The 71361-nt window shown below is 38.3% G+C and overlaps 1 pseudogene; it reads left to right on the forward strand.

The window, feature by feature from the left end:
* Nucleotides 1–8131: 8131 nt before the first annotated feature.
* On the forward strand, nt 8132–56464 carry LOC101423283 (mitochondrial ornithine transporter 1 pseudogene; annotated as a pseudogene).
* Nucleotides 56465–71361: the final 14897 nt, after the last annotated feature.

The following is a 71361-nucleotide window of genomic DNA, read 5'->3' on the forward strand; positions in this document are numbered from 1 at the left end:
TTGTTTATGTATCCTCATATATAAATGATACAAAGATAATAATAATAGGGAGGTTGGTAGAAAATACTTTGGTTAGTAGTAATATATTTTTTAAAGATTTATTTATTTATTTATTTATTTCTCTCCCCTCCCCTGCCGCCCGCCCCGGTTGTCTGTTCTCTGTGTCTATTTGCTGCATCTTCTTTGTCCACTTCTGTTGTTGTCAGCGGCATGGGTATCTGTGTTTCTTTTTCTGTTGCGTCATCTTGTGTTAGTTCTCCGTGTGGGTGGCACCATTCTTAGGCAGGTTGCACTTTCTTTCGCGCTGGGCGGCTCTCCTTATGGGGCGCACTGCTTGCGTGTGGGGTTCCCCTACGGGGGGGACACCCCTGCGTGGCACAGCACTCCTTGCATGCATCAGCACTGCACATAGGCCAGCTCCACATGGGTCAAGGAGGCCCAGGGTCTGAACTGCAGACTTCCCACGTGGTAGGTGGATGCCCTAACCACTGGGCCAAGTCGACTTCCCAGTAGTAATATTTTGACAATGTTCTTTAATCATTAATTAAAAATGTTTAACAACAATGCAAGGTATTAGTGGTAGGGTGAGATGCAAGAGTCCTGCATGATGTTATGTATGTTTGTTTTATAAGGTCACAACTATTACTGTACAATTATTGCTTATGTATGTTTATGTGAGTGATATATATCAATAAATTTAAAACAATAATGAAAAATAAATTAGAGAAGTGTAAGTTACAGAAGACTCTTATCTGGAATATCTTTAACATTATGTTCTATTGTCCCTTTCCAGAGAAATAGCCAGATTCAGTTGCTGTATGTTCTTGCTACTCAAAGTGTGGTTCCAAACTTTCAGACCACACTTTGAGTATGGTTAAATTCCAACAAGATCCTTAGGAAATCTTAACACACTTTAAGTTTTGAGAATCCCTTTTCTAGGTCATGACACAGCCATAGTTGTATTTTTTATTAAAGTTCCACAGGTGACTATATATGTGAAGTCAGGACTGTGAACCATAACAATTTAGGTTCCAGAAATCAGCTAATTCCCATTTGGAATGGAGGCCCCATTTCAGGTGGTGTTTTTCCTAGTTTATTAGTTAGAAGAGGTCAGATGATACTGATTCCTTACCTAGGATCTACAGAATCTTTGGGTTCTTCAGTAGAGTTCTGTTCAGGCTGGGCTCCAGTTCCTTCACCTTTGACACTAGCTTGGTACAGTTGCCAAATGGGGCTTGATATCAGTGTCCTAAGAGACCACAGGATAGAAGGGGAATGATAAATACTCTCCATGTGGGTCTTTCTGCAATTAATTAATGCTGCCTATGCAGAAGATCAACCCACATCTCAGATACATTCCTCAATAAGGCTGGGCAGATGGGATATCTGCTTTGCTTCTCAAAGGAGCTTAGCCATGTCCACTGAGAGGGGAAATGCACATAGTAAGCAGTTTTTCCAGAGTTGAATGACTATAAATTCTGACAGGCAATGACTATAACATGCATAGAGTTCTTGGGTCCCAACTGTTGCCATGTCTGGAACAAGGCAATGAGAGTACAAACTTGAAAGCATAATTTGGGAAAAAAACTCACAAATCATCATTGTTCTTTGATTTGAGGTAGAAAAGGGCCATCTTTTTGGTGTTTTCCTAGCTTTAATGGCAGATCCAACCTGGCCATGTTATATGGCAGCATCAAGAATAGAAACAGTTAAAGGAATTGTCATTTCATCATCTCCCAGAGAAGCCAAAGCTACAATTTTATTGGAAAAAATAAATGTATGTCCTTCCTTCAGACTTTGAACTGAAACCATAGTTTCTGCCCAGAGAGGCAGGACCCAGAGTGCTGAATTTCCAACAGCCTGACTGGTGTGGAGTCAGCACTCAGACATTTGTGCTATTAAATGAATTACTAAATACCTATTATCTTCTTATATCATAACTACCTAACCTAAGCATTTGAAATGTATATAGAAATTTTATAAGATTAGACTTCTCTCTTCTGCCCTAGATTTACCTCTGGTCTCCAGGTCCTTCTACCAATGGCTCAGGTTTCATGGGAAGTGGTAAAAACGGTCCTTTGTTTGGGTAGGTTCCTTTCTCCATTCCTCCTCACACCTGACACATATTTTAACCTAATTAGAGTTTGACTTAATTCTGGGAATGCAATTTTTACTAGTGATCTATCTAGAGTTCACAGTAATCTTAATCTTTAATCTTGAGAGCATCTATTTTTCTTCAATATGAATTAAAAATTACATTGCTAAGACTTTAATTAGATTAGATCTAATTAATTTCATGAGCTTATTTTGGAGATATTTTCCCCCATCCATTACAAGTAGGAATGGCTCTATATGTGGAATATGCTTAAAGTTTTGCTTATAATTCTAAAACATTATTCACTACAATTGCATTTGCATCTTTAAAAAACAGTACAAATTCATCTTATACAATTAAAATAAAAAGTAATCAGTGCGTATATGTCATTAATGAGACTTCTGCTCTTTTTACTTTGGCATATATACCAACCATTTTGAAATTTTGATAATTCATGTGAATAATTGATAAAGTTGAGAAATGAGTCATTAAACTCTTCATCTGTGTGGGTATTTAACAAAGCAGCAGAATGCAAACACAAACAAGTGTTTTGTTTTAAAATGATTTTGGCCTTTATTCTCCAACCATAAAATATCTGCAGGTATTACCTGATAAGTGATGGTTGCAGACACTAAAAGACAAAAGATAAATATCAAGGAAGTAATAATAAAATGTTCCTCTGGTCATCTCACAGCAGCTCCCCAGGTAGCACCATGTTGAGGTTTACAAAGGAACTGGTGCTTCCCAGATCCCACCCAAGCTTCCAATCTCCATTATATTTTCTGAAACACCCACCAGAGTTCCAGGACTCGTATGACCCCTGCACTGTTCATTTCAGTGTTCATTTGTGTCTCTTGACCCCTAAGGACCTCTTGAGTACATGCTCCTTATGAGATTTAAGATTATAGCAGTTTAGATTTATAGATAAATGCTCAGTCCTTCCCTCTTCTTGGTAAACTTGAACCCTGATTGACCTAGCAAAAGCCCACTAAGCCTAAGATCACTCAATTGTTTCTTCATATAGGAACCTTTCCATTAATTGCAAGATGTAGCATCTCTTCATCTTGTTATCCTAGGACAATTTGCAAATACTTCTAAGAGACCCATTATATTTTAACTTAGATTTCTGTGTTCTTCAAATTCTCTTAAAGAGACAAACCTACCTGACAGTTGGGACTGAGGCTTTGATTTTATATAGGAAATACAAAGAGCATTAACCAAAAAGTAGTTAGTGAATAATGACAATTTAATTTTAAAATCTGAAATCAGTCTAGTTTATTTCATGTTTTCCTCCTGATTTTTCCCCCTTGCTACGTAATCCCAGATCATCTATGGATCATCTAAAATAATAATATAGAGTAATTGAAGATAAAATTGACCGCAGATCAAACAAAGAAGAAAACAATGGACATTTTCTTGAGTTATGAGATGACAACCAGAAAGGGAAACATTAAGATTATAAAAAATTAATCATGATTTCTGATATCTGATGTAAACATCAAAATTCTCATTAGGTAAATTATACCTGAGCAATTTTAAACAGTTCCAACACTGAGATAAGCAAAATGGGAGTAAATATGAAACATGTAGCATGCCTAAAATGAGAAACTCTGGTTCTGTTTGAAATTGTAGTATGTCCGTTCAAACTACCATAAATCTTACATTTAGGGATTTCCCTACCTTTATGTAAAAAACATATTTCAATTATGACCTAGAGACTTGGTCACTCTTAGGTCAGGTCACATTGTTTGATAAACCAACTTTTACATTTTTCTTCACTAACTTTTAAAAATTTTGTATAAGAATGTTTCTAAAACTTTAAACTACAGAGAAGCACTTGAAAAATTCAATATTGGGTTCATCACATCCTTGGCATGAGGAAATGATTTGTGATAGAGTAGCCATAGATGGAACTCCACAGTGATCAGATGTCAGGAGAGGGAGGTGAAGCACAGTACTGAAGATGTCAAATGGGAAATGCAAAGGAGGAAGTTTCCACTGAGCACATCAGACTGACCAGCAGTATTCTTAGGAACAACTATTTAATTTCTGCAGTACTTAAATTTTTGTGCTTGAACTTTCTAAGTACAGGTTCAAGAATATGTTAGCTAAACTGTGCCATAATGGTGAAATTTGTCCTTTCAATGCTGGATCTTATACAGACATTTACCCATTTCATTATGTACCATAAAACACACATCTTTTCCTGTGAATAAAATAAATATACACAGAAGAAAAATATTTTCTGTCACTTAGAAAATCAGAGTTTTTGTAAATTAGTATATATTTTATATCTAACCCTTAAACTCATCATTATATTCCATTTTATTATTAATGGAACTTGGTAATATATTAGGCTTCATTTTTTGAAGAAGTTTTGGACCACAGAAAGGTTCAACTATGGCAGGAGAGGGACACTGGTGTGGGGTGTTACTGATGGGGTGCACATGTTTGGGAGGGAGTTCTACAAGTCATGTATACAGGGTATATAAAAGTGTGTGGATACTCTCATAGTTACAGTTAAAAATGACAACTGAGGGAGTGCTGAGTTCCTAGCCAGGGGAGCTCTATCACATTCCACAATGGAATAGCAACAATCCCCCAAGTGCAATGGAAAAGACCAACAAAGAAGGATTGTCCAATGATGAGCCCTTGATACTGATGACTATGCTTATGAACCTGTGTGCCTGAAATATGAACTAGGCCTAGAGCTGCATGGTGCCTAAGAGTTACCTTCTGAGGGCCTCCATGTTGCTCAAATGTGGCCATTCTCTAAGCCAAACTGAACATGTAAATGCATTACTTTCCCCCCAGCATGGGACATGACTCCCAGGGATGACCCTCCCTGGTACCAAGAGATTACTAACAAGCACCAGCTGGTGAGGTAACTAGAAAAAGATCTTGAATAAAAGGGTCAACTCAGACCAGCAGAATATCTCAACCTACATGTAGGATCATGTAGGCTGACCTTGAACAAAAGGAGGAAATGGAAAGGACAAATGAGTTTCTATGGCTATGAGTCTCCAAAAAAGTATTGGAGGTCATCAGAGGGGTCATGCTTATGCACACCTCAGCAGGATCCCAGAAACAGCCAAATATAACCCCGGTACTGGTTCTCCTGAGGGTTACAGAGACCCATAGGTTCTATGGTCATGACAGCTGTGGAGCTCAGTGCCATGTCAGTTGGCCCTACTTTGGAGTTTGTGTTCCTGAGTGAGGTGGAGTTGGACTCAGATGTGACCTTTCTACACATGTCTCTTCTGTTACTTTTACTGAACCTGTGGTTGACACTGGGGTTGGTGTATACTCAGGAGACCTAAATCTCAGCACCATCCATGTGACAGCCAGGTCTGAACTTCAGCAGACTTGCAGTTCCTACTCTCTTGTTCATTGGACTTACCTTGGTCAGCAAACAGGGAGGCAAAGAAGGTCAACAACTACACCAGGGAGCTGAGAGTACCTTTAACTGCACACAGGAGAATTGCATTCATCATCCATGTGGAATCTAAGCCCTCTCTTGATAAAGAGGTGGAGTGGACATAATTATCCCAGGGTCCACGGGATGGAGGAATAGAGTCTGGATTAGAGGGGACTTTCTGATATTCCACTATGGAAATATTGTGACTAGTATTGTGACTACTATTGTAGCACTGATGTGGAGAAAGTGGCCACAGAAGCTGCTGAAGGTAGGGAGAGGGAAGAAGAGATATGATGTGGGCATATTTTCAGGATTTGGAGTTGTCCTGAGTGGTACTGCAGGGACTGATGTTGGACACTGTATGTCCTGCCATGGCCCACTGGGTGGACTGAGGGAGAGTGTAAACTACAATGTAAACCATTATCCATGTGGTTCAGCAGTGCTCCAAAATGTATTCACCAAATGCAATGAATGATGATGAAAGAGGGTGTCAATGTGGGAGTAGTGTTGTGAGGGGGGTGGGTGGTATATGGGGACCTCTTATATTTGTTTAATGTAACATTAAAAAAAAAGAAAAAAGGAGAAGGAAAAGGAAAAAAAGAATTAATTCTGAGATGCTTAATGGAGCCATAAATTAAGATTTGGAAGTTGAAGGAGATATAACTTTCACTTGTTCAAAGGAAGGAAATGTCTTCAATTTGAGATATATTTTAATTTAGGTGCCAGTAACTCTTGGGAAATATAAATAAAAACTAAATCATCTCCCTACCCCAAAAATCCTTTCTAAAAACATAGAAGAGAAAGAAAAAATATTTTACCATTGAATAAACATTAAAGCAAAATGTGATGCAATCTACAGAGATTCAAAGACAGAAAGAAATCTTAAGCTTTTTTATATGACTAAGCAGACATAATCCATTTCATACATATTCTCATGTTATTTCTCATATCTTCATGACTAGAGGTAGGTTTATAATTTTGAGCCAGGAATATACCCCCTAAACCTCCACCTCCAGAAGTGTTTCTCATCTCTTAACAGGAAATTAGGATACATTTTCTTTGATTATATTTCAAAAAATTACTTCCTTTCTTGTACAGACCTTGTGTGGTAAGATTTGCAAGAGACTCATTTAAACTTGGGCAGATATTTCAAATATAAGCATTTCAAAAGGACAAAGAAAGTAGTATTACTTACAACTATGGCTTTTCTGAAGTAAATACTCAGATGTGAGGGAGAAGGTTGTCTCTTTCCTATGTTCAAGAGGGAGAGTGAAGACTTCTCATTTTTTAATTTGTATTTGCCCTTATGTAACACACAAGCATATAGAGGTGAAAGTTCAGAAATGATATCCAGATTATAGTATGGTTGCTGTAATTGTAGGGACAGAAATGAAGGAAATGTCATCAATCAAAGAAATGGATCAGATAATAATACAGTGTATGAAATGAGAGAAGAGAGGCTAGAATTGATTTTTGACATGTTTAAATAATATTTGAGGAGTGTTTAGGTTTCTTGGCTGTTCAAGCAAATACCACACAAAGGGTTGGGTTAAACAATGGCAATTTTTTAGCTCATGGTTTTGAGGCTGAGAAAATACAAATCAAGGCATCACCAAGGTAATGGTTTCTCCTAGAAGACTGGCATTCTGGACCTGGCTTCTGGTGATCCTTGGCCCTTAACTTGTCACATGGCAAGGAACATTGCAGAGTCTCCAGGTCTCTCTCTTTTCTTCAGGTTCTGTTGATGTTTAGCTTCTGGCTGCTTCTTCTGTCACTTTCTTTCTGATTTTCATTCTCTTACAAAGGACTCCTGTAATCAGATTAAGACCTACCCTGATTGAGGTGGACTAAACCTTAACTGAAGTACCCTCATCAAAAGATTCTCATATCATGGCAGGAAAGAAGGTTGTGACCAGTCCATTTACCAAGGAATCATGAAAATCTTTGCCACTGAAAGGACAGAAATTTAAATAATAGGCAGATAAACAACCGTTCATAAAAGCAACAACTGGCCCCTTAGGAGTAAGTAATGTTCCAAATGTGAATTGAGTGAGAGGGCTTACTGGAGACAGATCCTTGATTTATCTGTAAAGTTGTAAACTGTGATCTTTTGTCAAGATTGCTTTGAGAATTGCTGATCATAGTAACAATGTAACATTTTAAGAGGAAATTTCTAAGCAGCAGGCTGTGGAGAAGGGGACTCTACTATCTTCTGTGCTTAAGTAGTCTCCCTTCTGGACTTCTGTGCCCTCTACAGCTCTGTGCAACTGTGCTGAGAACAGTAAGATGGGCTGCCATGCTTCCAGCTGGAAGTGTGCTCCTAGACAAGATAACCTCCTTGAGGCCTAACAAATATACCAACAAACTGTGGTCATTTCCTGATTGGACAGGACAGAGGGTTGGTGTGATGAAGGTGGGGAGGACTGTGGCTAAGTGACCCCAGTGGTGAATCATGTAGGAGGTCACAGATGCTCTTTGTGCTGCACTAGGAGTTTTATCCTGGGATTGTCCAGATGGGTGGGGTGAGATGAAAGCCTGGGTCTAGGCCTTGAGGGGACATGGGAGTCTGGGTACAGGGTGGAGGCTCACCCATTCCTGCTCTTTCTGCAGGCTCTTCTTTCTGAACTTTCAGTGGCGACTGTGCTGAGAAGTCCACTGTGACCAGGCTCAGGATCCTGGCACTGAATGTCCTGGACATCATCTCAGTGATTCAGCCACAGTGCTGGGAGGAGGCATATTTTCACCACCAGGCGAGTCAGAAACAGCCTCCTCTGTGAACTTCTGGCCATGAGATGGTGCCAAATCACCTTTTCTTACTAAACCACAACAGAAACACCTCAAAGTTGATCCCTGGTGACCCCAGTGCTGTCTTCACAGGGAGGAGAAAAACTTCATTCCTGTGGGACCCAAGAGAAGCTGCCACAATTCTTGGACTCCTCCGGTACAGTCACGTAAGTAATTAGCTTCCTCTTCAAGCCTGAGGCTGAGGAGGAAATTTTGTTATGGCTTCTCTAAGTAAGGTGTTTTTCTTAAAACATTTTTGTGCATTTCCCAGAAACTGCTTTATTATGTGCTTTCCCAAGTAATATTTTAGCAAGATGTGTTTTACCAAATATCCACTCATGAGGGATTTGCCAGCTTGAAATCTGGCATGCTGTAGGACTTTTATGCAGATTCAGGATTCTTGCTGGATATAATCCTGACAGAGATTCAGAGAGGGGAAAAGCATCTACAGTGCTGAAAAGAATGTTCATAGTGTTCATAACATTGCTACCTTCCAGTGGAGAAGTTGGGGACAGGTTGGTTTTGACTGAGCCATAACAGAGCAAGAGATAAAAGGGAAAATAATACCTCTTTGTATATATATTTATTAAAATTTTAATGGTTAATTTTTCCTGCTCTACTTGCATAGATGGGAAAAAATTTGGAAAAATTATAAGTTTAGGGAGTATAAATCCTTACATTAATTTAAATTGTTATTTACTCAAAAAATCCAAAATTTATAATAATTTTAGTTTCCTGGCTCTACTAAAAAGAAACTTGACACTAAAATTTTTGAAGTATACTTTTTAATTTATCACTTTCAAATGAGAAAATTGTCACTTTGTAAAATTTCTCATGACCCAGTGATGATCTTAATTTATTTTTAAGGTCAGTTTACTGAAATGTCTTCTGTTTAACTATGACTGATATTGCTTAAAATATATATAGATGGATTGATAGAGGTGATGCTTGCACAGCATGAGAATGTACTAAATGTCACTGAATTGTACACTGTAAATGGTTAATTTTATGCTTAGCAAATTTTGCCTCAACAAAATATGTATACCATTTCCAAATTAGGATAAATTTGTAATAAGTAAAATTTATGCATTAAGAAAAATCAGTTTTTGAAGATGGTGACATTATGGTGATTTTCAACATTTACTTATATATATTGCATCTGACATTTTTCTAGGACCTAAATTATCATTAAATTGATAATTTAATGATTATCTGTGTCGGGGCTAATTTGCAGGAACAAAATTTGTGAAATGTATTCCTTGAAAGTAAATTTCTCCTGCTGAAAATTCAAAATCTGAAAGCACTCAGTATAATTTTGTGTATTTCAATTAAAAGATGAAATTAGGATGTCTATAATCTCATTTTCTGTATGTATGTTTCCTATAATAATCATTATTGTCATCTGGTGATGAGCCATTTTCAAATTCTATATTTTTCTCTTTCTCTACTTTCAACTTTGAAAATATTTTCCTATGTCTCATTAAAATTTAAATTAATCAAGTACACTGCAGAGGGATAGGTTTTCTAATAACCATCTACCTTTATATAGTGTCAGGTTTCTTGTTGAGTTTTATAACTAATTTCTCTTGAGTTCATATATCATCTCACAATAAGTTGCTTCAGTATTTGCAATACTTTGCATGAAGAAATTTTTTATTTCATCATAGGATATTTCTTCTTCTTATATAATATATACATTAAATATACCTGATATTATATATATATTCAATAAATGTTAATTTGTGCATGAAGTGCCCTGGTTATATTTGCTCCTCCACCAGCTAGGTACATAAAGGTAAATTCTTGCTTTTTATAATCCCAGCCCTTCTCTGCCTTGCAAATCTCCCCATGATCAAGTCACTACCTCATGTATTCAAGGGCATTAAGGTCTCACAAAAGACTTTCCCAAAAGTTTCTGAAGTAGCATGCCCCATGTTTGGCAGTGGGAGTTATATAATACATGTCCTTCTCCATGGCTTTCAACCTGGGCAAAGGGAGTCAACCTTCAGAACATGCAGCAGAGGAAGGAGTTCCTGTGAAAAACTAATACAAATAGCTCACTTTTTTCACAAACACCCCAAACCATTCAGGCACCAAAAACAGTGCTGTTAATAGAATATTTACACATTTCCTCCTTAATAACATTCAAACTCTTTTAACTCTTAAAAGGTCGATTACATGCACAACTTTGGTTGAACAGCATTTGTGTAGGTTTGGTCTCTGAATGCTTTAGTGACATGGTAGCAACATAAGTTTTTTTAAAGTGATTTATTTAGAAATAATATCAAATGTATAAAAAAGCAAAGTAGTACAATCCCTTCACTAAGATTTCCCAGCTTTAATTTTATCATATCTATCCTCTACCCAAACAAATCACAATTACTCCAGCATATTTATCTCCAAAAGGATATTTTCCTAGGAAACCCCAAATCAGGAAGTCAACTTTGCTTCAATGCTGTAATAACATCCACAGGCACCTTCAACTTTAAAAAAAAGAATCAATTATTTTTATTCTAGTAACATATAAATGAAGTAATTTTCCCCCAGTTCAAGTATATCCTTCAGTGGTATTAACTATGTTCACAATGGTGCTATCTTTGCCATCATCCATAAGGAAGACATTTCATGACCCCAAACAAACTCATTTAAACCGAAACTCACTACTTCCTGTGTGAAAATGAAATTTTTATTGTCTTTTTATAAAGATACATAGATCACACAAAATACTATATTAAAAAATATGAGGCTTCCATTAACCCGCTCCCCACCCCACCCCCCCTACCCCACACCTCCCACATCAACAATCTCTTTCATCATTGTGGCACATTCATTGCATTTGATGAATAGATTTTGGAGCACTGCTACACGGCCTGGATTAAAATTTACACTGTAGTTTATACTCTCCCGCATTCCATTCAGTGGATTATGGCAGAATATATAATGCCCTGCATCTGTCCAAGTGAACAGTGGCTGTGGTGGGGTAAAGGGTAGAGCAGGAAGAAGAGGTGGAGACGCTGACAGGGACTCTTTAAGATGACAATGCTGAATGCTGCACTAGGTTAGGGGTATGGGGGCAGCAGTGGAGACAGAAAGGGTCAGTTCCAGAACCTGTTCTGCAGAGACCTACAGGCTGTTGAGGCCTCTGCGTTTTCCCTTCCTTCTGTCTCTTTAATGAGAGTTTTGTTTACATCCCAGGACAGAGGCTGTCCTCAAGAATGGGTTGGCCCTGGGCACACTTTCATATCCCTGTGCTTGAGAATGGAACAGCTGAGTGGGGTTCTGTGTGCCTGGGTGGGGCCTGTGTCTCTCAGGGGTGTGCTGGGGTCCAGGGACTGAGGACCCAAGTGTATCTGAGACCATTGTCTTGGGCAGCTTCAGATCTCCTTCAAAGCATCCTCCAGACTCCTACCAGGGTGTAGTGAGCCAAGCCACCAGAATTCTGGGAATTCAGGAGGGGCAGAAGGTGGTGTGCTCACAGGCTTTCTTTGGGGCTGGTCTTTCAATGGGCTTCTCACCCCCCACCTCACTTATACCCATGTTTTCAAGTTCACAGCCTCTACCTTGTCTTTCCTATCTAGTGCAAAGCTGTGGTAGAGAAGGGAACAGATACCTGCTTAAGAGGATTGGAAGGAAGTTCATTTGTCTAACTCTTCTCTTCTAGGGGTTACTAATTTTACTTACTAATTTTACTTACAATTTCTGCCTAGTAACAGGCCACTCACCTTTTCTATTGGTCAGGGCAGCCACAGCCCACTGGCCTAAGCAAGTATTGGCTCAGCCTGCTTGTCTCTGACCACACAAGATTGCCAAGAGCCTGCCCTGCATTGCCTGAGACTGGGTCTAGTCTAGTAATGTGCAGCTCCCTCTTGCCACTGGCCACAGAGCTTGGTGCTTGCTTTGGAGACTGGCCTAGATGGTTCAAGGTCAATCCCCACCTCAGACTATCAGGTCCTTTAACTGTGGCTTGGGCTCTGGACCTCACCAGAGGTCTGAGGGATTCAGGGCTGTTCAGAAGGTAGAAAGGGTCTCAGGGAGAGACTGGGCAACTATGTTTTGTCAGATGATACTTCAGAGCTGTGGGAGAGCCCTATCCTCAGGATGAAGTTTGGGAAAAATGGGCGTCCATAGTGGGGGCTACAGTTTTGGGGGACATCCATAAGTGTGGTGAAGGGGGTTGTGGCCAGAGTGTGCCAGTAAAATGGGTACTCACAGCAGCAGGCTAAGGCTGGATTTTGACCCGTTTTAAACCTCAGGGTGTTGGGAGACTCTGATTTTCTAATTTCCTAATTTCCAAACTAAGCTTTGGGTAGCCAGAATTTAACTCTAGTGTGACACTTAGACCTTTATTAACCTGCTGGGAAACTGAACAGCCCTGGCCTCCCATTGGCCAGTGATGTCTGTAACTGGTTATTGAAATTCAGGTTTCTGCCTAGTAACAGGCAATTTATGGTTCCCATTGGCTGGAAGTAAACCTACTTAATAATATCCCTTATTATATTGAATGTTTATTGGCAGGCATTTAGTTCAGCTGTAGTTTATGTAAGGCAGGGGTTCTTAACCAGGTGTCTGTGGAACTATTTCATGGGGACTGTGGGCTTGAATTGAAAAAAAATCAACTTAAGACTTGCCAATGTTTGCTGTCATAAAGCTATCTGCCACTACATTCTTAGAAGTGGTTCGTGGTTTTCATCTGACTAGCAAATGGGTCTGTGAAACAAAAGATTAAGAACCGCTGATGTAAGGAGTAGTCACTTACATTTTTTAACTTTTCATTTTGAAATAATTTTAAACTTAGTGAGAATTAGTGAAGACCTCAATGAATAGAACAGTACAAACAAAAACCCATTTCCTTTTCACTCCTATAATGGTAAAAAAGTTAACATTTTACAGTCTTTGCTCTATATCTTCCATCCTCTCTTTTTTCCCTGAACTTTTTCTTCTGAATGTTCTAAGCAAGTTGCCAAACTGTTCCTTCATCACCTCAAATATGTCAGTGTTTGTCCTGCAAATTGAGACTTTCCTAAATTAAAAAATCACCCACTAATTATTTTTAATTAACAGGATACATCACTACCCTCCATTCAATTTCACAATCATCCTCTCAAGTTTAACTTCCATACAGAGATCACCAATTGTCCATTTATGTCCTTTACAAATGAAGGGCTCAGTTCACAGTGAGGCATTGAATTTAGTTGTCATGTCTCTTTAGGGTCCTTCAACCAGGAACAGTGTATACCTTGCTCTGATTTTCAGAAACTTACTGTTTATGAAGGATATGGCTCAGTAAGGGTTTCTCTAATGTTTCCATGAAATTGGACATAGGTATGTATATTTGGTAGGAGTACCACTGAAGGGATACTATGTTCTTCCCTGTATATCATATTGAGGGGGTGCATGGTGTCCATTTGTACTACTGCTGGTGATGGTAACCGATACTTTGCTTGATACTTTGGCTAAACTGTAGTTTGCCAGGTTTCTTCATAGAATTATCTTTTCCTTTTTGTAATGAGTATTTTTCAGGGACATATTTAGATTATATGAATATCATGATACTTCTTAAATTTTACCCAGTAGTTTTAGCATGCATTGGTAATTCTTTTTTTTTTTTCATTTTTTTGCTTTGGAAATAAAATTTTATTGAAGTAAATCATTCATATATGAACATACACAAACTATAAATGCATAGTCAAACTTGCAAATTTACAAAACAAACATGTATATCCTCATACAAGGCTCCCAAACATCTCCCCACCACCACCTTGCATTGTAGTGAAACATTTGTTACAAACTATGAAAGAAACTTGTGAAAATATTACTACTACATATAGGCCACATCTTACATTTGGTGTATTTCCCCCAATCCACTCTATTATTAACACTGTATATTAGTATTATATATCTGTAGTCATTCACAAGAGGACATTCTCATATTTGTCCGGTTAACCACAGTTCATCATCCACCACTGGATTCCCTGTTATATAGCCCCATGCTTTTTAAAATCCATTCAAAGTGCACACTCAGTGGCTCACATTTTCATCACAGAATTGAGCTGGCATCATCTCCACCAATTTTAGAACATTTTCATTAACCCAAAAGGAAAAATTCCATGCCCTTTATACCCTACTAATGTTGTCCTTGAGAATTAAAAATAATGTCTTCTTGCCATTGCTGCAAAATATTACAATAATACTGGTAACTATCAACCATAAGTTATATTAGTAGTAATTTTCCTTATTGTTCTTAGCACTATTCTTAGCACTTGTAAAAGAAGAGCATTCTTGTATTTACACTATTTTTTTAGTTTAATGGGTCTGTAATTTTTAAATTTTCTTTAAAAAAATATAAATAGGTGACACAAAATGTTGCATTAACAAACATAAAAGGTTCTACTATACCGCACTCCCCACCCCACCCCTGCTGCTCCCACATCAACATCCCCTTTTATCAGTAAGGCACATTCATGGCATTTGGTGAATGCACCCTGAAGCACTGCCACACTACATGGACCATAGTTTACGTTGTAGTTCACACTCTCCCCCAGTCCAACCAGTGGATTATGGCAGGATATACAATGTCCTACATCTGTCCCTGCAGTATCATTCAGGACAACTCCAAGTACTGAAAATGCCCCATGTCATACTTCTTCCTCCCTCTTCCTGCCCTCAGCAACTCCTGTGGCCACCGTCTCCACATCAATGATACAATTTCTTCCATTGCTAGAGTCACAATATTTCTATAATAGAAAGTCCACTCCAATCCAAATTATATTCTTCCATCCTGTGGACCCAGGATGGTGAAGCCCACTCCACCTCTAAATAGAGAAGGGGCTTATGTCCCACATGGCTTATGGATGTGATTCTCCTGTTTGCAGTTGTAGACACTTTCAGTTCCCTGGTGTGGTGGTTGACCATTTTCACCTCACCATCAGCTGACCTGGGTAAATCTGATGAAACAGAGAGGAATTGTTGCAACTCTGCTGAGGCTCAGGGCCCAGCTGGCACATGAACAGTTCAGAGAATCAAGTCTCCTGAGCATACACAAACCCCAGGACCAATCACAGGTACACAAAAAGTGACAGAAGAGGCATGTGTAGAGAAGTCACATCTGAGTCCGACTCCATCACAATCAGGAGCACAAATTTCAAAGTAGGGCCCACTGGCAAGGCAATGAACTCCAGAGCCATCTGTCTTGACTGTAGAAACTGTGTGTCTCCATAACCCTCTGGACCACCAATACCTGGGATTGTATCTACTTTGTCTCTGGGATCCTGCTGAGATGTGCATAAGTGAGACCCCTCTGATGATTTCCCAGCTCATTTTGAAGTCTCTTAGCCATATAAACCCATTTGTCTTTACAATTTCCCCTTTAATTCAAGGTCTTTTTCTAGTTGCATCATCATCTGGTGCTGGGTAGTACTCCCTCAGCACCAGGGAGGCTTATCCCTGGGAGTCATGTACCACACTGGAGAAGGTAATGCATTTACATGCTGAGTATGGTTTAGAGAGTGGCCACATTTGAGCAACATGGAGGCTCTCAGGAGGTAATTCTTAGGCACTTTGCAGCTCTAGGCCTAGTTGAAATTTCAAGCACACAGGCTCTTAAGCATAGTCAAGAGTATCAAGGGACCATCATTGGACCATCCTTATTCACTGGTTTTTGCCTTTGCCCTTGGGGGATTGTTGCTATTCCATTGGGAAATGTGACAGAGCTCCCTAGGATGGGAATTCAGCACTCCCTCAGTTGTCATGTGTAACTCTATTCACTATAACAATACCCAATGAACATATCTATTTACCCTATATGCATGCCCTGGAAAACTCCCTCCCACTCATGTATCCCCTTTCAATGACACCCCACATCAGTGCTCCTCCCCTGCCATAGTTGAACACCAGTGTGACCCCAAATTTCTTAAAAAATGAAGCTTACTATATTGCCAAATTCAATTAGTAGGAAAATGAAGTAGTATTGAGAGGTTTAAAGATTACATATACAATAGAGGGGACTCCCACATACCCAACATCAATCCGTTTTCCCCCTTCCCCAAGTATGATTTTTTTACATAGGAATGTTATATTTGCTACATCTGATGTACAGATACTAAAACATAGCTGCTAACCATGGTTCAATTATGGCTTACATTATGGTTTATATTTTAGACTGTACACTTTTCTAAATTTTTGTTTACATTATGGTTTACAGTTTAGACTATACAGTTATAAATTTTTGGTGAAATTTAACATGGCTTATATCCATTGTTGCATGAACTTGTGGAACACTTCCATTGCCCCCAAATTACCCCTCTTCCATCTATTCTGTTCATCTCCCTCCCCTCAGGACCCACAGTGACAACCAAGCTTCACTGCTTGAAGGACATAGCTGAGGCTCCAACTCTGTGCCCAGTAGGACAGGAAGGGGCAGGGTTTCCCCAATCTCATGACAACTGCAGGTACATTTGGCCTGCACAGCCCAGGTTGGGCACATCACTGGCACCATTCCTGCCACTGACAAGGCAAGAGGAAGGATAGTGCACTTTCAGACTTTCCAAGTAACTGCAGTCACTTTCAACCCACATGAACTGGAATGGTAACAATGCTGTAGATGTATCTCCACCCTTAATAGGATAGAGGGGTGGTATCCCCTCAACCTTTCTGGGCAACTGCAGGCATTTTTGTCTCACATGGACTAGTGTTGGAGAATCCTCTAGTTCTATCCCCATCCCTGACAGGGCTGAAGGAAAGTGCTACCTTAGCCTCTCTAGGCAACTGCAGTCACTGTCAGCCTGCATCAGCTAGACTATTAGATACATCTTGGACTCCATCCTCACCCCTGACAAGGCAGGAGGAGGGATGGTGTTCCTCAACTTCACTGGGCAACTGTAAGTGCATTTGGCCCACATGACGTGGACTGCTAGGTACACTGGAGGCTCCATTCCCACCCCTGGAAGAGGAGAAGGGGGCACCGTGTTTCATCAGTCTACCTGGAAACTGTGGTCAGTTTGACTTGCATGGCTTCATTTTCTGCACACACCAGGTCCAACCCTGCCTGAGGGTAGGGGAGGAAGGGTTGTAAAGCTTCATCAGTCTCTTTGAACAAGTACATATACTCTTGGCCTGCATGGATTACTGAACAAGGCTGTGGTTTTGTCACCACCCCTGGCATGGGAGAAAGGAGGGAGAATCTTTATTAGTTTCTGGGGCAATGTGGGTGACTTCAGCCTCCATGGCTTACAGTAACAATCACATCTTTGACTCCAATTAAGCAGCCAGCAAGGGAGAAGGGGCAAGAAAAGATGAAAAAGAGCTGAAAAAAAAATCAGATTGCCTAAACACAAGGCACTATATAAACTTCCAAATTAAGTTGAACTTAATTTGTATGTATGAAAGAGGGGCTGTAACAAAAAACCAATCAAATAGCCTAGACTAAAGAGTAAAGGAAACAAAAACATCTAACAAATCATTGCTGAGACATGAACAAAAAATTACAATCCATACCAAGAAACAGAAAGCTATGGAATAGTCAAATGAACAAACTAAGCCCCCAAATAATATAAAGGAGTTGAGACAACTAATCATAGATGTTCAAACAAATCTCCTTAATAAATTCAATGCGAAGGCTAAAGAGATAGCATCAAGAAGACACTGAATGAGCACAAAGAATTTGAAGGCATGCATAGAAAAATAGCAAATCTTAGGGAATGAAAGTAAAAAATAGAAGAAAATTGTGCTAGAGGCATTAAAAAGAAGATTTCAAGAGGCAGAAGAAAAGACCAGTGAGCTTGAAGACAGGGCCTCTGAAATGGAACATACAAAAGAACAGTAAAAATAAAAAGAAGAATGAATAAATTGAGCATGGTCATGGGAAAATAAATGACATCAAGAGACATGCAAATATATGTATCATGGATGTCACAGAAAGAGAAGAGAAAGGAACAGGGCCAGAGGAATATTTGAAGAAATAATGATAGAAAAATTCCCAATCCTATTGAAGGAAATAGATATCCATGTCCAAGAAGGACAGCATACTTTCATATTCATAAATCCAAATACACCTACTCTGAGACACATACTAATCAGAATGTCAAATGCCAAAGATAAAGAGAGAATACTGAGAGTGGCAAAAGAAGATATTCACCACATAAAGGGAATCCCCAAAAAGATTATTGATTTTTCTTCAGAAACCAATGAGGAAAGGAGTGGCTTGATATATTTAATATACTGCAAGAGAAAAATTGCCAGCCAAGAACCTTATATCTAGGAAGGTTGTCTTTCAAAACAGAGCCAGTTTAAAATATTCACAGATAAACAGAAACTGAGAGAGTGTGTAATGCAGAGACTGGCTTTACAGGAAATAATAAAGGGACTGCTACAGTCTGGAGAGAAAGTCTTGGAAGAAGGTCTAGAAATGAAGATAACATCACTAAAAGTAACTAAAAGTGTAAAAAGAGAGGTTAAAACAAGATGTGAAAAATGAAACCCAAAGACCCAAATGGGTGAAATACTGCCTTTACAACAATAATATTGAATGTTAATGGAATAAACTCCTCAATCAAAAGACACAGACTAGTAGAATGGATGAGAAAATATAAGCCATCTATAAGCTGTCTACAAGAGACTCACCTTAGACATAAGGGTAAAAATAGATTGAAAGTGAAAGGTTGGGGAAAGGTATTCCTTGCATACAGGAACCCCCTCTCAGAAAAAAGCCTAGAGTAGCTGTACTTATATTGGATGAAATAGACTTTAAAAGTAAAGCTGTTATTGTGCCTGGGGGTTTCCTCCTGACAGCCTTCATGTTACTCAAATGTGGCCACTCTCACAGCCAAACTCAGCGTGTAAATGTGATGCATTCCCCCCAGCGTGGGACACGACACCCGGGGATGAGCCTCCCTGGCACCGAGGGATCACTACCACATACCAGCTGAAGAAGCAACTAGAAAATGACCTTGAATTAAAGATTCAATGCGGAACAGCAGAATATACCTGTCTACATATAATAACATGACTTCGGGAAGCGGTTTGACCTAATGTAAGGGGGAAATGGAAAGGAGAAATGAGATTATAAGGCTGTGAGTCTCTAAAAAAGAGTCTGGAGGTTGTCAGAAGGAATACCCCTATGTACAACTGAACAGAGTCTAAGAGACAGATAAGGTAGATACAACCCCAGGTATTGGTTCTTTTGAGGGATAAAGAGACCCACGGGTTCTATGGTCATGGCAGAAGGGGTTCACTGCCATGACAGATGGCCCTTCTTTGGAGCTGGTGTTTCTGTGTGATGGAAATGGACTCAGAGGGGATCTCTTTTCACAAGACTTGCATGCTACTTTATTGGAATTATAGTTGGTGCTGGGTTTAAGATATATGTAGGGGATTTGAATCTCTGGACTGATAATATGACACCCAGGCCCAGAGCCTCAACAGACTTCAGCTCCTACACTTTGACTTATTGGACTTACTCCACTCAGCTAACATGGAGTTGAAGAAGGTCAACCACCACAACATGGAGCCTAGAGTGTCTACAACTAGAAGCGGGAAGAGTGCATCCAGTACCCATGTGGAATCTAAGCCCTCACTTGACATAGGTGTGCAATGGACACAACCAATCCAATGTCCACAGAGAAAATGTGGAATGGGTGTGGGAACGGTAGCCATGGGGGCTGCTGGGTGTGGGGAATGGGAGAAAGAGATGAGATGTGGAGGCGTTTTCGGGACGTGGAGTTGTCCTGGATAGTGCTTCACGGACAATTATGGGACACTGTAGATCCCCCCCAGGGCCCACTAGATGGAACGTGAGAGAGTCTGGGCTATGATGTGGACCATTGACTATGGGGTGCAGTGATGCTCAGAGATGAACGTACCAGGTGCAATGGATGTATCACGATGATGGGAGAGAGTGTTGCTGTGGGGGGAGTGGGGGGCGGGGGCGGTGGGGTTGAATGGGACCTCATATATTTTTTTTAATGTAATTAAAAAAAAATAAATATTAAAAAAAAAAGAACACAATCAATGAACTTTAAAAAAAATAAAAATAAAAAAATATAAGTAAAGCTGTTATTAGAGACAAGGAATGCCTTTATATACTGATAAAAGGGGAAATTCACCAGGAAAAAGTAGTAATCATAAATGTATGTGTTCCTAACCAGGAAGCCCCAAATTACATGAGGGAAACACTGGCAAAACAGAAGGAAGAGATAGGTATCTCTACAATAATAATTGGAAATTTCAATATATGACTCTCAGCATTTGATAGATTATCTGAGTAGAGGATCAATAGAGAAAGAAAGAGCTGGAATATGATACTTTAACGAAGCCTAATAGACATAAACAGAACATTGCACCCCAAGAAAGCAGGATATACATTCTTAAGTACTAATGGATTTTTCAACAGGATATACCATATATTGGGTGACAAAGCAGATCTCAATAATTTTGAAAAGATAAAAAATATACAAAACACTTTCTCTGATCACAATGGAATATAGCTGGAAATCAAAAATAGGAAGAAAAAGGGAAAATTTTAAAATGTATGGAGATTAGACAACACATTCTTAAATGATTAGTGGGTCAAAGAAAACACTGCAAGAGAAATCAATAAATATCTTGAGATGAATTAAAAATGAGAAAAAATCATATTAGAACCTATGGGATGCAGCAAAAGCAGTGTTGAGAGGGAAATTTATAACTCTTAATGATTAGATTAAAAAGAAGAGCTAAAATCAATGCTCTAACTAAGTGGAGGAAATAGTAAAAGAACTGCAAACTGTGTCCAAACCAAGCATAAAGAATGAAGTAACAATGATCAGAGCAGAAATGAATGAAACCGAGGGAAAAAAAGTAGAGAATTGCCAAAACCAAAACATAGTTCTTCAAGGTCAAAAAAAAAAAAAAAAAAAAAAAAGACAAACACATAGCTAGCCTGACAACGAGAAAAAGTATACAAAACAAAATCAGAAATGAAAATGACAGCACAGAAATGAAAGAGATCATAAAAGGATACTATATTAACAAACTAGACAATGTAGATGAAACTGAAAAATTCCTAGGAACATGTAAAAGAACTACAATGACCCTAGAAGAAATAGAAGACCTTAATAAACCAACCACAATCAAAGAGATTGAAAGAGTCATCAAATAACTCCCCAAAATAAAAAGTCCAGGACCAGATGGTTTCACAGGTGAATTCTACCAAGCTTTCAAAGATTTAATGACAATCTTATTCCAACTTTTCCAAAAAATTGAACAGGAATGTAACCTACCCTAATACCAAAGCCAGAAAAAGATACCATGAAAAACACATGTACACACCCATTTCCTTAATGGATACAAGTGCAAAAATCCTTGACAAAATACTTGCTAATTGAATCCAACAACATATTAAAATAATTATTCATAATAATTAATGGACTTTTATCCAAGGCATGCAAAGATGGCTCAATACAATAAAATTAATTAGCATAATACACCACATTAATAAATCAAAGAAAAATCACATGATCATCTCTATTGATGCAGAGAAGATATTTGACAAAATCCAGTATCTTTCCTTGATTAAAAAAAATTCCAAAAGATTGGAATAGAAGGAAACTTTCTTGACATGATATAAGTCATATATGAAAAATACACAGTGAAAACTACATTAAATGGTGGAAGACTGAACGAATTCCCTTTGTGATCAGGGACAAGACAAGGATGCCCACTGTCACCACTGCTGTTCAATATAGTGCTAGATGTTCTAGCTAGAGTAGTCAGGCAAGAAAAAGAAATAAACTGCATCCAGATTAGAAAGGAAGAAGTAAAACTTTCTTGTTAACATATAACATGATCCTATACCTAGAAAATCCTTAAAAATGTACAAGAAATATACTAAACCTAGGAAATGAATTCAGCAGAATGACAGGATATAAGATTAATATGCAAAAATCAGTACTATTTCTATACAGTAGTAATGAGCAATCTTAGGAAGAAATCTGGAAAAATTCCATTTATAATAATGGCAAAAAGAATAAAATTTCCAGGAATAAATTTATGCAAGCATGGAAAGCACTTGAGTTCAGAAAACTAAAGTGCCCTGCCTAAATAAATGAGAGAACATCCCATGTTCATGGATAGGAAGACTAAATATCTTTGAGATGTCAATTTTATACAAACTGATATACAGATTCAGTGCAATCCCCATGAAAATTCCAATAGCCTTTTAAAAATAAAAATAAAGCACCCAATTAACAAATTTGCTTGGAAGGACAATGGGCTCTAAATACTCAGAAACACTTTAAAAAGGAAGAACAAATTTGGAGGACTCTCACTTTTGCACTTTAAAACACATTCCATAGCTACAGTGATAAAAGCAGCATGGGACTGGCATAAAGGTAGACATATAAACCAATGGTAGTGAATTGATGCTTCAGAAACAGACCCTCAACCTCTATGGTCAAGTGATTTTTGATAAGGTTGTCAAACATCCAGCTAGGGCAGAGGAGTTTATTCAACAAATGGTGCTAGGAAATCTGTATATCCATACCCAAAGGAAAGAGGATCGCTACTTCACACTATACACAAAAATTAACTCAAAAAGGATCAAGACCTAAATATAAAAGTAAGAAGGATAAAACTGCTAGGAGAAAATATAGGGAAACATCTTCAAGTCCTGGTGGTATGTGGTGGTTTTTTTAACATTACACCAAAGCATGAGCAATGAAAGAAAAATGAATAAGTGGGGCCTCATAAAACTTAAATTTTTGTGCTTCAGAGGACTTTCTTAGAAAGTTTGAAAAAACTCACTCAATGGGAGGAAATATTTGAAAACCACATATCTGAAAAGGGTTTGGTTTTCATGCCATGTAAGGAGATTTTATAACAACAATAAAAGAGAAAAAAATCCAGTTAAAAATGGACAGAAGACTAGGCTACTAGGAAACATAAATCAAAACTACAATGAGATATCATCTCAGACTTCATAGAATGGCTATTATTTTTTAAAAAAACAGGAAGCAACAAGAGCTGGAGAGTGTGTGGAGAATAGGAACACTCATTCACTGTTGGTGGGAATGTAGAATGGTGCAACCCCTGTGAAAGACAAAGGAAGCAAACTATAGAACTGCCATAAGATCTGGCAAACCCTCCACTAGGAATATATCCACGAGAATTGAAAACAGGAACGCAAACAGACATTTGCACACTGATGTTCATAGCAGCATTATCCACAATTGTCAAAAGATGGAAACAACACCAGTATCTATCAACCAATGAATGGATTAATAAAATGTGGTATCAATTTACATTTATATATGTACATATATGATAGAATACTAGGCTGCTGTAAGAAGTATAGGTTATTAAAAGACAAGATGTGACCTAAGAAGGGGCACTAATGTTAAATAGATATAGAATTTTCAGTTAGCTTGGCTGTTGGTTTATAAAAGGAAGTGTGGCTGAAAAGAGCAGTCTAGGGATGTAAATGTCTATTGAAAGAAAGCTAGAGAATAATCTAGGGACTGAATAACATAGTGAATCTGAAAAATGAATAAAGATCGTGATTAATAATACAAATTCAAGAATGTTTTTCAATGAACTAGAACAAATGTATGTCACTATTACAAAGTGGTAAGAATATATTGGTGCATGGGAAAAATAGTAACTTTTTAAATATAGTTAGCAGCAATATTGTGATATTCTTGCAAAAATGTCAACAAAGATACTATACCAACACTAAGGTTCAATATTAGGGGGTAAGGGGTTTTTTATTTTTGACTAAGGAAAACATTCAAAGTTTACTTGGCAATGACTGCACAACTTTGTGATGAAAGTGAGAGCCACTGAGAGTACACTTCGGATAGAACGTACAAGGCATAAGAGTGTACAACACAGTGAACCAATAGTAGAAGATTGTAGTTAAAAGAACAACTATAAGAGCACTCTCTCATGAACTATAACAAAAAGTGCAACTAATGAATAGCGTTAATAGTAGGGCATGTATGGAAAAAATATACCGTGTACACTATGGACCATAGGTAGTGGTCATAGTTTGATTATGTTCTTTCATAATCTGTAACAAATGTTCCACAACAATGTAAGGTGCTGGTGGAAGGGTGATGTATTGGAATTCTGCACATTATGCATGAGTGTTTTGTAAGCTTACAACTTCCCTAATAAAAAATTAAAAAAAGAAAAAAGAAAAAAGAAATTCAGCAAGGAAAAAAATTCAGGTATACACAAACAAATTAGTTTAAAAGTTGTTTTCAATATTTCTTGATATGCATTTATGTTCTACCAATTTCATTTGTTTAATCCATTCACAAAATCACCTGTTCTCTAAATTTCCCTTATTGGTAAAGTGGATATTATGATAAATGACTGAGTCATTGAGCAAATTCTCATTTGGAGATTTGCACAGATCTTACAGTCTTAGGAAAAGGATTTCTTTTTCCATTTGCCAAGAGGAAATGGAGAAATAAGCAGAAACCTAAGGAAAATGTGGAAACTAGAAATGTGAGAATGGGAAAATATGTGCCGAACACACCAAACAGTGTGTTGGAATCTCCAGTTTCTTAGAGTAAGTGATATAATAGGGAACCTATTGAAAGAGTTGATTGGAGTTCCCAATTAATGGCTCAGATGGGCATAAATTAGGGATATATTGTGGAAAATCACAATATCGCAGTATATATTTAAAAATAAAAATATTTAATTATTAAAATGGTTTGATAATGGATTATGGCACACAGTATATCACTTCTCATAAAATTGCCTATCAGCAAGGTGGGATTGTGTTCTACACCAACAACTTCTACCTCAAATGGAAGCGACAGCCTGAAAAGACCTTGGCACACCTCTGGAGATCTATGCTATTGAAGCAGAGGTGCCCAAAGATGTACTTACCAAATCCAATGGATGTGTCATGATGATGGGAACGAGTGTTGTTGGGGGGGGGGGGAGAGGGGGGGTGGGGGGGCGGGGTTGAATGGGACCTCACATATATATTTTTAATGTAATATTATTACAAAGTCAATAAAAAATAAAAAAATTAAAAAAAAAAAAAAAAAAAAGAAAACAATCAATGGTGAGTCTTTTTTTTTTAAAGATTTATTTATTTATTCACCCCACCCCCACCCCGTTGTCTGTTCTCTGTGTCTATTTGCTGCGTCTTCTTTCTTTGCCTGCTTCTGTTGTTGTCAGCTGCACCAGAATCTGTGTTTCTTTTGGTTACGTCATTTTGCTGTGTCAGCTCTCCATGTGGGCAGCGCCATTCTTGGGCAGGCTGTACTTTCTTTCACGCTGAGTGGCTCTCCTTATGGGGTACACTCCTTGCACGTGGGGCTACCCTATGCGGGGGACACCCCTGCATGGCAGGGTACTCCTTGTGCGCATCAGCACTGCACATGGGCCAGCTCCACATGGGTCAAGGAGGCCCAGGGTTTGAACCGCGGACCTCCCATGTGGTAGATGGACGCCCTAACCACTGGGCCAAGTCCGCCTGGTGAGTCTTTTTTAACACCTGTCTTTTTATAATCTTGGACACTTGTTTAACTGAAAATGCATGGTCACTGTAGCCAGTTTTGATAGGTTTGGGAAGGAGAACACAGTGAATAGAAGAGCAACCCCTTAGATATTCATATAAGATAAATTGAAAGATATTTAGGATACTTTTATGGTGCCCTTAAAATACAAACCATTTTATATATTAATTAGATAATTAAATCAACTAAGCTGTCAATACAAAATATGCACTCTGATTCTCAGCATATGAGTATTCTCTTTCATTACACTTTTTAGTTCCTCAGTGGACAGGGAGAGACTTATGAATGATCAAGGTGAAAAATAGCAAAATTAGAAAATAAGTAGAGATTTTGTATTTGGTGCCTAAATTCTATTCATTTCATATAGATTTTATTTGATAGAATATATATGAATCTTCATATTTCCTAAAGGATGGTGTGTGTTGTAAGAGAAAATAGCAGCATAATATTGATTATCAAGACTTTTTAGTGTTCTATAAAGTTGTATGGAGACCATTATATTGACATTCTTAGGATATAGCCCCATGAAATTCCATTTCATTATTGTGGGAAAAAAGTTTGAATGTGTGTGCTGACAACTGGCCAAAAAAAAAAAAAAAAAAATGGGTGTCTCATTCCACCAGTCACAAAGGATTGAATTCTGCCATCAACCGGAATGAGGTTTAAAATCTGCATTTCTAACCAAATTTCTCATAGTGGCTAAATAATAAATATACATTTAAACTTCAATTGAAGACGGCTATAGAGAATACTATAAAGAATAAATATCAGGGAAATGGACTTGGCCCAGTGGTTAGGGCGTCCGTCTACCACATGGGAGGTCCGTGGTTCAAACCCTGAGCCTCCCTGACCTGTGTGGAGCTGGCCCATGCGCAGTGCTGATGCACACAAGGAGGGTCGTGCCATTCAGGGGTGTCCCCAGCATAGGGGAGCCCCATGCGCAAGGAGTGTGCCCTCTAAGGAGAGCCACCCAGTGCAAAAGAAATTGCAGCCTGCCCAAGAATGGTGCCGCACACACAGAGAGCTGACACAAGTTTGACGTAACAAAAAGAAACACAGATTCCCATGCCCCTGACACAACAGAAGTGGCAAAGAAGAAGATGCAGCAAATAGACACAGAGAACAGACAACTGGGGTGGGGGTGGGGGTATAAATAAATAAATAAATAAATAAATCTTTAAAAAAAGAATAAATATCAGCCTGAAGGAATAGTTATAATTTATGTGTCTTTAAGAGAATTTGCTTCTCATAAATTCTCATTTTATGTATCTACTCCAAATAAAAAGCATCAATCAAGAGAAATAAAATGAACTTGTTACAGATTATATGGAAAGTAAAATAGATACCCTGAGTGAGGTCAGTCCTCCTTCCCTGAGACTCACAAAAAAAACCTGAGATTAGGCATACATATGTTAGTCTGGCCACTGCAATGGGATAATAAATATGGGCTCAATTCTTTTTCTGGGATGCCTGGAGATAAAGGACATTTCCTAGCAGATGGTGACCTGTTGGAACATGCCTCGCCCTTTTGCCCAGAGCATCATGTAACCATTCACTGGAGGCTGCTTGGCCAAGTAGGTGCATTATTTTATAGCAGCTGGCCCACCCCTCTGGTAACATCTGTTCCTGATAGGGAGGGAGCCAGGTCCCTTGCCTACAGTACATGAGAGGGGTGGTATGGACCACTTGTCTGCATCAACTCTGAAGTCAGATCATGGGGAATCAAATTCCACTAGTGAAGCTGACTTTTCTTTTTCCCTTCTGAGTTAATATTCCATCCAGTATCAGAGATATGTGTTTCCTTTATGACCCCAACACCTGAATGAACTCTTCATTCTCCTCCTTGTAGTGAAGCTCCTCCCTTATAGGTGGTAATTGACCCAAAAGTTGTATGTCAACAAAGCACTCCGTGGCATGGTGGAGGTGTAAGGATCCATCAGTTCAGTCATTCCAGGGTGGTACCATCTCCCTGGTGGGTAATTCACTGACTGAAGTGCTGGCGTCCCTCTGGCTGCATGAGCACAAGTGAGATGTAAACAATATCCATGTGAATACAAAACGAGAGGCAGGAGGTGGATCCTAGAAAGAGTAGGGAAATTATAATCAGGCTGCTGGACACCTGCTGACCCACAAAGTGTTTCAATGGTTGAGATGACTCCCAAGGGGAGTTTGGGATCCTATGTAGGGAACTCCACTGAATGAAGGTTGTTTACAGGTCCAAAGTAAGACTTAATCAACACAGAACCATCTTTGCATTGCTTACAATGAAACCAATGACGTATTTTCCTGAATGTTAAATAAATTAGTGAAATGACAGATATAGGCAAAAGATAGGAGAGTTTCATGTGGATTCTTTAGCACATGTGGATTCTTCAGACATCTCCTGGGGAAGCTAACCGCTGACATGCTGCTGAAATGTTTTTTTGTCTGCATGGAGCAAGACAACCAACAGGACAGGGATAGAGGCAAACACATGACACTCTTAGTCTGGAAGGTTAGGAGCATGAGTGTGATATGTCCAACTCTGGGTGATGTCTCAAAAATAAATCTCAGTGGAGCAAATGTGGCTCAAGAAATTGGGTGTCCACATCCCACATGGGAGGACCTGGGTTCAGTTCCTGGTGCCTCCTAAAGAAGATGAGTGGGCAACATAACCAGCAAACAATGCAAACAGCAGGAAGCAGATGTGACTCAAGCATTTGGGCACTCACCTCCCACATGGGAGGTCCCAGATTTGATTCCCAGTGCCTCTTAAAGAAGATGAGGAAACAATAAGACAGATGAAGAAGCCGTCTTGGGAGGGAACAAACAATTTAAAAATTTTAAAATAGATAGCATTAAATGTATATTAAAAAAATCCCCTGGACACTGTTCATGAAGCCATAACTGCAGTTCAAGTAAAGACATGTGGCTGCATCATCCCATTCTTGTTCAGGGTGTTGATGAAACAGTCCTACATTCTATGGCATTGAAGGCATTAATAAAGTGAAGGCCTGCCCAGGGTAACACTCCCATATCCTTTCTATTATCCTCAGGAACATTAGTGGGTGATGTGGTAGAAAAGATCCACCCCAATGCCATGCTTTGGGGTGTAATTAGCAGCACAGCATCAGTCATTTTCGTTGAGGTGGCCAGGAAGATTGAAGCCCAGAAATGGGAAGCTCTGCCAGAAAGGCAATAAAAGGAACACAAAGAACTACCAAGGAGAGACAAAGGAGGAGACAGGATCAGCCAACCACAGGGTAATTTGGTTTTGGATACCAGAGCAGGAGATAGACAAAGAAGAATTGGATGGTTTCCCTGTAGAAAAGCTGCCAACATCATGGGGCAGAAGGTGGTCTCTCTAAGAAATAAGGCCTTATAACACTGCATAAAAGAGTAGGAGGAAGAGGGCTTATATGCCTGGAAAAAATGTACAGCTCTGTAGAGCTGCCCAACAAGCACCAGATACAGCCCAGGAAAGAGGAACACATGAATTGCTAAGGCCATCTTATGTATAATCCAGGATGGTAAGAAAGACAATTCTGATGGTGAGCATATTGTTTGGATAGGAAAGATGATCCCCATCAATTGTACCCTCATCTTACTATTCAAAAAGAATGCTTAGAGTTGGAACCAAGAAACTGGGTCTTCACCAGGGATCAGAAACCCTATGTCCCCATTAGAGGGTTGGGGGAAAGGGGGTGTGCAAATCATCATGGATACCTTAGATACAGGTACACAAGTGGTAAAAATCACAGTCTCATTAGAGAAAGCAATAAAGTGGAAGACAAAAGTCATTCCTATAGATGATAACTCTTTATTCAAGGAGGAAACTGCAAAACTTGAAGGAAATGAGTTTGTCATAGGAAAAATATATATAAACACATACTCTGGATATGGGAAAGCAATTCTCATGCAGGTTGTGACATCAGGCACCACTATTGTAGATATGGAGAAACACCTCTGGAAAGTGTTTCACTATCTGACTGGACTCCAATCAGACCTGGATTCCTGATTTACAGCACAAGTGATCCAATGAAATGCAGTCCTGCCCAGCGGCAAAGGAGTGAGAGGACACTAGAATAGAAAACAAATATAATAGCAAATACATAATGATCATGAGAAAGAACTTATTGGATAGTGACCCCATAGAAAGGCATTCATGCACTGAAGACTTCACTATAAGAAAAAGTGCTGGAATGTGTGTCGGCAAATATTTAACTTCGAGGGAGTGGAGGTTTAAGGAATTCTATGCTTAGGCTACAAATGCAAAATCCCAATCTCAATATATCCAGCCACTCTTTCTATTCTCCCACTTGAATGCACTCCCCAAGGGTGGTTTGTGGTCTGAGCTGCAGTGGTATTATGGGAAAGCCTCCCTTTATTGAAATTGGAGGTGGGAGGTTTCCTTCCTACTGAAAGTTGGACATTTTGAAAATCGGACTCTCTGAACACTGGCATTCTGAAAACTGACCACTTCCTACGCCTTTGATGTATTTTCATGTAATTGTTTGGTGTGATCTCTACGTTCTTGTTGGCAAAGCTCTTTTTGTAATAAAATACTAAATGTATGGAATGACACAATGACAGATTCTGGAATCTGGGGAATTCTCTAGGCAATGAAACCACAATTCTCCATGATCGATGTATTTTAGTTTATTTAAATAGTTTCCTTTTAATTCCTTTCTGAATATTGATGGCAATATAAAATTGTATTTGAAGAGGAACATTTATGAACTATAAGATTCTATTTCTAATGTATGATTTTTTCCAATTTTTCCTCCTTGCTATGAACAAATATAATAATAAGGTAATAGTTAAGAATCATAATTTTGAGTTCTAAGTGTTTGAATTAACATTCCAAATTTATTTTCTGGTTGATTCAAATCTGCGTTTAGAAATGCATAAAAACAAAACTAGAATTCAGCCAACATGTTAAATTGTCAGCAACAATATTTGTTGCTTGCATATATGCAAGTACTAATCTATTGAATTAATTTCACTTCATATTACTTCTAAAAGAATTCATCTTTCAGTATACCTAGGTTACTTCATAATTCTACATTGTTATTATACATAACTTCAATTGTAAACATCTTCAAAATTCTTGACTCTGCTGAATTGTGTGCACTATTAATTTTTTATATGAATACAATTGACTTTAGAACTGTTGTTTTCTCAACATAAGAATATTACTGCTAAGGAATAAATGATAACTGAAGTCATGCCTTCATTCACAAAACTGAAAAGAATTTAATACAGTGTAAATTCTCACTTTCCTTACAAGTGTTGCTGTGTAAAAAAATGAATTTGTGTGATTTTTCATGAATAACATCTCCAGCATGAATTATCTGACACTCCTTCCAGGGGCTTCATCCTCTGGCTCAGATTTGTCTATCAGTTGGAACAGTGAATGAAGACTCTCCCATTTTCATTACGTTTATATTATGAGTGTTCATGTAGTAAATCATCAGACCATCTACTAAAGGTTTAGCTATAAAGGTAGCATATTAATTCTCTCTGTTACAAATTGGCTTAAATTGAAGTAGTGAGGATGACAAAAAGTTCTACCAGATTAATTACAAAATGTTTATTCAGTGTTTGGCTTCTTTAGTATGTTAAAGATTAACCTAAGGGCTAGCATCTCTTCCATGTTCAAAATATTTGTATTGAGCTATTTCATCTAATCTAAGGTCAGAACATTGACTGAAACTTTCCTATACATAGCATTCACAGATTTTCCCTCCAGGTTGAATTCTCTCATGTTTGTTACAAAAATAAATTGTTTCCCCCACATAGATGATATCTTTATGGTATTTCTCCAGTGAGTTTTCTCTTTTTGTCTCAGGACAGAACATTGAGTGAGGGGTTTTCCATATATATGGCATTCTTAAGATTTCCTTTGGTTGTGATTTCTCTCATGTCATCTTTGGCTAATATCATAGGTGAAGGCTTTCCCTCATAGATGGCATTTATAAGGTTTCTCTCCAGTGCGAGTTCGCTCTTGCTGTCTGAGGATAGAAAAATAAGGGAAGGCTTTCCCACATAGATGACATTCATATGGTTTCTCTCCAGTGTAAGTCCTCTCATGTCATCTAAGTCTACAATTATAGGTGAAGACTTTTCCACATAGATGACATTTATAAGGTTTCCCTCCAGTGTGAGTTCTTTTAAGTCTTCTTAGAGCAGAATACTAAGTGAAGACTTTCCCACATAGATGACTACCAAAGGGTTTCTCTCCTTTGTGAGTTCTCTCAGGTTGTCTTAGGGAAGAATATAGGGAAGGCTTTTCCACATAGATGGCATTCATATAGCTTCTCCCTGATGTGAATTCAATTGTACTGTGTGAGGCCAGAGCATTGAATAAATGGTTTACCAATTAGATGACACAGATACGATTTACTTTTGTTGGAAATTTGCTTTTGTTGATTATAAGATGACTGGCCACTGAGGGCTTTCCCAAACAGATTGCTGAAGTAGGGTTTCTTTTGTGAGGTAACACATGTTGAGTCACTCTGCATCAGTGAATAAAATCTGGCAATTGACTACATGTAATGCAATTCTTTTGAGTATGAGATTTCTGCTTCTGGGAAGGAGATGAGAAGTTATAAAATGTTTCTCCATAAAAATCAAGTCATATTCATGTGCATTCTATACTACTCATTCAGTGACAGTCTCCAACTAAAATCTTTCCCTGGGTAGTTATATAAAATGTTTTTCTCTTTCATGCACAGAGATACTCTTTTTTGTAGTATCACAACTGCAGAGCACTTTCATCAGTTTTGAAGACTATAATGTTTCAAAGATTAAGTACATGAATCATGTTTATGGAATTATCTTTTCATAAAGCCCAGGTTATACTTTTGTGTTCAAGTTAACTTTTTTCTAAATTCATACTATCACAAATTTTTTTCTAGATTAGCACTTAAAACCAACTTATTTACACTTAAATGATTGAACTGAACTCCTAATTTATTACATTCCTAGGTATCTACCTGGAATATCAGCATTCACATGCACAAAACTTACAAATGACATGATAGATATGTCTCTTCTGCAACTATGCTAGATGGATAGCATTTCTTATTTTATAAGGTCAGTCTCCCTGCCTGAAACAACTGAAAAAACAATGAACTCTTAGATTAGCATTAGATATGGCCATCAAATTTGCAGACTGGTTGTCCTGGTTATGGGGGAAAAATTCATGAAATCTTGAGTTCTGAGCAAGGTAACTGTTTTAGTTTCCTAGTCTGCTTAAGCAAGTTACCATGAAAAGAATGGACTTTAACAGTGAAAATTTATTAGATACTGATTTTGAGGCCAGGAAGATGCCCAAATCAAGGCAATATAAAGGCAATTCTTCTTTCCAAAAAGTATGGCATATTGGGGATGGCTGCTGGTGACCCTTGGCCCATAGCTTGTCACATTGCAATGCATATGGCAGTGCCTCTTGGCTCTTTATCCTCTTCTTGGTTTCACTGATTCCAGCTTCTTCTGATGGCTTTCTCTCTGTGTCTGAATTTTATTCTCTTATAGAATACTTCAGTACTAGGATACATTCCCATCCCGAATGATGTTATCTAAAGTAACCACATCAAAATGTCCTACTTACAATGGGTTTACACCAACAGGAATGGATGAGACTTAAAAAATGTGTTTTTCTGGGATACATACAACTTCACACCACCACATTCTACCTTCTGGACACAACTGAGAGAAACCTAGAGAAGAAGTTATCTGCTTTCAATATAAAATAGAGGGACAGAAATAGGATAAGCGTTTCCAATTCCATAGAGAGAAATTATACAGGAAACAAGGGCCGTGGGTCACAGACAATTCCAAAGCTTTTCAGGACATAATTAGACTTCAAGGTCTAAGAGATATCTATGGAATGATGTTTGGTTCTCCAGGATTGAAGAAGTGGCATCCCAACCCTTTTAAAATCTTGTGCAGCAGCCATGCTCTCTATAAACCCCAAGGTGAAGGATTCACCTTCTGAGAACACTGGGGTGGTGACCAGTCTGTCTATAATACCCAGGGAATATGCTCAACTCTCTCAGAATAGTGGTGTGGCAGCCAAAGTGTCTGAAATTCTGAGGAAACAGGTTGCAGTCTATCAGAACAGTGCAGAGTGCACACTCCTTATGAACAATGGACAGCACTCAAATTCCCGGGACAGACTTACCTTTTTCACGCATGTGTGGACCTGTTTTCTCTTGATCTGAGAAGATGTCTTGGGTTCATACCTGAGCACCCATTGATCTGTCCTTGAAAAGATTTTTTCTTCCAACTATTCCTTTTAATCTGGGCTGGTAGTAGTTCCATTCATACAGATCTAGAAAAAACTCTAGCCAATTTTGCCTGTGGCACACAGAGGTCCAAACTATTAGAAAGAGTTTCTACAGATCCTTCCTAGATAACTGCACCTCCAATCTTTACCTTATAAAACAGTGACAGTTAGGATTCTCTGGGGACTTGATTCACAGAAGTTCAGAATTTCCCAAACCATCAATTTCTGGTTTCTTTTTCCCCAGGAGTTCAGTTTTCAGATTATCCCATTCCTCTCAAATATTGCTATGAGTTTGCGTGGAAACCAGGCTGCACTTTCCACACTATGCTTGGAAATCATACCAGGTAAATACACAAATTCTCTGATACTTTCAAGTAGGGATCACAATTTCTCCAGTTTCCAATAATACATGCACCATTTCTTTCTAAGGGTTTATCAGAAGTATATTTAGAATCCATATTTCTGCCAATGGTCTCTTTAATGTGATCTAGGCATTTTTATCAATCAATCCACGATTCTTCTAGCCTCTACCCATTACCCAATTCCAAAGTCTTTTCCATATTTTTGGTATTTGCAATAATAACATCCCATCTCCTGATACCAAGATTCATTTTAGTTTCTTAGGTTGCTCCAGCAAATCCCATTAAAAGGATTGCCTGAAACAAGGATATATATTAACTATGGTTTTGAGGCTGTGGAACTGTCCAAATCCAGTCATCATCAAGACAGCCCTTTCTCCTCAAGACTGTGGTGTTCAGGGACTGGCTTCTGTCGACACTTGACCCTTATCGTATCACATGGTGGCATTTCCTGGTCACTTTCTATTCTTTAGTATTTCACAGATTTCAGCTTCTTACTACATAAAGCCTCCTTTCTCACTGTCTGAATTTTCTCTTATAAAGGACTCCAGTAATAGAATTAGGACCCAGCCTGATTGAGGTGGGCACACCTTAATCAAAGTAATCTCATCAAAATATCCCAAGCACACTTTAATCTGTCCCCCCACATTGGGAGCCACCCATGTTCTTGAGAGACATCCTTTCCTTTGTTTCAGAACATCAGTCTGCCCAGGATTGGGGTACAACACTCATTGTATGTATCTCTACCCTTTGATCTAATACAATAAGACAAGATGAGCACTCACACACTCCCTAGAAACCTGCCCCCGGTACACCCTGTGCCAGCTACCCCCATCAAACACCCCAAACAAGTAACCCTTACTATATTTTCTAAAGAGTTTTCTCAACATTATATTTTCAACCACATACCTGACACTGTCCCATATTCACATGCTCCTCCAAAACCTCCCCCCAATTGCATGGACCATCTGACCCATCCTCCCAACCCTAGCCCCCTCAAGCCTGCAAAGCCCCACCCAATTGTATCCCTATGCCCAGCCCTTAGCATTTTTGTAAGTATCTAAGGATCTTATCCTTCAGGCAGTGAAGCTAGGTTGTCATGGTGGGCCTTGAGTGGAGAGGGAGAGAGGAATAGAATGGAAGTGGGGATAACTGGGGGACAATGAAAGTGTTCCACAAGTGTGTGCAACAATGGATATAAGCCATGTTAAATATCACCAAAAATTTATAGAAGTGTATAGTAGAAAATGTAAACCATAATGTAAACCATAATGTAACCAAAAATTTAGAAAAGTGTATAGTCTAAAATATAAACCATAATGTAAGCAATAGTGGAACCATGGTTGGTAGCTATGTTTCAATGTCTGTACATCAGCTATAGCAAATATAACATCCTCATGTAAAAGATCATTGCTGGGGAAGTGGGAAAAGGGTATATGGGAGTCCCCTATACTGTATAGGTGACTTTACTGTGATCTAAAACTTTTTAAGAGAGTGGCCACATTTGGGTAACATGGAGGCACTCAGAAGGTAACTCTTAGACACCCTGCAGCTCTAGGCCTAGTTCATATTTCAGGCACACAGGCTCCTAAGCATAGTCATCAGTACCAAGGGCTCAATATTGGACCATCTTTCCTTGTTGGTCTTGGCCGTTGCACTTGGTTGATTATTGTTGTTCCACTGGGGAATGTGACAGAGCTCCCCTGGCTAGGAACTCAGCACTCCCTCAGTTGATGTTTGTAACTGTAGCTACTATAAAAATATCCAACATATATCAGAACATTTTTATGTCCCCTGTATACATGCCTTGGAAAACTTCCCTCACTCATGTGTCCCCCATCAATAACACCCCACACCAGTGCTCCTCCCCTGCCATAGTTGAACCTCTCTGTGGTCCAAAATTTCTTCAACAATGAAGCCTAATATATTGCTAAATTCGATTAATAGGAAATTGAAATATAGTGATGGGTTTAAAGTTTAGAAACAGAATACATAATAATTTAGAAATACTAAAATAAAGTAAAAATAAATTGGTGTATTAATAAAATGAAAAGCATTATAAAGCTTTGTTTCAAACATTTTGCTTTTCATCACTGTAATGGTGTTGCCCTGTATGTACAGTGGCAAGGCAGTTTCTTTCATTTCTTCCTCAGTGCCTATATCCTTTTTTTTTATTCTAATTTTTAATTTTGTCTTCAAAAAAGTTTTAGATCACAGTAATTCACACACACAATATAGGGGACTCCCATATATCCCACATCAAACCCTTTCCCCCTTTCCCCAGCAATGATCTTTTCACATGTTCATGTTATATTTGCTGCAGCTGATGTACAGATTTTGAAACATAGCTATCAAACATGGTTCCATTTTGGTTTACATTATGGTTTATATTTTAGACTGTTCAAATTTCAAAAATTTTAGCTTCCTTACGTTTTACATTATGGTTTACATTTTAGCTTATAGACTTTTATACATTTTTGGTGTAAGTTAACATGTCCTATATCCATCATTGCATGATCTTGTGGAGCACTTCCACTGCCCTCCAGTTGCCCTACTTCCATCTGTTCTATACTTCTCCCCCCCCCCCCCCCCCCGCCTCAGGGCCCACAGTGACAATCAATCTTCACTACTTGAGGGACCAGATTTACAGATATTGCAACAATACTGAGGGCTTGATATACTAGAATGCCCTAACTAATTGGAAGTGACTGATTCACTTGAGAGACACAATTCCCTCTATTTGGGAACATCAGGTCTCCCCAGGATGTGGGTACACCTTCACACTCATTGTATGGGTCTCTACCCAATGATATAACACACTATGACAAAATGAGCACTCACACACTCCCTGGAAACTTGCCCCTGTACCAGATGCCTCCCCCAACTTATGGGACATGACTCCTGGGGATGTGCCTCCCTGGCACTGAGGAATTACTACCAATCTTTAACTGGTGATGCAACTAGAACAAGACCTTGAAAAGAAGGGTCAACTCAGACCAGTAGAATATCTCAGCCTACATATAGGATCACATGTTAAAAACTGCTTTTTGACCTTGAATAAAAGGGAGAAATGGCAAAGACAAATGAATTTATATGGCTAAGAGTCTTCCAAAAAGAGTCAGGATGTCATCAGAGGGGTCACACTTATGCATACCTCAGCAGGACCTGAAAAAGCCAGAGTAGATACAACCCTAGGTACTAGTTCTCCTGAAGGCTATGGTGATCCATAGGGTATATGGTCATGGCAGATGGATTTGGAGTTCTGTGCCATGTCAGAGGGCCCTACTTTGGAATTTGTGCTCTTGAGTGTGATGGATCTGGACTCAGATGTGACCTTCCTACACATACCTCTTCTGTCACTTTTACTGAACATATCGTTGGTGATAGGGATGGTGCATATTCAGGGGACTTGAATCTCTGGACTGCCCATATGGCAGCTGGGTCCTGAGCCTCAGCAGAGTTGTGACTCCTACTCTCTGGTTCATTGGACTTACCCAGGTCAGCTAACAGGGAAGTGAAGATAGTCAAACACCACACCAGGGAATCTAGAGTGCCAACAACTGCAAGCAGAGGAATTGCTTCTGTCATCCATGTGGAATCTAAGCCCTCTCTTGATCTAGAGATGAAGTGGACATAACCATCCCAGGGTCCACAGAATGGAGGAATAAAATATGGATTAGAGTGGACTTACTGATATTCTACTATAAAACTATTGTGACTAGTAATAGAAGAAATTGTAGCATTAAGGTGGAGAAAGTGACCACAGTATTTGCTGAGGGCAGGGAAAGGGAAGAAGAGATGTGATATGAGGGCATTTTTGGGACTTTGAGTTATCCTAAATGTTATTGCAGGGTCAGATGCTGGCTTTTATTTTATTTTATTTTTAATTTCTTTCTCTCCTCTTTCCCCCCACCCCGGTTGTCTGTTCTCTGTGCCTATTTGCTGTGTCTTGTTTCTTTGTTCACTTCTGTTGTCAGCAGGCAAGGGATCTGTCTCTTTTTGTTGCGTCATCTTGTGTCAGCTCTCTGTGGGTGGTGCCATTCTTATGCAGGCTGCACTTTCTTTCACACTGGGAGGCTCTCCTTAGGGGTGCACTCCTTGCTCCGTGGGCTCCCCTACGCGGGGGACACCCCTGCGTGGCACAGCACTCCATGCGCGCATCAGCACTGCGCGTGGGCCTGATGCTGGATTTTATATATCCTGCCATCACCCCCTGAATATACTGGGGGAGAGTGTGAACTACAGGTTAAACTATTATCTATGTGGTGCTGCAGTGCTCCAAAATGTGTTCACCGAGTGCGATGAGTGTGCCACAATGATGGAGGAGGTTGTTAGTATAGGAGGAGTGGCGAGGAGGTGTGGGGGGCATATGGGAACCTCATATTTTAATGTAACTTTTTTGTGATGTATATATCTTAAAGAAATACAATTTACAAAATTGATGGGGTAGGGGTGGAGTATATGGGAACCTCTTTTTTTTTTATACCTGTTAATGTAACATTCTTTGTGATCTATTAACTTTAATAAAGAAGTGTAAAAAATTTAAAATATAAAACTTTTTAGAAGATAAAATTAAACCAAAAATTTCAGGAAAGGATGTAGACACTGAGGAAGGAATGGAAGAGATTGCCTTGCCACTGTACATTCAGGGCAACACCCATTACATTGATGAAAGGCAAAATGCCAAAAACAAAGTTTCATGATATTCTTTCATTTTTTAATACCCTAATTTATTTTTTACTTTATTTTAGTTTTTTAAATTATTATGTATTCTATTTCTAATCTTTAAACCTGTCCATACTATTTCATTTTCCTACTAATATTATTTAGCAATATACAAAGCTTCATTTTTGAAGAAGTTTGGGTCACAGAGGAGCTCAACTAGCAGGGAAAGGGCACTGGTGTGGGGTGTCATTGATGGGGGTTGCATGGGTGGGAGGGAGTTCTCCAGGGCATGCATATAGGTTTATTGTGTATTGTCATAGTGGATAGAGTAACACATGACAACTGAGGGAGTGCTGAGTTCCCATCCTGGGGAGCTCTGTCACATTCCCCAATGAAACAAAAATAATTCCCCAAGTGCATACTGATGACTATGCTTATGAGCCTGTGTGCCTGAAATATAAACTAGGCCTAGAGCTGCAGGGTGCCTAAGAGTTACCTCTGAGAGCCTCCGTGTTGCTCAAATGTGGCCACAATCTAAGCCAAACTCAGCATGTAAAATGCCTTGCTTTCCCTCCAGTGTGTGACATGGCACTGAGGGATTAATACCATCACCAGCTGGTGATGCTCCTAGAAAAAGACCTTGAATTAAAGGGGGAAATGATAAAGACAAATGAGTTTATATGGCTAAGAGACTTCAAAATGAGTCAGAAGGTCATCAGAGGGGTCGTGCTTACACACGTCTCAGCAGGATCCCAGAGAAAGCCAAAGTAGTTACACCACAGTTTCCAGTGCTCCTGAGGGCTATGGAGACACACAGGTTCCATGGTCATGACAGATGACTCTGGAGTTCATTGCCTTACCAATGGGCCCTACTTTGGAATTTATGCTCCTGTTTGTGATGGAGGTGGACTCAGATGTGACCTCTCTACACACCTCTTCTGTCACTTTTACTGAACTTGTGAATGGTGCTGGGGTTTGTGTATGCTCAGGAGACTTGAATGTCTGGACTGCCTATGTGCCAGCTGGGCCCTAAGCCTCAATGGAGTTCCAACACCTACTCTCCAGTTCATTGGACTTACCCTGGTCAACTGATGGGGAAGTGAGAATGGCCAACCACCACACTCTGGAACCAAGAGTGTCCACAACTGCATGCAGTTGAATCACATCCATCATCAATGTGGGATCTAATCCGCCTCTTGATTTCAAGGTGGAGTGGACATCACTATCTCTGGGTCCACAAGACGGTATTGCTGGTATTCTACTATAGAACTGTTGTGACTCTAGCAGCGGAAGAAACTGTATCATTGATGTGAAGATGGTGGCCATAGGAGTTGCTGAGGTCAGGGAGAGGGAGGAAGAGGTGTGATATGGAGCATTTTTGGGACTTGGAGTTGTCCTGAATGATATTGAGGGGACAGATGAAGGGCATTATTTATCCTGCCATAATCTACTGGGTGGACTGGGGGAAAGTGTGCAATGCACTGTAAACTATAGTCCATGTGGTATAGCAGTGCTCCTGCATGTAATGAATGTGCCTCACTGATGAAAGGGAATGTTGATGTGGGAGGAGCAGGGGATGGTGGGGACGGGTATATATGGGAACCTCTTACATTTTTAACGTAACGTTTTGTGTGATCTATTTATCTTTTTAAAAAAACAATAAAAATAGTTGCTGAAAAACAGCAATGCTCTTGAAAAATATATAATTAATTACCAGCAGAATTTTTTAAAAATCCTAATTACAATGGTTTCATATGCACAGTCATGGATTAGATTTAAGAACTTGTTCTGAGTTACATAACAGCTTCAAACTACTACAATGACCAAAGATAAAGTAAACATTGAATGCCAGCCAAGGAATAAGTACCTGGAAGACAGAATATTGGCAACCATTCATCATTAAAGTGTAATCTCTTGATCATGTTGCCCCAATACAGTGAGGAACTCTTGTTGTTGAAGCCCAAGTTCAAAGAAAGATTGCAGAACCATCCATATTTCAAATGAGGAGAAATTCTAGGTTTGCACAATAATTCATTATTTTCAAAAATAATCCCATAATATAAGTTCCTTCAAAATGGATTATGTGGAAAAGAATGTACCTGTTGTTTTCATTACTATTGTCGGTGTTCACATGAATTCCCTAGAGTATAATAATTATTAAGGACATATTTACTTTACTTATTTATTTTTTCAGAAAACATTCACTGAATACCCACCATTGCACTGAAATTTAGACATTGAGTAGAAGAAAAACATGGAACTTCTGTTCAAGAAGATTACATTCTAGTAGGTTGGAAACTAGATATAAATTGTAAGTAAAGAAAAAGTTTTCTTATAAATAATTGTACATGTTATAAAATAGTATAAATATTTTATACATAGAAAGTATAAAAGTAAAATACAAAAGCATTATAGCAGTTTGATATTGTTATAAATTCCAAAAATAGATACTGGATTATGTTTGTATACTGGCCTTTTCCTCTGGGCATATTATATTACATTGGATTCAGAAGTTTCATGTTTACTTGATTAGATAATGATTAATACTTAGATTGGGTTATGTAAGCAGGTTGTTCATTCCCCACCCTCTTGGTGGGCTGGGACTCACAGAGAAAATGCACTGCAGAGAAGCAAGGTGGAGTTTTGGTCCTGGAGTCCAGGAAGTAAACACACAAGAAATATGAGATATATGAGGAAAGAGAGCTTCCATTAGAAATTGCAGAGGTCCCAGGAAGAGAGAAAAACTGTTTGCTTGATCATCTACAGCTGAGATTGTGGAGAGAAGAGAACAGCTGAGCCTGGAGAGGAACAAGTCCTAGGAGAAATAAGACTTATCCTAACCCATGGCTGATATTGAAAGAAGACATGACATTGTAGCCTTAATAGGAAAAGGAAGACTGAGCTCTGGCAGACATTGGAAGCCTTGTTGCTCTGACACATGGTAACAGATGTTGGTGAAAGCAGTAACTTGCACTTTATGGTCTGTAACTATAAACTATAAGCTTCTACTCCAAATAAATACCCTTTATAAAGTCCAACAGATTTCTGGTGTTTTGCATCAACACTGCTTTTGGTGTGGAGAAAGTGGCCATGGTGGCTGCTGGTGTGGGGAATGGGAAGAAGAGATGAAATGTGGAGGCGTTTTCGGGACTTGGAGTTGTCCTGGGTGATGCTGCAGGGACAGTTACCGGACACTGTATGTCCACTCATGGGCCACTGGATGGAATGTGGGAGAGTGTGGGCTATGATGTGGACCATTGACCATGAGGTGCAGCGGTGCTCAGAGATGTATTCACCAAATGCAATGAATGTCTCGTGATGATGGAGGAGATTGTTGCTATGGGGTGGGGTGACGGGGGTGGGAGGTACATGGAGACCTCATATTTTTTTAATATAATATTAAAAAAATAAAGACAAAAAAAATAAAACAATATTGAGAATTGTGGGAAGATGATGTTGGATTAGGCAGATAATGCTCTGCTCTCACACAAAATCAACAGAACAGAGAAAGAGCCAAAAGTTACCTGAGGTTTCCATGTGCCAGGTAGGCCCTGAATCTCAATAGAGTTACAACATCTCCTCTTCAGTTCATTGGACTCACCCAGGACCATGAACAAGGAAATGATGACAGACAATGACCATCCCAAGGAACACAGAGAGTCTACAACTGCAAACAAGACAGTCCCATCCATCTGCCCAGGGGATCTAATTCCCCTTTCAATTAGAGGCAGAATGAGCATCACCATCCCAGAACCCTCAGGATTGGGGAATGAATGATGGGCTACAGTAGACTTACTGTTATTGTACCATAGACTTATTGTTATTCTAGAAATGGAAGAAGTTTTATCATTGATATGGAGGCAGTGGCTACTAGACATTCTTAGGGGAGGGAAAGGGAAAGATAGGTGTAATATGGAAGTATTTTTTTGAACATTGGAATTTTCCTGAATAATGTTGCAATGATAGATACAGGTCATTATATATTTTGTCATAGCTTACAAAATTTTGTGGAAGAGAGTTTAAAATATAATGTAAACTATAACAACACTTAGTGGCAATGCTCCAATATGTGCTCATCAATTGTAACAAATGTACCACACTAATGAAGGAGGTAGTTAATGTGGGAAAGTATGAGAGGGGTAGAGAGCGGGGCATATGGAATTCCCCATATTTTTAATGTAACATTTATGTAATCTAAGTATCTATAAATTTTTAAAGTATATTATTTTTTTTAAAGCTGCCTGAGGGGCCTGCTTTGAGGTAACCAGACAAGGACAGTGCTTCACAATACCCAAGAGGGTGAGGGTCAGAGAGATGAAGAAGTCAAAACAGCAAACTGTGAGTTACTAAACCTCCTGGCTGCAAGGGAGAACTCCTCCCACCATGATATATTCAGCATGGGTAAAACCCCTGGCTCATTTCAGCTGACGGAAATGGGGAGCAGACATCTTTTTCCCTGCCAACGGTTACAAGTTAAAAGAGAGGGAGGAGTTAGGGGGATTTTCTTCAGTGAATTCACCCAGAGGAGCCTGCTTTGAATCTCAGGTCTAGACAGAAAAAACAAAACAAAACGAAGGAAAACAAGAGAGATACACCTCCATGAGTGCTGTCTACTGGCTGGGCTGGAAATTACATGGACAGAAACTGCTTATAGAGCTCTTTTTACCACACACCTGGGAGAAATTCTCTGCCATGTTGGTAATTTCCTGGCATGATTTTGATAACTTAATCTGGCCAATTTTAAGAGATTTAGGATAAGTTGAACCAAATAACAAAGAAGAGCTGTGAAAAAATAATAACAATAGGCAAGAGAAAGAACTTGGCCATGAGAGTAAATTCATGAGACTATCAGATGCCTAGAAATAAGCAAAATTTTACCAGCTGTACTAGGAAACAGGAAGCGATGGCCCAGCCAAAGGAACTAACCAAATACCCTGCAGAAATTCAGGATTTAAAACAATTAATCAATGATAATCACACACTCTGCTAAATCAACTTAAAGAATTGAAGGAAAATATGGTTAAAGAGATTAAGGATATTAAAAAGAAACTGAGTGAGCATAAAGACAATTTGAAGTCTGCAAAGAAAAGTAACAGGCTTTATGGGAAGGAATGACACAAAGGATGAGATTAAAAATACATTAGAAGCAAGAGTGCTTACAACTGCAAGCAAGAGATTCCCATGCATCAGATGTATGGGATCAAAGCCCCCTCAATTAATGGTGGAGTGGGTGTCACCTTCCCAGATTCCTCAGAATTGGGAAACAAACTAACTAAACTAAACTAAATAACTAAAATAAATTACTAGTATTCTACTATAGACTTATTGTGGTTTTAGCAATGGAAGTAATACCATTGTTGTGGAGGCAGTGATCCATAGATGTTCTAGGGTTAGGGAGAGGGAAAAACAAGTGTAACAGGGGCATTTCTGGACTTGAGTATCATCCTGAATGACATTAAATGACAGATACAGGACATTATATATCAGGCCATAACCTACAAATGGGAGAGAGTATAAACTACAATGTAAACTATAATCCATGCCTAATGGTAATGCTCTAAAATGTGTTTATTAAATGCAATGCATGTACCACACTGATGAAGATGTTGCTAAAGTGGGAAAATGTGGCAGATGTGGGGAGTGGGGCACATGGGAATCCCCTGTATATTCTCTGTAACATTTATATAATTAAGGTAACTTTAAAAATACATTAGAGGCATATAAGAGCAGACTAGAATTGCTCAAAGACAGAATTAGTGGTTTCAAAGACTGAACTTCAACTGGAAAAGACAGGAGAACAGAGAAAGAATAGAATGGAAAAAATGGAACAGGGTTTCAAGAAATTGAATGTCAATGTGAAATGCAAAAATACACACATTATCAGTGTCCCAGAAGGAGAAGAAAATGGTAAAGGGACAGAAAGAATATTTGAGGAAATAATGATGGAAAACTTCCCTACCTAATGAAAAAGATAAATATCAATCTCCAAGAAGGAAAACACACTGCAATCAGAATAAATACAAACAGACCTACACTGAGACACCTACTATTCAGAATGGCAAATATCAGAGATAAAGAAATTTTGAAAGCAGTAAGAGAAAAGCAAATCATCACATACAAACTCGATAAGATTATGTATTGACCTCTCCTCAGAAACCATAGAGAAGAGAAAAAAATGGTATGATGTATTTAAGGTATTGAAAGGGAAAAATTGCCAGTCAAGAATTCTGTATCTGGCAAACCTGTCCTTTAAAACTGAAGGGAAGGGAAGTGGCTGTTGCTAAATCAGTTGGGCTCCCGTCTACCATTTGGGAGGCCCTGTGTTCACATCCCACGGCCTCCTTGTGAAGGTACACTTGTCCACATGCTGTGGAGAGTAACTGGCCTGGGTGCTGCAGAGTACTGCCAGCCCACAAGTGCCACAGAGAGCTGGCTCAGCAAGGTGACACACACAAAAGGGAGATGATCAAAAACACAGAAGAGTACACAGCGAATGGACACAGAAAGCAGACAGCAAGCAAGCCACAAGGAGGAGGGAATAAATTAAAAAAATAAATACTGACACAGAAGAATGCACAGCAAATGGACACAGAGAGGAGACAGCAAGCAAAAAGCTGCAAAGGGGGCGCATAAAAATAGAAGGGGAGTTCAAAGTTTACACCAACAAACAGCAACTGATAGAATATGTTACCAAAAGACCAGAATTAAAGGACATAGTAAAGGGAGTGCTGCAGACTGAAAGGATAAAAACAAGGACAAGAGACTTGGGGGAGAGTATACAAGTGGAGATTATTAGAAAGTGTAAAAAAAAGACAATAGTATGATACAACAACAGAAAGCCAAATGTCAAAATGGATGAAGTAAGTTATGCCTTTACAATTTTAACATTGAATGTTAATGGTTTGAGCTCCCAATCTAAAGACTGACAGAATGGGTAAAAAAATATGAGCCATCTCTATATTCCTATAAGAGAGTCCCCTCAAATGTAAGGACACAACCAGTTTAAAAATGAAAGGTTGGAAAAAGATATTCCACACAAACAGTAACCAAAAAGAGCTGGAGTAATGATACTAATAACAGACAAAACAGATTTTAAATGCCAAACTGTTAAAAGGGATTAATAATATATTAATATTATATTATTAATAATATTAATATAATATTAATATGATGTATTATATATTAATAAAAGGGACAATTTAAACAAGAAGAAATAACTATTCTAACATTTATGCACCAAACCTCAGTGCCCCAAAATACATGAGGCACACACTGGCAAAGCTGAAGGGAAAAATAGATGTCTGTACAATAATAGTTGGAGACTTCAATAAACCACTCTCAGTATTGGATAGACCATCAGGACAACAGCTAAATAAAGAAATAGATAGCTTGAATAATATGATAAATGAATTAGAATTAACAGACATCTATAAAGCATTGCACCCCAAAATAGCGGAATATACATTTTCAAGTACTCATGGATCCTTCTCCAAAATAGACCATATGTTGGGTCATAAGACAAGTCTGAACAAATTTAAAAAGACTGAAAATATCCAAAACACTTTATCTGATCATAATGGAATAAAGCTGGAAATGAATAATGGTCAAAAACAGGGAAAATTCATAAATGTATGGATATTAAACAGCACACTTTTAAACAATCAGTGGGTCAAAGATGAAATTGCAAGAGAATTTAGCAAATATCTTGAGATGAAAGAAACTGTGAATACAACATATCAAAACCCTCAGGCCATAAAGCAGTTTTTAATACCTGATATTACATGTAGGTTGAGATATTCTGCTGGAATGAGTTGACCCTTTTATTCAAGGTCTTTTTCTAGTTACATCATCAGCTAGTGCTTGGTGGCAATCCCTCAGCACCTGGGAGGCTCATTCCTGGGAGTCATGTCCCATGCTGGGGGGTAGGTAATGGATTTACATGCTGAGTTTGACTTAGAGAGTGGCCATTTGAGCAACATGGAGGCTCTCAGGAGGTAACACTTAGGCACACTGCAGCTCTAGGCCTAGTTCATTTTTCAGGCACACAGGCTCATAATCGTAGCCATCAGTATCAAGGGCTCATTGTTGGGCCATCCATCTTTATTGGTCTTTGCCATTGCACTTGGGAGATTGTTGCTGTTCCACTAGGGAATGTTATAGAGTTCCCCTGGCTAGGAAATCAGCACTCCCTCAGTTGTCATTTTTAATGGAAACCACTATGAAAATATCCAAACACTTTTATGTACCTTGTATATATGCTCTCTCCAAACCGCATGCCCCCTATCAATAACACCCCACACCAGTGTTCCTCCCCTGCCATAGTCGAACCTATCTGCTTTATGACTTTGGATAAAAGGGGGAAATGGAAAGGACAAATGCGTTTATATGGCTCTAAGTCTCCAAAAAAAAGTCGCGAGGCCATCAGAGGGATAATGCTTATGCATGACTCAGCAGGGTCCCAGAGACAGCCAAAGTACATAGAAGTCCAGGTACTGGTTCTCCTGAGGCCTGCAGAGACCCACAGGTTCTACGATCATGGTGGATGGCTCTGGAGTTCAGTGCCATGTCAGTTGGCCCTACTTTAGAGTTTGTGTTCCTGAGTGTGATGGAGTTGGGCTCAGATATGACCTTTCTACACATGCCTCTTCTGTTACTTTTACCAGACCTGTGGTTGGCACTGGGGTTGGTGTATACTCAGAGAGCTAAATCTCTGTGCTGTCCATGTGACAGCCAGGCCCTGAACCTCAGCAGACTTGCACCTCCTACCCTCTGGTTTATTGGACTTATCCAGGCCAGCTAACTGGAAGGTAAAGAAGGTCAACCACCACACCAGGGAGCCAAGAGTGCCTACAATTGCAAGCAGGAGAATTGCATCCATCATCCATGTGGAATCTAAACCCCCTCTTGATATAGACAGGGAGTGGACATAACCATCCCAGGGTCCACAGGCTGGAGGGATAGAATATGAATTAGAGTGGACTTACTGATGTTCTACTATGGAACTATTGTGATTAGTAATGGAAGAAATTGTAGCATTGATGTGGAGAAAGTGGCCACGTAATTGCTGAGGGTATGGAGAGGGAAGAAGAGATATGATGTGGGGGCATTTCCCAGACTTGGAGTAGTCCTGGGTGGTATTGCAGAGACAGATGCTGGACATTGTATGCCCTGCCATGGCCCACTGGGTGGATTGGGGGAGAGTGTAAACTACAGTGTAAACCACAACCCATGTGGTGCAGCAGTGCTCCAAAATGTATTCACCAAATGCCATGAAAGTTGCATGATGACAAAAGATGTTGTTGATGTGGTAGGAGTGGAGTGAGGGTGGTGGGGGATATATGGGGACCCCATATATTTGAATGTAACATGAAAGAAAGAAGAAAGAAAAGAAAGAAAGAAAGAAAGAAGAAAGAAAGAAAGGAAAGAAAGAAAGAAAGAAAGACCCTCAGGAACTCTGCAAAGGCAGTGCTGACAGGGAAATTTATAGCCTTCAATGATTATGTTAAAAAAGAAGAAGGAATTAAAATTGATGCTCTAACTGATACCTGGAACACCTAGGAAAAGAGTAACTTAATCCCAAACCAAGCAGTAGGAAAAAAAAAGTGAAAATGAGAATAAAAAGCAACAAAGAATTTCTTTGAGAAGATTAACAAAATTGACAAACCCTTAGCTAAACTGACAAAGAAGAAAGAGAGAAGGCACAAATAAAATAAAAAATGAGAAAGGGAATATTACCACAGACCCCACAGAAATAAGGGTAATAATAAGAGGATACTTTGAAGAACTGTATGCCAAAAAAAACCTAGAAAGTATAGATGAGATAGGTGAATTTTTGAAATACATGAGCCACCTACACTGACTTTAGAAGAAATAGAAGTCCTCAATAAAACAATCAAAAGTGAAAGTATTGAAATAGTCATAAAAAACCTGAAGATGAAAGCCCAGGACCAGATAGCTTCAGAGTTGAGTTCTTCCAGTCATTCAGAGATGAACTAATAACAATTTTTGTTCAAGTTCCTCCAAAAAATGGAACAGGAAAGACTGCTACCAAACTCATTCTATGATGCCAACACCACCCCCTACTACCAAACCAAATAAAGATACTACAAAAACAGAAAATTAAAGACCAATGTCTCTAAAGAATATAGAGGCAAATATCCTCAAAAATATACTTGCAAACAGAATCCAAAAGCATATTAAAAGAATTTTATACCATAATCAAGTGAGCTTTAGCCCAGGTATGCAAGGGTATTACAACACAAGAAAATCAATTAGTATAATATACCATATTGATACATTGAAGAAGAAAAACATGATCCTCTCAATTAATGCAGAAAAGGCACTTGATAAAATACAGTCCACTCTCTTGACAATAACTCCCCAAAAATTAGGAATAGAAGGAAACTTTATGAAAATCATAAAGTACATATGTGAAAAACCTACAGCTAGCATTACAATCAATGGGGAAAGACGGAAAGCTTTCACACTAAGATCAGGAAAAAGACAAGGATGTCCATTGTCACCATTATTATTCAATATTTTGCTAGAAGATCTAGCTAGAGCAATTAGGCTCAACAAAGAAATACAATGCACTGAAATAGGAAAGGAAGAAGTAAAATTTTCACTATTCACTAATGACATGATCCTGTATCTAAAAAGTCCTGAAAAACCAACAACAAAGCTACTAAAATTAATAGATTAGTTCAAAAAAGTAGTGGGATAAAAGGTTAATACACAAAATTCAATAATGTTTCTATGCACTACTGATGTGCAATTTGAGGAGGAAATCAGAAGAAAATATTCCATTTATAATAGTGACTGAAACAATCAAATGTTTAGGAATAAACTTAACCACAGACATAAAGGACCTGTATTCAGAAAACTATAAGAAAAATCACTAAAAGAAACCAAAGAAGACTTAAATAAAAGGAAGGACATTCCATGTTCATGGATTGGAAGACTGAATGGCAATTCTACCCAAACGACCTTACAGATTCAATGCAACCCCAATAAAAATTCCCAAAAATCTTTTTTTTTTGCAGAAATTGAAAAACCAATAATCAAATTATTTGGGAGGGTAAGTGGCCCAAAATAGCCAAAAATGTCTTCAAAAAGAACAAAAATGTAGGACTCTTCACTGCCTGACTTTAAAGCATATTACTTTAACTATAGTGGTAAAAACAGCATGGCACTGTCATGAGGATAGGCAGATTGATCAATGGAACTGAATCAAGAACTCAGAAATTGACTCTCACATCTACAGTCAAGTAGTTTTTGACAAGGTTGTTAAGCCAACATAGCTAGGCTAGAACAGTCTGTTCAATTTTTTCTGGGAAAACTGGATAGACATATCCAAAAGAAAGAAAGAAGAACCTTACCTCATATCTTATAAAAAATTAATTCAAAATTGATCAAGGACTTAATTATAAAAACAACGGTCATAAAACTCCTAGAAGAAAATGTAGGAAAACATCTACAAAATCTTGTGGTAGGTGATAGTTTCATAAAGCATAAGCAACAAAGAAAAAACAGATAAATGGAACCTCCTCAAAATTCAACACTTTTGCACTTCAAAGGACTTTGTCAAAAGTTTGAAAAGGCAGTCAAGTCAATAGGAGAAAATATTTGGCAATCACATATCTGATAAGGGTTTAATATCCATGATATGTAAGGAGATCATACAATTCAAAAATAAAAAGACAAAGTATCAGATTTTAAAATGGACAAAAGCCTGGAAACAAAAACTATCCAATGAAGAAATATAAATGGTGAAGAAAAATATGCAAAAATGTTCAACATGACTAGTGGTTAGGGAAATGAAAATGAAAACTACAATGTGATATTTTGCACCTATTAGACTGGCCACTATTAAAAAGTCAGAAAACTCTAAGTGTTGGAAAGAATGTGGAGAGCTAGGAATTCTTATTCCCTGTTGGTGGGAATGTAGAATGGTACAGCCACTGTGGAGGATGGTTTGGCAGTTCCTAAGGAAGTTGAATATAGACTTTCCATGAGATTGGCATTACCATTGGTAGTTAAATACTCAAAAGAACTGAGAGCACTAACCCAAACAGATTTCCACACAAGAATGTTCATAGCATCAGTATTCATGATAGCCAAAAGTTGTAAACAACCCAGGTGTGCAAAAACTGATGAATAGTTTAAAAATTATGGAGTATACACATGATGGAATATTATGCAGCAGTTAGAAGACATCAGGTCATGAAACATATGACAACATGCACGAACCTGGAGTAAATTATGTTGAGTGAGGCAAACCAGACACAAAAGGAAAAATACAGAATGATTCCCCTATTAAGAATTAAATATATTATGTGAAATATAAATATATTATGAGAAATATAATATGCATAGAAATGTATATATGACTGGTTTTCTTTGTAGCTGAGCAAATGGAAGTTAATACTACAAATATTAATATCAGACCAAAAAATAAACATTCTGTTAAGTGAGGGAGACCAGACACAGAGTATTACATACTGTATTATTCCATTTATATGAAATGTAATTATAAATCAATTTATAAAGATGAAGTGAGATTAGTGGTTATATAGATCTCAGGATGGAACGATAGGAGGTGTGGAGTCATTATTTTTGGAGTAATGAAATTTTTCTAAAATTTTTATGATGGTAAACATACTACATTGTGATTATACTGAAAGCCATTGATTATACACTTTGGAATAAAGAGCCAGAAACACCAGCTATGTACAGTGGGGGAGGTATAGAGTGATTGAGAAGGGAGGAATTTTCTTGTTTTTCCAGTTTTTATTTATTGAAATAATGAAAATGTTCCAATAATGATTGAATAATGATTGAAGTGATGAACATACAAATATGTGACTATACTAAATACCATTATTGTATGCTTTGGATGAATTGCATGTTTATTAATATGTATCAATAAAATGGATTTTTTTAGAAAAAGAAATATTCACAAACTTTTTTTCTTCTTAAGAAAATAGAGGAACTCATAGATAGACAAATTTTAGAGACTCACTCACTGAGACCACATGACAGATATTCTCCTGCATAAAATCTCTGAACAACTTTCTTTGGGATGTGTCCAACAGGGTCCACTCTTCCTGGGTGAAGTTTATAATTACATCTTTTAAATTTACTACTCCTAAAAACATCATGGGCATTCACATTTATAGAGGGTCATCTATACCAATGTCCAGAGTAGAATATTTGAGACAACAGCACTGAGGAAGTGGTGACTGTTTACAGAAAGCTCAAACTGAGTTTGAGTTTCAAGTCAGTCCATTCCCAGTGCTGAATGATCATCTGTGTTTCACACACAGGAACACATACATACATATTGAATATTTAAAACACCATTATAGAAGAATATCACAAGATATGTATTATGATATTACCTTGAAATTTTGTAATAAACTGGTCCTTATAACTTCCAAATGGTGCTATAAAATTTGCACTTGAGCATTCATAAAACACCCTTTTCCACCAGTTTCAAGTAAATTTACAGGTTCATAACAAGGCATACAATAGCTACGATTTGCCACGATGATACCATAATTATGGTTAGATTATTCCCCCATATGACCTCAGTTTCTTTTCATCTATGAAATCATTTTACAACCTATTGTGAGTTTTGAGATGGCCAATGAGCTTATGTGTAAAGTGCTTCCTATCTAAACATAAGTCATAGGTCTATTCTTCTTTAAAATGGCAGAGAACCTTGCATAAAGTCCAGCATTCCCCAGAACACAGGTATCATGCAGAACTTAGAATCAATATGTGCTGCTCACTCAACTGTATATAATTCAGGTGTCCACCAAAAGGTATAAGTACAGACAGCTAGCAGGACAAACCACAGACCCCTGAGATTGTAGTACTGTAGGATGGTCCTAGCCTGACCATTCCAGATGTACGAGACCTCCCAATTTTTCCTTGGGGCCTCCAAATACCCATGATTATTTTCTCTCTTGGATCTTCAACATATATACAATTTCAGTAGAAATAATTCCCTACTAACCAGTGATTACATTGGCAATAGTACAGCTGACAACTGTCTCCCTCTGGATTTTCACTCACAAGCAGATAAGCACTAGGTGAACAAAGTTGAGAATGGAGAATGAAGCTATGAGACTCTGATTTTTTGGTCTCTGATATTGTTTGATCTATGTCAAACAATTTCATTTTCTTCCACCAAATTCTAGATTGTGTTCCATTGGATTTGACTATCACCCAAAATATTCAAGAATGTATTTTATTATGGGGTTGATCAATTCAAGGACTTTTCCATTTTGAGAGCTTGTTGGCCCCTATCATGCAAATCTAGTCCTGAAAATCCTCTGCATCAGAAAATATTAGAAGTACCTGGATCATGTCTCAGAGATTAGGAGGGCCAGATAATGTAGAAAGAATTTGGGAGAAAATCAATTTCCACAATATGATATTTTAATAAAGTTGCCGCTGAAATCTTATCCTATATTAATCATCCACAGTGGTAACATCCCTGCATTTCATAGTTTATAAGTGTGAAGGGTATTCTGTACAGTAAATTCCCCCCAAAACACTTTTAATAAATACATAGCTTTCATGGACAAAAGATAACATTGTAAGAAACAGAAGTCAGATTAATTTACTCATTTGTACTTTAGCCCTGAAAAAGAGTGGTTATCTTAAATGTTTTTTGGATATTTACGTATTTGGTTATTTAATCCTCAAAGTAACCTGCTGATTAAGGTTATTTACCTCTTTAACAAAATTAAATAAACAAAGGTTCAGAACTCTTTAGTAATGTTAAAAATTACATGACTAGAAAAACAGAATTTTTTTGTCTCCCCTGTTCAGATTTCTTAACATTTGCACCTAGATTTTACCTGCAATGTCACTTATCATTTTGATAATCAGAGTGTCCACACCCCATTTTCAAAATCTCCTCTTCATATACTTTGTTTGCACAATTACACCACCTTTTCAGGTTCTCCTACCATAAAGAGAAGCTTCATAGAATTGAATTAACTATCTAAACATCAGCTTCTAACTTACCTGATGTTTATTCCAGTATAATCCACATACATTCATTTCAAGAGGATTGTACTGAGAATATTTCTCATGTTCTTCTGAGTATTTACCACATCTGTCTCAAAAAAGTGTGACTTCAATTACCTTCCTTGACCTTGACTACATGGAAACAGAACCTAAGATGTTGATCCAGATCTAAACACAGAGTTCATTTCTTTTTGGTCACCCATGTAATTTATCATTATACATGCATTTGTTTCTTAGTCCTTCCTACTGGTATAGCTATTCCCTTGATGATTTTAGGCATTTCCCTTTGAAAAGTACTAATGAATTATGAATCCTGAGAAACTGTATGTCCACAGTAACCTAACTTAACCTCAGACAGCCTGGGGCTAAATGCCTGCAGTCAAATCCAATGATTATATTCTGATTAACAAAATCGTTTACAAAATAAGTAAAGACTGCCTGGTAGTAGTTAACATTTTCTTCCATATGAACAACTCAGACCAAAAATGCAAGGAAAACAAGACTTACTGATCATGCTTTTACCACATTCCAGTACTCAGATCATCTTTTGTTGCCCTAGAAAAAGAATCATTTCATGGAGGACTTTCTTTTTATGCAGTTGATAATATCATTATTCCTGTAACCTAGAAGACATACCCTGATTAATTCAGATGACAATGAAGATACAACTAATAGGGTAGGTCTTCTTTAAAGCAATCTTTACCTTCATAGTAAAGTAATCATGTAGATAAAAGTAACGGAATGAGATTGTGTCCTTTAATTTCTTCTAAAAGTCTCAATATTAATCTTTTCCCACAGGTCTCTCTGTTTTGTGGATTTTGTGCTGGGAAATTATTCTAGAGGATCTACAGCAAGAAGGTCCCCACTAGTCTTCATTTAGGATGTTTTCAATGTAGAATCAAAGGTAACATGGAATAAATTGACAAAATATTTTATATTTCATATATAATAACCATAAATACAACGAAGTAACATTCCATATTTTTTTTTTTTTAAATCTAAAGGAACTAAATTCTAAAGAACAAAATATTCAGATGCTCACTAAATAACAAGAAGCTATAAACACCCCACTGGTTGGGAAGTAAGAACCTAGACGAGGCGGTAGAGGGAGACACAGCCACCCAGGCATTTGGCAAGGAGGTTATGAAGTGTCCATCATAAACCACAGAGAATTTTCTTCCCCAGAAACTAAGACTAGTGGTGAACATGAAGTGTCATCCTGCTATCCAAGCTGCCATCGACCTTACAGCAGGGGCCGCAGGGGGCACAGCATGCGCACTGACTGGGCAGCCATTTGACACAATGAAAGTGAAGATGCAGACGTTCCCTCACCTGTACAGGGGGCTCACAGACTGCTGCCTCAAGATCTACTCCCAGGTGGGCTTCCGGGGCTTCTACAAAGGGACCAGCCCAGCACTGATCGCCAACATTGCTGAGCACTCCATCCTCTTTATGTGCTATGGCTTCTGCCAGCAGGTCGTGAGGAAGATGGTTGGATTGGACAAGCATGCAAAGCTGAGTGACCTACAGAATGCTGCTGCTGGCTCCTTTGCTTCTGCCTTTGCTGCGCTCGTGATCTGTCCCACTGAGCTGGTCAAGTGCCGCCTACAGACAATGTATGAAATGGAGACATCGGGAAAGATCGCCAAAAGCCATAATACAGTTTGGTCTGTCATGATGGACATCCTTAGAAAGGATGGCCCATTGGGCTTCTACCATGGTCTTTCCAGCACTTTAGTTCGAGAAGTTCCAGGCTATTTCTTATTCTTTTGTGGCTATGAGTTGAGCCGATCATTTTTTGCATCAGGGAGATCAAAAAATGAACTAGGCCCTGTCCCTTTGATGTTAAGTGGTGGAGTTGGTGGAGTTTGCCTCTGGGTAACTGTATACCCAGTGGATTGTATCAAATCCAGAATTCAGGTCCTTTCCATGGCTGGAAAACAGGCAGGATTTATTAGAACCTTTCTAAGTGTTGTGAAAAATGAAGGAATAACTGCTTTATATTCTGGACTGAAGCTTTCTGTGATTCGCACATTCCCTGCCAATGGAGCACTGGTATTGGCCTATGAATACAGCAGGAAGTTGATGATGAGCCAGTTGGAATCATGCTGAAGTGTTCTGACATACCTGGATCCAAGTACATATGTTTAGGGACTATAGTTCATCTCAGGGGTTCAGAGTTCAAGACCAGTGTGGACTTATTTTGGTTTCATGGGAATTTTGTTTATTGCCTTCTCTTCTTCTAAATCTTAAGCTTTATGGAAGGACCTCTATTTTACATTATGTAATTTGTTCCCATAATTACACTGATTTAGTAAAGCTGTTGCCTTGTTCTTTGTGGAATATACATGCTGAGCCAGTGGCCCTATGTACCTTCTCTGAAAGGTAATATATAGGTATATCAGGGATTTAAATAAACCTGTATATGTGCATGCAAATGAATAGTTATGTGTTGAGTGAAACTCACAATTTGGTTCCATGCTTAACCTCAGATACCACAGAATATCCTAGCATTGACCATATTCTGTGAAGATGGTTATAACCATGTAAAGTTTCTTTTAAAGTCCAGTTAACATGTGCACTACACTAAACAGTTAACGTTTTTTTCTTCTTTATTTTCTTTTAAATGTTACATTCAAAAAATATTAGGTCCCCATATACCCCCCACTCCACCCACACCACACCTCCCACGTAAACAAACTCTTCCATCATTGTGGCACATCCACTGCACCTGGTGAATACATTCTGGAGAACCGCTGCAGCACATGGACAGTGGTCCACATTGTAGTCCACAATCTCCCCCAGTCTACCCAGTGGGTCATGACAGGACACACAACGTACAGCATCCATCCTTGCAGCACCACCTAGGACACCTCCGAATACTGAAAATGCCTCCACACCATGTCTCTTCTTCCCTCTCCCGATCATCAGCAGCCACCATGGCGACCCTCTCCACATCACTACTACAATTTCTTCCCTTAACTAATCACAATAGTTCCCCAGCAGAACACCAGTAAGTCCACTCTAATCCATACTCTATTCCTCCATCCTGTGGACCCTGGTATGGTTATGTCCAGTGCCCCTCTATGTCAAGAGGGGGCTTAGATTCCACATGGATGATGTATGCAATTCTCCTGCTTGCAGTTGTAGGCACTCTTGGCTCCCTGGTGTGGTGGTTGACCCTCCTCACTTCCCTGTCAGATGGCCAGGGTAAGTCCAAGAAACCAGAGGGTAGGAGCTGCAAGTCTGCTGAGGCCCAGGGCCAGCCATCACACGGACAGTTCAGAGATTCAGGTCTCCTGAGTATACACCAACCCAAATGCCAATCACAGGTCTGGTAAAAGTAACAGAAGAGGCATGTGTAGAAAGGTTATATCTGAGTCCAACTCCATCACACTCAGGAACACAAACTCCTAAGTAGGGCCAACTAACATGACCCTGAACTCTAGAGCCTCTGCCTTGACCATAGAACCTGTGGGTCTCTGCAGTCCTCAGGAGAACCAGCACCTGGGTTTCCATCTACCTTGGCTGTCTCTGGTACCCTGCTGAGGTGTGCATAAGCATCACCCTCTGATGACCTCCTGACTTTTTTTTGGAGACTCTTAGCCATATAAACTCACTTGTTTTATCCAAAGTCAAAAAGCAGTTTTGAACACCTGATATTACATGTAGGCTGAGATATTCTGCCAGTCTGAGTTGATGTCTTTGTTCATGCTCTTTTTGTAGTTATATCATCAGCTGGTGCTTGGTAGTAATCCCTCAGTGCCAGGGAGGCTCATCCCTGGGAGTCATGTCCCATGCTGGGGGGAAGGCAATGCATCTACATGCTGAGTTTGGCTTAGAGAGTGGCCACATTTGAGAAACATGGAGGCTCTCAGGAGGTAACTCTTAGGCACCCCATAGCTATAGGCCTAGTTGATATTTCAGGCAAACAGGCTCATAATCAGAGCCATCAGTATCAAGGGCTCATCACTGGACCATCCATCTTTATTGGTCTTTGCCATTGCACTTGGGGGATTGTTGTTGTTCCATTGGGGAATGTGATAGAGCTCCCCTGATCAGGAACTCAGCACTCTCTCATCTGTCATTTCCAACTGAAACCACTATGAAAATATCAAAACATTTCTATGTACCCTGTATACATGCCCTGCAAAACTCTCTCCCAACTGTGTGCCCCTCACCAATGACTCCCCACACAAGTTCTCCTCCCCTGCCATAGTTGAAACTCTCTGTAGTCCAAAACTTCTTCAAAAAGGAAGCCCAATATATTGCCAGGTTCCATTAATAGAAAAAAGGAATATAGTGATGGATTTAAAGGTTAGATATAGAATACATAGAAATTTAGAAAAAATAAATAAAAGAAAAATAAACTGGGGTATCACCAAAAATGAAAAAATGAAAAAGCTTTCTTTTTGACATTTTGCCTTTCATCACTGCTACAGGTGTTGCCCTGCATGTACAGTGGCAAGGCAATTTCTTCCATTTCTTCCTCAGTGTCTACCTCCTTTTCTTCTTCCCCTGATTATTAAGTTTCTATTAACATAAGTTTTAGGTCACAGTAATTCATATATACAATATATAGTACTCCCACATATCAAACATCAAACCCTTTATCCCTTCCCCAACAGTGATCTTTTCACATGTTCATATTATATTTGCTGCAGCTAATGTACAGATATTGAAACAATAGCTTTCAAACATGGTTCCACTTGGGTTTACATTATGGTTTATATTTTAGACTATACAATTTTCTAAATTTTTAGTTATCTTATGCTTTACATTATGGTTTACATTTTAGCCTATAGACCTTTATACATTTTTGGTGTAATTTAACATGACCTATATCCATCATGGCATGATCTTGTGGAACACTTCCATTGCCCCACAGTTACCCTGATTCCACGTATTCAACAACTCTTTCCCCCTCCCCTCAGGGCCCACCATGACAATCAATCTTCATTACTTGAGGGATCATATTCAGAGATACTTGCAAAAATGTTGAGGGCTTGACATAGTTGACTGCCCTAACCCATTTGGAGCCACTGATTCTCTCAAGAGATACAATTCCCTCTGTTTGAGAACATCAGACCTCCTCAGGATGTGCATATACCTTCACTCTCATTGTATGGGTCTCCACCCAATGATATAATCCACTATGACAAAATGAGAACTCACATACTCCCCAGAAGCTTGCCCTGTCTCAGATGCCCCCCATTAAGCATCCCAAACAGGCAACCTTCCATATTACATTCTCTAAAGAGTTTTCTCTGCACTACAATTTCAACCACATACTTGACCATCTCCCATGATCAAATGTTCCCCCCACCCTATCCCCAATTTCTTGAGCAATCTGACCCATCCTCCCATCCCCAGTCCCCCTAAATTCCACGCAGCCCCACCCAAAGTTATCCCTATGCCCCCATTTTATTCCTTCCCTGTACAAATACTTACATCCAGCTTATCATAGATTTCACCCAAGTAGCTGTCAGCTCACAAACTTTCTCTACCCCTAAACTACCTTTAGGTTTATCATCCATTTGCAAGCTCTCTGAGACCACTTGGTTTACTTATTTCATATCAGAGAGGTCATGTAGTATTTGTCCTTCAATGCCTGGGTCGCTTCACTCAACATAAGGTTCTCAAGATTCATCCATGCTATCACATGTGTTTGTACTGTATTTGTTTTTATAGCTGAGTAGTATTCCATTGTATGTATATACCACATTTTATTTATCCATTCATCTATTGATGGGCATTTGGGTTGATTCCAACTTTTGGCAATAGTGAATAGTGCTGTTATGAGCATTTTGTGTGCATATATCAGTTTGTGTCCTTGTTTACAGATCTTCTGGGTATATACCCAGCAGTGGAATTGCTGGATCATATGGCAAATCTATAGCTAGTTTTTTGAGAAACCGCCAAACTGTCCTCCAGAATGGCTGGATCCTTCTGCATTCCCACCAGCAGTGGTGAGTGTTTCCGTTCCTCCACATACTCTCCAGCACTTATAGTCTTCTGTTTTTCTGATATCTACCACTCTTATGGGATTAAGACAGCATCTCATTGAAGTTTTGGTTTGCATTTTCCTCATAGCTAGAGATTTGGAGCATTTTATCATGTGCTTTTTAGCCATTTGCATTTCTTCTTTGGAGAAGTGTCTCTTTAAATCACTTGCCCATTTTTTAAATGGGTTGTTTGTCTTTTTATTTTTGAGATATAGGACTTCTTTGTATATGCAGGATATAGTCTCCTATTAGATATATGGTTACCAAATATTTTCTCCCATTGGTTGCCTTTTCACTTTCTTGACAAACTCTGAGATGCAAAAGGCTTTGATTTAGGGGAAGTCCCATTTATCTATTTGTTCATTTGCTTCTCGTGTTTTGGTGTGAAGTTCATGAAGCCACTTCCTATTACAAGTTCCTATAGATGCTTCCCTACTTTGCTTTCCAAGGTCTTTATGGTCTTGGCTCTTATATTTAGGTCTTTGATCCATCATGAATTGATTTTTGTAGAAGGTGTGAGTTGGTAATCCTCTTTCATTCTTTTGCATATGGATATCAGTTCTCCAAGCACCATTTGTCGAAGAGGCTATTCTCTCCCAGTTGAGTGGTTTTGGTGGCCTTATTGAATATCATACGACTGTATATATGAGGATCTGTATCAAAACTCTCATCTCAGTTCCATTGATCAGTGTGTCTATTCTTGTGCCAATATCATGCTGTTTTCACTACTGTAGCTTTGCAGTATGTATTGAAGTCAGGTGCTATGATTCCTCCAATTTCATTTTTCTTTTCCAATGTCTTTGGCTATTTGGGGCTTCTTTCCTTTCCAAATAAATTTCATAGTTAGTTTTTCTAGTTCATTAAAGTATGCTGTGGTGATTTTTATTGGGATTGCATTGAATCTGTAGATCACTTTGGGTAGGATAGACATTTTAATGATATTCAGTCTTCAAATACATGAACAGGAAATATTCATTGATTTATTCAGGTCTTCTTTGATTTCCTTGAACAGTGTTGTGTAGTTTCCTGTGCATAAGTCTTTTACATCCTTAGTTAAATTTATTCCTAGGTATTTGATTTTTTAATTTACTATTGTAAATGGTATTTGTTTCTTGATTTCCTCCTGAGCTTGCTCATTATTGGTGTACAAAACTGCTACTGAGTTTTGCGCATTGATCTTATAACCTGCCACTTTACTAACCTCATATGAGTTCTAGAAGTTTCGTTGTAGACCTCTTAGGGTTTTCTATGTATAGGATCATGTCATCTGCAAATACTGAAATTTTGACTTCTTTCTTTCCAATTTGAATGCCTTTTATATCTGGTTCTTGCTCAGTGTTCGAGCAAGTACTGTTAAGCCAATGTTAAATAGAAGAGGTGATAGTGGGCATCCTTGTCTTATTCCTGATTTTAGAGGGAAAGATTTTAGGATTTCACCATTGTAAACGATGTTAGCTGTGGGTTTTTCATATATGTTCTTTATCATATTCAGAAAGTTTCCTTCTATTCCAATCTTTTGCAGTGTTTTTTATCAAGAAAGGGTGCCATATTTTTGTCAAATGTTGTTTCTACATTATAGATATGACCATGTGATTTTTCCTTCAATCTATTTATATGGTGTATTACATTAACTGATTTTCTTATGTTGAACCATCCTTACATACCAGAAATGAATCCACTTGGTCATGCTATATAATTCATTTAATGTGTTGTTGAATATGATAAACAAGTACTTTGTTGAGGATTTTTGCATCTAGGTTTAATAGAGAGATTGGTCTGTTATTTTCCTTTCTTGTAGTGTTTTCGTTTAGCTTTGGTACTAGGGTAATGTTGGCATCATAGAATGAGTTAGGCAATGTTCCTTCTGTTTCAATTTTTTGGAAGAGTTTATGCAAGATTGGTGTTAGTTCTTTCCAGAATGTTTGGTGGAATTCACCTGTGAAGCCATCTGGCCCAGGGTTGTTCTTAGTTGGGAGTTTTTTAATAACTGTTTCTATCTCTTCACTTGTGGTTGGTTTGTTGAGATCATCGATTTTTTCTTTCATCACTGTAGGCTGTTTATTTGTTTCTAGGAATTTGTCCATTTCCTCTAAATTGCCCTTTGTGGTGGAATATAGTTTTTCAAAGTATCCTCTTATTATAGTCTTTATTTCTGTGGAGTCAGTGGTGATATCTCCTTTCTCATTTCTTATTTTGTGTATTTGCATCTTCTCTTTTTCTTTGTTAGTCTAGCTAAGGGTTTGTCAATTTTATTGATCTTCTCAAAGAACCAGCTCTTGGTTTTGTTTATTTTTTCAAGTGCTTTCTTACCTTCTATTTCATTTAGTTCTGCTCTGATATTCATTATTTCTTTCATTCTTCTTCTTTGGGGTTTTGTTTGTCGTTTTTTGCTAATTTCTCCAAGTGTGCAGTTCTTCAATTTTATCTCTTTCTTATTTTTTGATGTATGAATTTATGTCTATAAATTTCTCTCTCAGTACAGTTTTTGCTGCATCTGATAAGATTTGATATGTTGTGCTCTCATTTTCATTAGTTTCAAGGTAGTTATTGATTTCTGTTGTGGTTTCCTTCTTGACCAACTTTTTTTCTAAAAGCGTGTTGTTTAATTTCCATATCTTGTTGCCAAATCTGCATCTCTGACCCTTGCAGATTTCCAGCTTCATTTGACTGTGGTCAGAGAAATTATTTTGTATGATTTCTATCTTTCTGAATTCATTGAGACTTTTTCTGTGGCCTAGCATGTGGTCTATCTTGGAGAATGATCCATGTGCACTTGAGAAGAATGTATATCCTGCTGTATTTGGGTGTAATGTTCTGTATATGTCTATGAGGTCCAGCTCCTCTAATATATTGTTCAAAGTCTTTGTTTCTTTATTGGTTCTCTTTTGAGATGTTCTGCCCAAAGTTGATAGTGGTGTATTAAAGTCCCCCACTATAATTGTAGAGGCATCATTCCTTCACTTAGTTTTTCCAGTGTTTGCCTCATGTATTTAGCGGCACCCTTGTTAGGAGCATAAATGTTTATGATTGTTCTTTCTTCTTTAAAGATTATCCTTTTCACTAATCTATAGTGCTCATTTTTGTCTCTCACAATTGTTTTACATGTAAAGTGTATTTTGTCTGATATTAATATAACTACTACTGCCCTTCTTTGGTTATTGTTTGCTTGTAAGATTGTTTTCCTGCCATTCACTTTCAACCTCCTTGAATCCCTGGGTCTAAGATGTGTTTCTGCAGACAGTATATAGATGGGTCATATTTCCTTATCCAATCTTCCAGTCTGATTCTCTTGACAGGTGAGTTTAATCCATTGACATTCAGCGTTATTACTTTCAAAGAATTACTTATATTAGTCATATTTTCTTTGGATTTGTGTTTGCCATATTCTGTTTGATTTTCTTTTTCTGTTTTTGTCTTTTTAGTTGCTCTTACACTCTCCTCTCACTCTGTCTCACTTGTTGTTTTTTCTTTCTTCCTGCAGAGCCCCCTTTCGTATTTATTGAAGGGGAGGATTCTATTTCTGTTTGTGTGTGTGTGTGTGTGTGTGTGTGAATATTTTGAACTCTCCATCATTTTTGAATGCTAGCTTAGCTGGATAGAGTACTCTTTGCTTGAAATTCTTTTCTTTTAGCATCTTGACTATGTCATACCATGGCCTTCTTGCCTCCATGGTTTCAGATGTAAAATCAGCACTTAATCTTATGGAGCCTCCTTTGTGTGTGATGGTTCTCTTTTCTCTGGTTCCTTTCAGTATTTTCTCTTGGTCTTGAGCATTGGATAATTTGACAAGTGCATGTCTTGGGGTAGGCGTGTTGGGGTTTATGCTGTTTGGGGTGCGTTGTGCTTCCTGGACATGTACACACATCTCCATCAATAGGTTTGGGAAGTTTTCAGACATTATTTCCCCAACACCCCGTTCTGTCCCCTTTCCCTCTCTTCTCCTTCTGAGATGCCTCTATTGCATATATTTGTGCATTTTGCATTGTCATTTGGGTCCCTAAGTCCCTGCTGTTTTTTTTTTTCTCTATCTTTTTTCAACCAGTTCTACTATCTATTTGATTTCAGATGTACTGTCTTCCACATCACTAATCCTTTCCTCTGGCTCTTTGAATCTGCTGTTATTATTGCAATTTCTTCTGTATTCTTTCCTAGTGTTTTCTTCATATTCTTAATCTCTTCATTCACTTATCAAATGGGTCACTAGTATATACTTTGAGATCTTTAATTACATGTTCAATGTTCTCCTCCTCTTCCTCATTTTTAGTTTGTTCATTGGATTGGGCCATGTTTTTCCAATTATTGGTTTGGTTTGTAGTTTTTTGTTGCTGTCTGGTCATCATTTTATCTTGATTGGTTTATTTATTTCTTTAGCTTCTTTGTCTAGTCTTGGGGTTTAATTAGTTTTTGTTTTTGTGTGTATGTTAAGTCTTCTCTTTGTCACTTCTTATTCTATCTCCTGGTTATTGGCTAAGTTCCCCTGAAGGAAAATATTAGGGCCAGGGAAAGTAAAAGGAATGAGAAAAAAAAAGTATAATAGTAGTATTGATAGTAAATGTTAACAGAGGAGCCATGTGAGATCTAGGAGAATGGATATTAGATTCATGTAAGCTGTGTAGACTTATAACAGTAAGAAAAGTGGTGTACCTATAATGAGACAGTAAACTGAATATGGGGAGGAATATAGCATGAATTAAAAGGCCAGTGTGGTCAGGAGAGTGGTAAAGGGAAAAGAAAGGACAATAACATAAAGACTGAATGAAAGACAGAAAACAGAACAAAGGTATTAGAAATAAAAAGTCAGAAATTTGGGGGCCAAATAAAGAGAGGTGGAATGTAAGAGAAAGAATAAATGATGGAGGATAGAAATATGTAGAGGAATGGGGATAGTGTTGGTAGCCACAATCAGTACACACAGAAAAGAGGAAATCAAGGATAAGGAAACACAGCAACTGTGAAGTGCTCCCTGCAGTACCTAGTATAAAAAAAAATTAGAAAGAAAAAGGGGGAAACAAATGGGAGGGGAAAGCAAGCAAGAAAATGAAAAAGAGATAGAAAAGAATAGAGAAGAAAGGGTCGTGGGGGGATAAAGAGGATGGAAAAACAAGGAAAAAAAACAATAAAGAGCAGATAATGTTTCAAGCAAGGAATCCTCTTTGCAGTTAAATAAAATGCTTAGGTGTCTGATGTTCCCCCTCTCCCCCTTCTTCACTTCCCTCTCTCCCAGGGCAGCAGGAAAGCTGTGTGAGGGGTCTGGTAGGAGATTCAAGTGGGTCCTTGGTGATCCATCTCACCACAGAAAACATTGCCTCTTAATTTCCAGAAAGGGAGCACCCACACTTCACCAAGAACCCCAAATATGCTATTGGAAGATTGGAAAACATGTCTTACAGTCCCTCTCCCTTAGATGTGCTACAGGAGGGCTAATTGATTTTCTGACTCCGTCTTCTCCCAGACTAAGTTCCCTATCCCAGTGCATTTAGGTAAATTGAATTTTCTCAGTAGATTTGCCTTTCCTTTCTTCCCAGGCTCTTCCAAAGCCAGCGGGTATGCTCCCCCTAGTTCAAAAATAAAGAAAAAGGAGGGGGAGGGGGACCAGAAAATTGAACCTGCACTATTTTGTCCCTTCTGCATCTCCCACCAAATCCCTCCCACTCATGGAGTCAGCCCCAAACCAAAGGGATAGGGTAATCCTGGACCTCAGGGAGCACCGGATTCAGGAAAGGGAAGTCTGGGATATTGTGGACTTGGGATATGTTGGTCTGTGGAGTGTGAGCTATGGGGGCTTAAGGGACATGGACCTGGAGACCATGTCTCTGGGGAACATGAGACTTGGGAATGCCACTGCACAACTGACAATTTTCAGTTTCATTTAGTGACATTAAATATCAGTTTAGGCACAAGAAGCATTCATATAGACACAGAGATTCAGTGTGAACAGGAGACTTTAGATTATTAAATGATTTCATGACAGTGTTTTGAATTATTTTTATTTTCATGGATTTAAGATTCCCAACAAGCAGTGCTGCATAGGCATATGGTTAAAATGATTTTATTTTTCCCTTGTTTGTATAGTTTTAGGCATTGACAATAGTCCACTAAAATTACTTTTCCTTTTGGGCTGTAGGGTGGCTGGTACTTTAATTCATAAATTCAGTTGCTTACATTGGATTTGCTATTAGCATTTTAACTGGAGAGCTGAGTTTAAATTTAGTTCATTGTTGAAAGATTTTTATTGACTTTTATTGTTTTATTAAAAGGCTATTCATTTTTCTAATAAAAAGTTCAATTAATATTTGATTTATAATTTAAGACTGGGTGAGGTGAATGGTAAATAGATGTTTTTGGTACTGTTACTTTGAGCTGGCATTTCTATATAGGGCACTTACATTTTCCAGGCAGCAAATAGTAGCTGGCTGGTTACAAAAGTCCTGCTACTTTGTCTGCAGTAGTGAAAGCACACCTTGCCCCTTCTGAGAGTGGGAGGGAATTGATGTAATCCACTTGCCATTGTGCTTTCAGTCCATATGTCCCATCTGGTAATTTAAGTAATGCAGTCATTGGAGTGAGCAGGATGGACTCTCATGGGTGATGTTTTGAGCTGTTGGTGAGTAAAAGGCAGCTGAAAGTGCAGCCACAGGGCTCAGTAGTTATGATGTTCATTTATCTTGTGGAGCTACTTTGCTCCTTCTTGGATTTTAATGGTATCTTCATGAGGGCATTTGCTTTAACAGTTCTGAGAGGGGTGTTAGAGGAATGGTCAGAGATATGATGTTTTTCTACAGATTTCTACAGATTTCTTCCCTGAAGAGGGTGGTTCATGCACTTCATCGTTCCTGTCTTGTTTCTAGTATTTGCAATCTACCCCTGGATAGATATGGCTGTTTTCAGAGTGACTGGACACTATGGGTTAAGCCTTTTACTTACAGCATGGTTTGGTATGCTGCACACAGTTGCTTCATTAAGGGGCTATACTCTACTTTTCTCTCTTCCTGTAATTGTGATTAAAAGCCAAGGATTATTTGTTTAAAATGTTGCCTCTGCCATAAACTCCACCAAAAACCAATATTAGTGCTAGTCACATCCAATTCACAGGGTAAGTTAAGGTCCATCCGCCTTACTGCTTGAGTCTGTGTTATTGTCTTCTTTAACTTTTTTAAAAGCAGCCTGCTGGGAGTTTTCTCATTTCCATGCAAAACCTTTCCTCACTAACACATACAACAGTTTTAATATCTGAGTTAAATGAGGGATGAAGGGACTTCAGTCCCCAAACAACCCAGAAAGGCCATTAGCTTTAGAGTTTGTGGCGTGGGAGTTATTATATTTTAACAACATTTAAGAGTTTGACAGAACAGTAGGGACCTCAGAGCTAGTCCCAACTGGTTGTCTCTGATGTTTCTTTTAATTCTGAAAAAGAATTACTGGTTAGCATAATATCATCAATATAACAAAATAAGGTTACAGCCACATGTTTCTTCCATACATCCAGATCCTTTGCCATCAGGCCAGGACAGATGATTGGGCTGTGCACACTGCCTTGGGGAAGCAGTGCAAAATTCACCATTGGCCTCTCTACATGAAGGTGAATGCAAGCTGGCTTGACTTGCCTAAGGAGTTGTTACTAAAGAAACTCTTAGCAAGTTTTAAAACAAAGTGACAGTTACATAACTGGATATTAATTTCTTGGAGCAGACTAGCAATATTTAGGACTGCTGCATACAGTAGTGGTGTTACTTTAAATTACAATTAACTATTGTTATGCACCACCCCTGTCAGCTCCCAAAGGCCACTCTTTCTGCAGCCATAGAGCTGTTTCTTTAGCAGAGGTGGGTCAAATCAGATGAATAGGAACCAAATATCTGCCTCTTGATTTCCAGGTAGAGACATTGGTTCTGTGACACATAATATTTTTTAAAAAATAATTAAAACCATGATTAACATTATGCTTTTATCTAATACTATGCTGAAACATTGTTAAATTTCCAGAATTTTTTTTACAATCTTTAAGTATTCAGATGAAACTTTTACTCATACAGTGTTAATTAACAGAGGGTTAAAGAATCCCTTTTAAGTTTATGTTTCCAAACATGTTCAATTCAATTTATAAATGTATCAAAGGAACTTCAACATTTCCTTACTTATTTTTCACTTTTACACCTTTACCATGATTTATATTAATAGGTATTTTATATTGGCAATTCAGGAAAAATTACTTTCTCCATTATTTTATGAAAACCTAAGAATTCCAATGGAATCAAGATTATTCTTTCCCTACCACCACTTTAATATGCAGATAGAGGTGGCCTATGACAGGTTTTCCTGTCATGAGGTTACTTTTTGTTATCAATTCAGTTTCTGTTTAACAATGACTTCCTGGAATTAGCCATTTACAATTTCAGTTTAGACAAGGCTTCTATAAACTTCTTGTAATTATCCAAAGCCATATAGACTATAGAACACATTCCCTTACTTAATGTTACCTCCTACAATACCTTCTACCAGTTTTGTCCTACAAACTTCCATTCTGATTTTGTAAAAACCAGCCTTCTTATCTTAGGACAAAACAAACTCCCTGAAATAAGCTATCAAATTTTAGTCAGTATTTCCACAAACCTTTTACTTCTTTCAGTATCCATTTAAGTTTCATGTTCAAAATCATAGTCTGTGAAGAAAAATAAACTATTCTTTTGAATTTAGGTGAAAATATTTTTAAAAGAATTTTGTAGCAATTTCATTAGTCAAAACTTACAATTTCCATAATTTCAAATATTTAACACACATAATATTACTTTATGTTATTAGAGTACATTCTTATTTATTTATATAAGTGTTTATTTAGTTTAATTTTTTGGCCTTTTGAAGAGAATACTTTTGAGAATTTTCATTTATCAATTTAATATTGTCATTCAGAGGTATTAAAATGTACACTGAACAGACAGACAAGCACAAAAAGTTAAGACACAAGAATAGGTACACAAAGCTTATTAATTTGATTCATAATTCTTACTCCTTTGGTATGACTGTCTCAAAGCCCTCCATCATTTCACATCTCTGATTTTACTGCTTTTAAGATACTTCTGGAATACATGTTCCCTGTAATATGCAAGCTCATTCTTGGAAAAAACAGCATTCAATTGCTCCCAAGGAAGCATGCTTATGGCCAGTCTTAGAAACTGGGAAGTGAGTAAAGGAGCAAATTGGAAAGGCATAACTCCTAACTCTCCCAATGGAAGGTATGCAGTGGATCCGTAGAGAAGTTCCCCTGTTCATCTACGGGATGTTAAGTGGAAAAGAGCTGGGCCCCATATAGGATGGCTATTGTATTTCTTTTTTCTTTTATTCACTTTATTGGATATACGTTTTATTGTAAAATTAAACAATGTGAGTTAAACATACACAAGGCTGTCATTAGGCAATTTTCTGCAATATGTAATGTTTTTAAAAAGCTGTAAATATTTTCTAGTTAAATCATATATATCAACAATAACAAAAGTTAACTGAATTAATGTTGAGCCCAGGCATGGTTTTCTGTTAGTTTTTCCCTGTTTTCCTTAAGACTATACCCCAGCCTTGTAAATATGCATTCTTAGACGTAATTGAAGGATATCCATGTTTTCAGCTCTCATTTAAATTAACATAAGAATCATGCTATTTCCCAAACAAATATACTACAGCATGCCCAATATCCAAATTAAAAAGGGGAAGGGAGAATATAGCAGATATTAAGTTCTTTTGAACCCTGGTTCCTCTTTGCAGCCAGTCTTATTTTCCATATTTATTTGTTTTTCATGTTTTACTTAAGATTCAAAACTCAGTTTTGAAACGTTATCTTGTAAGATTCTGCATGCTAAACAAGTATGCACATCCAGGCAATGTTAGGAGGTAGAGTACTGGTTACCTATCATTGGGTGTGCCAAGAATATTTACAGGACGTAGCAAGAGTTCTGTCTTTTAAAAATAATTTTAGGCACACATTAATAAAATTTAAATAGATTGCAGGCTGTCAGAAAATAGTATAAATTTTATGACTCAGTTACTTTAAGGTACTTACATTAAAGAAACTCATTTAACCCCTGACTGCAGAGCATTAAGTGAGAAGGGAAGCCCTCCAAAGAGCTCCAACTGCCCTTTGTTCTCCCAATAATATTTTTTGTCTTTATTTATTTTTTTAATATTACATTAAAAAAATATGAGGTCCCCATATACCCCCCACCCCTCTCATCCCACTCCTCCCTCCATAGCAACAATCTCGTCCATCATCATGAGACATTCATTGCATTTGGTGACTACATCTCTGAGCACCACTGCACCTCATGGTCAGTGGTCCACATCATAGCCCACACTCTCCCATGTTCCATCCAGTAGGCCATGGGAAGACATACAATGTCCAGTAACTGTCCCTGCAGCATCACCCAGGACAACTCCAAGTCCTACTTCTAGTTGGCATAGTTAAAAATGGCTGCAGAGAGTATGGCACAATGGTCTAGTATAGCTTTTGATATCTTGATGGCCCTTTGTGGATTGACATGCAAAATACTGAGCATTAGAAGATGATGCAAGCTGCTCTTAATGGGAGAGCTAAACTTTCCCTGCCTAGTCAAGGTCAGTAGGAAGAGAAATACATGACTACACTCCACCAACACAAGAATCTTCATGTGATTTGGAGGAATAAGTCCAGGAGAGGTTCAATTTTGCTTCCTTATAGGTTGGGAGTTGTTTACAGCCAGAAGTGTAAGTTAGCAAGAAGGAAATTATGGCCCTAGTCGAAGCTGGTGAGGAAGTGTTCATTGTGAACATCCATCTTCTGAGGAGTTTGGGCAAGGGGATTCATGGAGCACTGACCTTCTGTGAGTGGATTCCAGGGATATTCCTTTCATCTCCAACAAGAGATCACTCAACGCCATTGAAGAATCCAAAGAAAAATGTTCAGGATGAGAGAAGGACATAATGGCAAACATGAAAGTCACTGCTAGTTGCTTTTGTACACCTCCTGATAAATAAAAGCAAAGAAGAAAATGGCAGAATTGAAAAGAAGATTTATCAGGGTCTCTAACATGAATTGATGTATGTTTCCATAACTGTGTCTCAGGATGGCCTGGGGCTGAAATATAATCTGTAAGAGAATTCCTTTGCATTCTGAGTAAACATTACCATAATCCTGATAATCTTGTCACAAAGCTATGAACAGCACATGGTCTCTACCATGATCATCGG

This window comes from Dasypus novemcinctus, chromosome 28 (genome assembly GCF_030445035.2).
Source record: "Dasypus novemcinctus isolate mDasNov1 chromosome 28, mDasNov1.1.hap2, whole genome shotgun sequence".
NCBI lineage: Eukaryota > Metazoa > Chordata > Mammalia > Cingulata > Dasypodidae > Dasypus > Dasypus novemcinctus.